The sequence below is a fragment of the Pongo pygmaeus genome, chromosome 15 (genome assembly GCF_028885625.2).
Source record: "Pongo pygmaeus isolate AG05252 chromosome 15, NHGRI_mPonPyg2-v2.0_pri, whole genome shotgun sequence".
In the NCBI taxonomy this organism is placed as follows: Eukaryota; Metazoa; Chordata; class Mammalia; order Primates; family Hominidae; genus Pongo; species Pongo pygmaeus.
This window is the reverse complement of record NC_072388.2, coordinates 24941789-25013877: the sequence shown is the minus strand read 5'-3', so window position 1 is coordinate 25013877 and position 72089 is coordinate 24941789. Positions and strand designations below refer to the sequence as shown.

At 35.7% G+C, this 72089-nt stretch overlaps 1 long non-coding RNA gene across 1 annotated transcript; it reads right to left on the bottom strand.

Moving 5' to 3' along the window:
- Positions 1–15279: 15279 nt before the first annotated feature.
- On the bottom strand, positions 15280–26640 carry LOC129012566 (uncharacterized). The gene is made up of 5 exons (XR_008493642.2): positions 26548–26640; positions 23598–23761; positions 20146–20252; positions 18920–19046; positions 15280–15461 (listed from the first exon to the last, which is right to left on the bottom strand). It is a non-coding gene; the product is annotated as an uncharacterized LOC129012566 (long non-coding RNA).
- Between the last annotated feature and the right edge of the window lie 45449 nt (positions 26641–72089).

The following is a 72089-nucleotide window of genomic DNA, read 5'->3' as shown; positions in this document are numbered from 1 at the left end:
AAATGTTCATGTGACATAAAAAACAGCACGCTATAGAATTTGCACTAAATCTGCTCAGCACGATATCCAAAAGTTTGCAGAGACTTGGAGCTAAATTGGGTGTGCTAGTGATTATACTTGGTTTAAACCAACAGCAGAGATTCACTAGCCAAGCGAAATGAATGTCTCATGTTGTTTATGCATAGTTTTAAAAAACAAAACTACAACAAATACATTTATCAAATTCTATGTCAGTAAATTATAAAATCTAGAAGTTGAGAAGGAAGTCAAATATATTGATTCTCACACTGACCAGAAAATAAAATATAGAATGAGAGGGTTTAAAAAAGAGAAAAAAAAGGAAAGAAGAATGATTTTTAGGCCTTTCAGGGGCCATCCCATAATATCCTGTTAGATTTCAAAAAGAGGATATAATTAATTGCCCACAGACGTTCATTTTCAGGTGTTTTTAATCAAATGTCTCCCTAGAATTTAAAGCTGATTGCTGTCCTAAAATGCTATGACATGTACCACAGGCTCTGAAAGATCCATCTGGTATACGTAAGTCAATATGCATTTTGGGAGGCTCAAGGCATCTTCTAAAGTCAAAACTAACAGTCTACTCTCTGCAATTTACAAACTAAATAGTACTAGTATTTTTGTGTGCATTAGCCAATTTAACCTTCATGATAACGTAAGTTAATAACTAGAGCCAATCATTAGTTATTTTCCATTTTACAAATATAAATTGGGTCCAGAAAGGATAAGTAATTTGTCCAAAATTAAATTTCCTAAGAATAGCAGGGCTGGGATATGAATTCAGAACCTGAGTATTTAGTCATTTTGCCCATCTGAATCTCACAAAGCCTTTGAACAAAACCTTATCCAACATGATTGGCACTAGAACTTGATCATTTACTCTAAGAAATCAGTTAAGGTAAGAAATTGTCTTAAACAATTTACAGGACAGACAGACATGGAGAAAGAAATGGATACATCAACAGATTTATCTGTAGATATTTTCATATATGGCCAAACTTTTTCTTTGGTAGGTATCCTATTTTGTGCTCCCCACAAAGCACACACTGAAATAAGGATAAAGTACAAGTGGCTTATTTGAAAGTGCTCCAAGAAAGCACAATGAATAAAGTAGGGAAGATGATTTAGAGAAGGGGAGAAAAATCATCAAGGTATAGGTTTAGCTGTGGAAACTGAAATTCAATCACATTTGAAATTCTCTGAGGAACTGTGTGGTATTTCAAAACTACCCTTAAAAAAAAAAGATAGAAAGCTGGCTATATATTTATTCATTGATATCCATGCCTCATTGAATCAGAGTTTTACCTGGGAGCATTAAACCCCTAGCACTTTAGGTGGCCTTGGCGCTGGACTGAGCAAGCTTCTGTATCTCTAGGAGAAATCCTCAGGCAGAGTCAAAGGAATGCAGGTGTGTGGCATGGCATGCTATAGAATTGCTGGGCACTGTCTACTGAAAGTGCAGGTGAACACAGAAAAGCTGTGGATGGGACATGAAGCGTCAACAGTGTCTGCTACTACTATGGGCAGTAGAGGAGAGTTCCTGGTTGGAATTTCTCATCATTTTTCTTGCTTAACCCACAACTCTTCCCTATTTTTGATAAATATAATTTTATGTTCCCTTAAAATGAAGTAAGAAATTAAAAATACTTGGAAAGAAAAGTGTAGAATCCTTTAGGGGATTTATTTTTTCATACTTTTATATACCTTCTCAAACCTTTACAATCATTTTATCCTCAACAAATTCTACAGAATGCTTTTTGGAAATGTTCTATAATAAATCTTCCCAACAACTCAAACAACAACTTTATTTCATTCTGCAATATTTCAACTGTATACAAAATAATTTCTTAAAAATAGATATGACTCTTGGAAAATATACAATTTAGCTGGTTGTGTGGCTAAGGCAGATGAATCATCAAGCTTTCTGCTTGCCTTGGACATTAGGTGCTATGTTTACCAATGAAGTTAAGACAATGGGCTAACCTTGTGGAGATTTTTTAAGTGGAAATTGCCACTGTTGCTGGTATTTACTGCTGCTGGGAATCTTAGTCTCAGTCCCAGTCCCAGAAAAGGCTCATCATTATTTACATTTTACAAAATAAAATGCAAAGAAAAAATGATTCACTGTGTGGTCTAAAAAGGCCATACTATTGCCATGTGCACTTACATCCAGGTCACCAGAAGGCACACCCATGGTTAACTGATGAGGCAAGTCACACATTCATCTAAACAGTGAGGCAATGTGATTATAAAAACATTAGCCAATTAAATAAATAATTAAATTAAATATATTGATGTCACTAATCCATGTAATCACAGCCTTAAATAATGACTAAAATATATTACTTTTGTAAGAATCAATCACAAATCCTAGCCAAAAATATAAACTGGGCAAGCCTGTCAGCCTTGCTGTCTTCTCCTTTCTTGAAACTTCACTCATGTTTAGGCACTTTTGGCCCTTTGTCTGTCCCTCCTCAAATACTCCTCTTCCATCATATGGAACAATTGCTAGGAAGCAGGCACTCATTTCAGGACTTCATTTCTAGGTTCCATTTGCATCAAAATGGGGCTGTATGACTAGTTTTTAATGGGATAAAATGGCTGGAAGCAAAGTATATTATTTAATGGTCCAGATATTTGAAAAATGAGCATGCCTTCTCCCTTCTCTTTTACTATCTGTTGGCTGAATATCAAAACCTAGGGTGTCCTGGAAGATAACATGGCTTCTGGCAGCCTGGTCTCTGAATGTCTGAATGAATTGATCATGACTCTTTTCTAGCCCGTCTCTGAACCGGAACTACCTTAGACTGTTTAGCCACAGAGAAAAAGAAAAGGGATTTCTGGAGCCTAGGTTTGAAACAATGCTATGTGCTTCCCCAAACCATGCCATTTTCCTGGGCATACAAGAACACTATAATGCCTAGCCTCTCCTGTTTTCATATTTGGTAGATATCTCTGCATTCTGGCTAATAGAATTTGGGTATAATTGATGTATACTATTCCCAGACTCAGCCAGAAAGCTTCTTCCACAATCCTGCATTCTCACTACTACTCTCCTACAGTGTCCTGGAGCTACATGCTGAAGATGGGAGAAGGCTAGGTCTTGAATTGATTAGGTGGGGCAACTTACATTGACTGTGACATGACTCATGACAGGCATCAGAGTGTTCATTGAACACATTTGGCAAACTATCAGCTATAGCCTGTGCCTGCTGAACTTGATCTAAGGGAAGAGGTTAGAAAACAAAGCCATCAATGTATAGGTTGGTTGCTTCTGTTGTGTTTGGTAATATGTTGTAAGAAAGAGATAGACTAAGAAAAAAGTGGCTAAGTTTGCAAGCAGAAATAAATGAGGATGAGAATCTGGAATTTTTGAGCCTTGTTAACCCCTTCTAGATCCCAAAGAGTAAGAAATAAAATTGAGGAAACTCTCTGAGCCAGTGAAACTTTTCAGTTGAACAAAGTGACTCAGCTTTGTGCCCAAATTCAGATCAGGGATCCGTCCTTCCTAAAATTCTTGATAGCCTCAAAAGAGCTGGCATTAAGCATAGAGTCAGAGACGTGAATGAGGAATTAAAAGCATGAGTATATTTGTGAACTATATCCGAGAAAGAACTTTAGGTATGGCTACTAGGCCATGTAAATGACAAGAAAGATAGATTAGAAGATACTGTTTGTGACAAAACTATTTTTTTAAAGAAGGAAATCATGAGCTTAGTCTAAAACACTGGAGGATTTGGGGGTAATGTTAAACATTAGCAGACTAAGAGGCAGGCTGCAAAACCTGTGCAGTCCTCAGAGAAGGCAGAGCCAGGCACCCCTTAGGAGAGTTTCTTGCAGAAAGTGGAATTAGCATCTAATCAATAAACTTCTCCCTCTTCCAAAATACATAGTCCTTACAATGTTCACCAAGCAAGTTTTAGAATTTTTCCATACCAATGTCTGTTACATGGAGCCCATTCTTTACCTTTTCACATGACAATGTTGTCATGCTATTGGGTTTTGGGGATAGAACCAGATAAAAAGTCTTTTCAGGTTATAGGCTTCTGACCCAATGAAAAAGACAACATATTGTCTGAAGATTCTAGATTTTGAGTTGGAGGCAGTGACTGAATGAATTTTTTCCACCTCATTGGAGAGGTCATTAGTGTTTTCTGTGTGTAGAAATAAGAAGGAAGTAGATATTTCATATTGGAAGTGCAGACTTTGGCAGAGAAAATGCTATGTGTTCACCAAAAGCACCTTTCTTGGCTTTCAAGAAGAGTACATTTTTTCATACATCATTTTGATTAGTTTGAGTTTCTATGATTGAATCCTAGCCATCTGAGTATGCCTGTGAGTAAAAGTGATGTATGCCACTTTCACACATGATCAAAAAAACACCTGTATGATCATCTATTCTCTTTTTTCCCTTTTGCAGAGATGTTAGAAGCCAGTTCTTGAGAATGGCAGGACCACCTGGTGGACAAAACCTGGGTCGGTGAATGACTGCACGGAGCAGAGTCCTACCTGTCAAGACATCAGATTATGATGTGAATAAGCAATAAACATATATTTTGTTAACTCATTAGATTTGGGAATCTATTGGTACAACAGTGTATTAGTTTCCTAGAATTGACATGATAAATGACCACAAACTGAGTGACTTAAAAAAACAGAAATTTATCCTATCACAGATCTGGAGGCCAGAAATCTAAAACCAAGGGGCTTGGCAGGATCATGGTCCCTCCAAAGAGGGACACTCTAGGGAAGTGTCCTTCCTTGTCTCTTTCAGTTTCTGGTGGCTGCTAGCAATTCTTGGCATTTGTTGGCTTGCAGATGCATCAGTCCAATCTCTTCCTCCTTTTTCACATTGACTTCTCCCTGTTTCTGTGTGTGCATCTCAAATATTCCTCTGCTTTTCTAGATGACACTTGTCCTTGGACATTTTTTCCAATGACACTTGTCATTGGATTTAGCCCCCGCTCCCCGCCAATTCAACTCACTAGGAGCATTTAGCTTATTCAGTCCATTGAGCTCTCAAGCTATTCTACACAACTTTTTTTCTCAGAAAAATAACTCTCCAAAACAGAAGTAAATGTTTCACAAATTGTAGTAACCAAAATGATTTTAGATGCTATACATGTGAATATTAATAATTACATTTGTCATTTTAAGGTTCGTTCCTAATTATATAAAGTTTCACATTTAAATAGATGTATTATAAAAGACAAAATGTCAAATAATTGAAAGAAAAAAAAAATCTTCTATCTATTGGTAAGCAGTAGAGAAGCTTCCTGAAAGTAAGGTGGCTTTCCTGTATCCTTAAAATCATGATGTTGGGAGGCTGATGGCACTGAAGAAGGTGAAAGGTGGTCTCTGATACTAGGAATTAGATATTGAGGAACACAATTGCCCAGGCAGCCTCCAAGTTTGAACAAATTATATCAAGTAGTGACTGGCTTTGTGAAAAGCTGCCAAATTTCCAACTACATGCTCATTTTGGAAAGATCAGTAGGTCACGCTCTTCTTTCGGCATGTGTTCATAAAGGATAACTTCTTCAGTCACTGAATATCAATGATCATAGAAATTAAAACACAGAAAAAAGTACATATCAGAAGTCACAATACTGAAGAACCATACTGAGCATGATGTTGGATCACATGCAAAGCTTTGTGCACACACACACACATTTAGAATAACATGACTCATGTCCCTTATACTGGCCCATCAAAACAAGAGAAAAAAAGACAACAACATAAATTAAGAAGTTATTTGACAGAGGATTCTTTGACTCAATAGTAATTAATTAATTTAGTAATTAATTACTGAATCTTAATTAATTATATTTAATTAAACAATAAATTAAAAGCTATTTGAACACAGACATGACAACTAGTTTCATAGAAATCCTCTCCAAAAGCAAATGTTCAAGGACTTCATCATAGTCTCTATTATACTCAGCATTTTTGGCAGCATATTCACCAGAGATATCTCACCAGACATGAATCCTATCAAAATTTATGTAAATTAATATCAATTTTAAATTGAATGTTATTTGAACAAATATATTTTTGGCTTATTGTAAAGATATGAAATTAAGGCATCAAATAGCAGCACTAAGTCTCATTCGTATAAATAGATTACGGCCCAAATCTTCCTAAAGTCAACAGAAAGGAAAGACAATTAGCACGTTATTGATATTAATGTTCATTCTGTTCTTATTTCCAAAGCTATTGTATTTGCTAATTACTCTTTCATTCAAGGTTCTAGTCTAAGTTTGTAATATTTCCCTTTTTAATGCATTAAATTCCAAAAATATGCTCATTTGAGAATAGGATTATCAACTGAAAAATAGTAGTGGGCTTACTACATCTTCTCATCTATTTTGACCATTAAAAATAAATCTTTCTTCACACTGCTCTGGACATTAACTGCAAGTCAGATGTATATTAAATGATAAAATAGCTGGTATCTGGGTTCCCTCTCATCTTATCTTCCATTTTATTTTAGTAAATAATCTATTTCCTTATGACTGTATTTAAAAAAATCAACCTGGTTAATAATAAGATTGCAATTTGGTGGCTTCTAGACAATAACTTTACATTTTCTCTGTTATTCTCTCTCATTAAAATTTAAAACCTTGTTAAAACAAATATTTTAATTCAGTCCGGCTTGGGTGGGGCCAGTCATTATACATTTCTAATAGTCTCCTTGTTGATGCCAATGCTGCTGGTCCGTGGACCAGACTTTGAATAGCAAATTGCGGTCACATCAGGTAAATGTTCAATTTTTATTTTATTAAATTTATACTGGCTTCAATGACTATAAAACCATATACTATTAACCTAAAATGACAACAATATTCAAAAAGAAAAAAAGTCACACAAAGGGAAGTGCACACAGAAATAGGATAATTTTAGACTGGTTAAACCCCTTTTATACTCTTTGAATATATTTTGCATATCGTAACTGTGCAACAAGCTAGTTCAATAGTCAACACTTCTCAACTATACTAGCACTTCACAAACTATGCTAACACTCTCTCAACCACAAGGTTTCTTCGTATCTTGCTCATTTATTGATTTTTCATATTTTCAGTGTCCACACGTACTCCTGGCAGCCTAGCAAGATCCGATCTCTGATTTCACAGCCATATGCCACTTAAGTAATAGCAAAGCTTGCTTGTACACATGGAAACATGAGCATTCTTAAAAGTATCTCTCTTGGTGTCTCACCAAAAGAAGCCAATTTTTTTGGTATCATTGTTCAAACCTAACTTGGATGAATACCCACCCGATCTTCTGTAGTGTATTCATTTACCTTTGCCACAATGTTATCCATAAAGATCACCTATTGAAGAAATGACTTACCTAAAAAAGGAACTATTGGAAAGTAGTCTAACAATTCACCTGAACAAATTATTTAATTAATTATTTATTTATTGAGACAAAGTCTTGCTCTTGTCGCCCAGGCTGGAGTGCAATGGTGCGATCTCAGCTCACTGCAACTTCCACCTCCTGGGTTCAAGCAATTCTCCTGCCTCAGCCTCCCGAGTAGCTGGGATTACAAGCACCCACCACCACGCCCAGCTAACTTTTGTATTTTTAGTAGAGACAGGGTTTCACCATGTTGATCAGGCTGGTCTCGAACTCCTGACCTCAGGTGACCCACCCACCTCAGCCTCCCAAAGTGCTGAGATTACAGGCATGAGCCACTGCACCTGGCCGAAATTATGTTGCTTATAAAATTTCAAAATTTTATTCGTTGTTACTTGCATGTACATGTACAGACACATGCATATAAAACAGGTTTATAGATAGAGAGCTTAAAGAGCACAGTGAGAAAATTAAACTATTAATAACAGAAATGTTGAAAAGAAGCATTGAACAACCCTGGCATTTTCTACATAATATGTTTTTGTACCTGATAATAATATTAATAATATGTTTACTTGGAGACAGCATGGCGTAACAGTTAAAAATATGTGTATTGAAATCAGAGGGCCTTAGTTTGAGTCCCAGTTCTTTTGTTCTATAATCATGTGAATTAGGATGATTTACTTAACCATTCTTGGTCTCAGTTTCTTTACAATAGCTTCTGCTTTAAAAAATTACATTAACTTTTGTTGCATAGCAGAATCACTAAATCACATAGGCATAGAAGAAGAAGCATTATTTTCTCACTCATCACTCTGTGAGTTTGCAGGTTAGCTGGGGGTATCTATCGTGTAGATTAAGTCCAGGTCAGTTCCATATGCAGCCTTCTGGGACCTGGGTTAGAAGGACAGTGATTACCTGGAGACACGTTTTTCTCATAGTAGAGTTCTCAAGCTTCCAGGGGATTGAAGAGTGAAATGTACTGTTTTTTAATGACTCAAGTTTGCTACAACAATGATGTCATTTCAGCTCACATTTTATTGGCCAAACCAAGTCATATGCCAAGCCCAACATCAGGGAGATGTGGAAGAAAACTCCCCCTCATGAGGTGGTAAGGGGAAAGGCAGTAATCATTATCTAAACAATAATCTAACCTTTACCAATGTCTTGTGAGGGATTTAAACTGCACTTCAAATGCTTAGAGAGGGATATATAGTAAGTATTCAGTGAATGCTTGAAGAAGAGAGCTATTTAGTGTAACTATGAGACAGAACCTGGTTGGTTGTTCACCAGCCATTTCCCTTTTGCTCTTGTGCACATAGCTTGATTGCATTTCCCAGTTTCTCTTTTATTTAGATGCAGCCATTTGCGTTCTGGCCAATGGAGAGTGAACAGACGTGATATACTGGACTCAGCCTGCTCACAAAAATCCCCCTACCAATCTCCCATGCTCTCTCTTTCTCATCTGCAGGCTTGAAACAGAGGTCCTAGTGGAAGACCCTGAGGCTCTAGTTCAGAGTGTCCAGCTAGATTTTTGTGATGATGGAAATGTTTTACATCTTTACACACCAATAAAATAGTTAGTAGGCAAATGAGGCTACTGAACACTTCAAATGTGGCTTCTGCAGCTGAGGAGCTGAATTTTTCATTTTAATTAATATCTATGTATGGCTAATGGCTACCATGTTGAACTGTGCAGTTCTAGGGAAAGGCAAAGACACTAGATAGATGGAGGCTGAAATGTTGCACGCCAATCATTTAATTGAACTGTGATATGAGCTAGAAATGAAATTTTACTTTGCTAAATAACTGAGATTTGGAGGTTGTTTTGTGGAACTCTTAGACTACTCCAACTAATAAGGGGCGTAATTAATAGAGTTAGGCATTCAGGCTTTAGCATGAGACAGAAAAAGGTTTCAATACTGGCTCCACATTCACTAACTACATAACATTGGGCCAGTTACTTAGCTATCTCCTTTGCCTATTAAAAGAAAACATTACCAGAACCTACCTAATATGGTTATGTAAGGATTAAATAATACATTGCTTTTACAATAACATGTGAAGCATAGTAAAAGCCTAAAAATAGCAGTTACAATTGTTGCTAAATAGTTGAATAGCTGAAAATATACAATTCATAAGGGTCACCCCCAAATCTCTCCTTACCTTAATGAAATATTTATGATAATTTTGTATGTGAGAACAAGGATTGAGGCAAGCCATGACTTTAGTCAAATAGATTTGGACAGGATGCATTATGGCAGTATAAAACCACATTTTAGTATTATGCCTGGGACTTTAATATAAACTGCATGGAAATAAAGAAATAAAAAGAATTCAATCTATGTTATAAAAATGATTAAAGAAAGGGAATGCCTTAAAGAGGCACACTAATTAATAATAATAAAATTTAAAACCATAGTTGAAAACATACTCAAGAGGAAATAATGTAGCATGAAAATTCTAAAGAGATGTGTTTGGTTCAAGAATAGTTTTCTACTAACCCCACCAACCTACCTTGACTATGATTTGTTTGGGACCCTCATGATTAGGGAAAACACAAGTATGTGTGTGAGAGAAGAAAGAGTGGGTATGGAGAGTGAATGGGGAGTTTATGGCAGAACTCTTACCCTAAATAAAAAGCAAATTATTGTGGAAGTATAAAATTTTCATAATAATTTAGCAAATTACCACCAGTGCAATGTCATATGCACTTTAAAGCAACATTTATCATCAATTTAGAAATGCCTTATTTCATCTAATTAAAAGAGAGCTTAATACATTTTATGATAGAAATTTATACGAGGAAACGATACAATTTAAAATCATATTTATTATGTTTTAAAGCAAGTGACTTATTTTAGGATGGGATAGATCAACTCATTCCAAGTGATAACTTTCTCCAATTTCAGCTACCTTGTTAAAACTTGAAAAATTATCAGAAATTTCTCTCTCATGGTGATACTTGAGTAAGGCCTTCACACTTTGTCTGATTGGCATATAAATCCAGAACAAATATTTCTTAAACGCTTATTTAAAGTACTCATTTGCCAATTTTTGAAATATAACTCAAATGTTATGGAAATGAAAATTACTTTTCGTTTCCTAGAACTTCTTAATTTAGGGCAATTTTTGTTTGCTGATTTGTTTTCTTTTTTTGAGCTCATTTGTCCACATTAAAAAAAAAAAAAAAGCATGTTAGATTATCATCTCCCTTAGATCATCTCATCTAGTCCAATGGCTTTAAACACAACCAATAAGCCAATGACTTCCAAACCTCCATCTGCCTTCTTGACAGTGTAAGTCCGCTTTTCTAGGATAACAAATAAACGGAACATAGTGGATTTCAGCAACATGGATTTCTTGTGCACAGCACTCCAGTGCTACAACTCCAATGGCCTTGACTCAAACAGCTCAGTGTCATGTGCCTTCTCATCTCAGATGCCAGGCTTAAGGATCAGAGAATCAGTGGGACATATCACTTTCTTGGTGAATGGGCAAGAAAAAGGGGCCGAACTAAAACATGCAAGCCAATTTAAAGCTTTTTATTACACACAGCAAATGTCAAGTTTGCTCATATTCTATTACCCAAAGCCATTCGTGTGGGATGGGAAGTATATCCTGCATATAAACATGGCAAGGGAAGGAAGGCGACAAATACTCATGAAGAGATAATCCCAGCTACAGCACTACCCTTTTTCTGAACTCAAGGTTCATATGGACATTAGAGCTGCTTGATAACTCCACCTGGATGTTTAACAAACATTTTGCCCTTACCGTGTCCAAAATTGAAACTTTGATTTCCAGTGCCCCCTCCAAGCTGCAATTCACTGACCTGTCTTTCCTAGCTCAGTAAATGGCACTATTATCCAGTCTATGTTCCCAAGCACTATTCCCCAGCAGTGTATCCTATCAGTAAAGGCTAGTATTTAGAGAGTCAAATCTGGGCACTGGATTGCTTATTATACTGGAGGAAAGTTGTGTTTTCATATAATTTTAAACCTTTGTGTTACGAAAACTTTCAACTACATATAAAGCAGAGGGAATAGTATAATGAATTCTATGTGTCCAACTTTAATGACTATCCAATTCACAGCTAATCTTGTTTCACTAAACCTCATTCACTTTACCTCCCCAACAGTTTTTTAAACAAATTCCAGATATCACAACATTTCATCATTGGTATTATACTATAAAAAGAATAATATTTTAAAATCATCAAACAAATCACCATATGCTCTTGGTAGCCTACAATAGGTTCCCTTTGCTGCTGGAATAAAGTCTAATTTCTCTGATATCCCTAGTATCTGCCCACACCTACCTCTCTAAACACTTTTCTCTCATGCTGCTGTCACCTGCATCCAGTAGGCCCTGAAATACAGAAATTTCTGGTCAGCTAGTGTTCCCTTTGCCACCAAAGCTCTCCCACACAATCTTCACATGGCTATATTCATCTTATTATTTAGGAATAAGCTTAAATGCTGAACTCTCAGAAGGACATTCATTGACCATCAGTCTTAATGATCAATATGATTTGTGGCCATTTTTTAGCTTATTATCTGCTGTCTGTTCACTCTACTAGAATCTGAACATCTTGAGAGAGAGTTGGTGTTTTCTACTATCACATCTTTATGTCTAGAACACTGCTGTTTTGATAGCATGTGTTTAATAGATATTTATTATATGAATATTTGTGGTTGTGTAGGTTGGTGAACTTTCTACTACTTGGACCACAATCCTCAGTATTTTCATTTAAAGAGTTAAATCCATTTCACTAAGTTACGTGGTTTCCAAAACTTACTATATATCCTTGTCTAAGATTTGGAATTACAGAAGATGAGCACAGAAATAGGGGAATGCTGCCTTGCCACGTTAAGATTAAATGCATTGATATGCTTGTGTTTCATTCAAGTGAAGAATGAGGGGTGTGAGCTGGATTCGGGAATGCACAAGGCACTGAAGAGCAGTGAAAGGTAGATCCAAAATTCCTCTTGGGACATAATTTAAGACAGCTTGAAAGTAAAAATGAAAGATCAAAAAGGTTGCAGTTCTTATTTCTGCTATTGTGGCTTCTAGACAAAAACTCAGTTCTAACACATCCAAGAATTTTGTATGAATTTTTTTTGTTAGCCTATTTCTCAACATAAAACCACTGAGAGTCATCATCTCTATCTAACTTTTGACCACATTTAAAGCAAATGGACAAGCAATAAAATAAAACATGCAAGCAATAAACAGAAGGCATCATACAAGGAGGGCTTATCAGTAAAGATTGTATCACCGAGATCAGATCTGCGGGTGCTGTTGCGGGGATGATTAGTAAACCTTGTTAACTTTCCCATTATCTGTCTCCAAATAACGCAGAATGTGCCAGTGTGCCATCTGTACAAATGCAGCCACTGTCACCACTTCCAGCCAGATTACTGTCCCTAAGCTCCTTGTTGAGAGAAACTTAGGAGTTGCCAATGGTTAAAGGTATTTTAAACCAAAAATTTATTACCTAGGGAGATTTTATTTATGAATAAAGTTTCTTTCTACCACTTCAAGTGGGTAAGAAGACAGAAAGAAAATAAATTGCTCTTGACATTAAAACAAGAGAAGCTAGAGAGAACTAGGACAGCCGTTGCAGATAACTTCAGCATAAGTCAAAGGAAAACAAGGAGGAAACTTGTTAGGCTGATGCAATTTACCAGTTTCCTTATCTTTCTGTTTTGTGTTTTACATATTAACAATGAGTTACTAAGGTGGATGCCATGTTAGGAAGAGAACACAATCATCATGATAGGAAGACCAGTGTATCTGGTACAATAATTTCAAACTTCATTATGAAAAATTGTAGTTTTTATTTTCTATAACTCAGTCTAATTTAACCCTAACTCCATTCTGCTCAGGAGAACAGAAACATAATTTGCCACTTCAAAGCAGTCTAGAGGATTCCTCTTCCCATTCCCTTTCTTCCTGGTATTGTGTATAAATGCCAAGGTCACTGAGGGGAAATGTGACATGAGGTGAAAGGTGTCATCTCGTCCTTCATCACTACCTGCCTATTGTGACATCCACTAAAATATATCCTCCATCTACTTTCTGGAATTAATACCTTCATGATGATATCAATTGAGGTATACAGTTCTCATGTGGTCTCTTACCATATGATTCATGCCACATATGCTACTGCAACTCTCCTCCAATTTGATTGGCAAATCTATGCCAACCTTATCCAGAAAAACTGTCTGTCTGTACTGTAAGTCTTGTTGGTGCATGGAGAACTGATTTAGCCATTTCTTTGTATCCTCTACTGCCAAGAAGGAACATAGAATGTTGGCAGCACATATTTTATCTAATTGCAGATCCCTAAAATTATTAAGGGATTCCACTTTGTCCCCATCAGTTTAGAATTAACTCAAGTAAGAGAGGAGAGGGTAAGAAATCCATACCAGCCTCTGGACTGCTAAACTCCTTCCTTCAGATTTAATGATCTTTCTCTAGTCTCTGGTCTAGTATAGTTTGGGAAAGAACTCCTTGTGTGTGATCATGTTTGTTTGCTTGTTTTTCTCAAATCTTGTCTTATACCTGAGAACCACTTCGAATCTAAAAGGCAAGAATTTTAGGTCTATGCCTTTGTTCTGCTGTTTTCCTGAGACTGTCCTCCCCTAAAATAATGAATGCTTTCTTGTGTCGCTGCCTGGAATAAGGAAGGAAAGTACCTAGTGACACAAGGAGATATAATGTTTAATACTTTAACACTTTGCAATGCTAGTCATCAATAATAAGTTTTCCAAACTTAATCATTTAACTAATGACAGCTTAGTATTAGCCTTTACGTTACATGTCTATAAAACGTCTTATAAAGATGTAGTTTGAATTTGCTTCGTGTTAGATTCTCCTTTTGTTTATTTGGGAAAATAACATCTACTAATTTAAAATTTGTCACATCCAAAATTTGTGCTATAATAGTATAGTAGTAAATGATGGTGTATCAGAATTCTCTCTTAGCTATTACTGATGTGTTTAATTTACAGAATGGAAAGAGTTTAAGAGTTTAAAGAAGGAATCTTGTTATTTCTTTCAAGAAATCAGTAATATTTATTCATGAATATCTACTTGTTCCAATATTTTAAGTTAAACTGAAAATTATTCAGAATATTGTAGCTGGGGTAATTATCAAAGCTGTTTCATACCAATTACAATTTTATAGACAAGCTAGCACAAGCCATTGTGCTCCTTGCCATACAGAATTCAAAAACTGAAGACAAAATTATTTTGCAAATTTATAATAAGAGTAATCCAGAACATAGTAATGAGTATTTCGAATTTTGTTGATTTTTAATTTTTAAGGTAGCTTTCAGTCTCAAGCTCATTATGCTCACTAGCAACTCCATGAAATATGCACAATGATGTATTTTTATTTAAATGATAAGCAATTAGATTCAGAAGAGGTAAAATATTTACTTGAAGTCATGAGTCACAGATATTCAAAAGTAGAGCTAGAAATATATGATCTGAAAAAATAACCCCATAGTTTTTCTACTTATTATCCCCCTCGAACTTATGTTTGAAAATCTGGATGAACGTTTTGACTGTATTTAGAGATGGGTTCTTTGTATTAGCAGCACAATGCAATTAAGCATTCTTATGAAAGTTATGACGGGCCTCACAGATTGTAATTTGTAAGGCTTCGATAGATTGTCTTATTTTCTGAGTTATGGGTTATGCCGGAATAGTTTAAACAAAATATAGTTTGCTCTAATAATTCTTCCGCAGTCTTATTTACATTACTAAAATGCTTACTAATGCATTTTTTGATATTTTGCACAGATAAACGTATACCTAGTTCTTTCCTGAAATACCAGAAATTGCAAGCTTGTCAAATTGTGATTAATGAGGATTTACTGGATATCAACATATGAGTCTTCGGTAAATAATGTTTATTCTTTTTAACTCAATTGCTTTATTCAACAATGAAGAACAGAGCAATGATAAATAACATGCTAACATGATAGAGATTTGAGTGAATGTTTTGCCTTCACACATCTTCAATGATTTGAACAAATTCAGAATTCATTACTGCAGTTCTTCACATAAAACTAAAGAAAAAAAAGATCAGTTCAATTTCTATGAGCAAGATATTGGAATTACTTGAAACAGCCTTGTGGTAGCTGTTCTCTGGGGAGAATAGTTGTTAACTCAATAGAATCAAGTCCTGAGATGGAGGGGGAGAAAAACAAACCAATCAAGGCTAATGGTTCCTGATGAATCCAGATTAAACACAGAGATTTGTCTGGTTTAAATATACTCAAGGGAACCGTCCTTCAGATAAGAGTATCAATTTTCACTCTGGGTCAATAGGATGAAGAGTGTGTGGTTAAAAATCAGATATTGCAAATGTATACAGCTTGAGTCAGGACGCCTGTTGGGGATAAAAGGAACACTTGGCAATCAGAAGAAAACCTGAAAGTACATGAAGAATTATAATGAATATAGTCAAATAAAAAAAATTAAATTTAACAAGATGATTTTAAAAACACTTAAAAATAAATATGCAGAAATCAGTAACTTGTATATATATATGTCAATATCTTCAAAGATTAAAAAGAACTATATGAACAACATAAAAATACTTATGCACAATATTTAGGATTAAAGTGAAGAAAACCTCAGAAGTATTGAATAATACAAGCACTTGAATAAAGAGACATTACCATACCTAAGTTTAAATGTTGTAAAGATTTAAGACATTTCTACAAATTAATTTTTAGATTTAAAGAAAATCTAATCAAAATCCCAATTTTTTACTTATAAAATAATACTAAAAATTAATTTATCAAAATATGTATTGAAAAAAGGCAAATAAATTAAGAGATTTTACTATAGGATGTTCAATGCAGCATTGTTTAAAATAGAGAAAGATGTAACTGTTTAAATAAATAAATTACACTGCATCTGAACTTTATGATTTTGTAGGCAAGTTGTTTTCTTACAATAATTTGTTAGATAAGTTACAAAATGGTGTGTATGTTATAATAATATTTTTATTTTGAAAATACTTTGGAAATATATATATATTTACATATAGGAAAAAAAAAAGTTTGAAACTCTCACTGCTCCTACCTAGGGGCAGATAAATCTCCCAAGATGAGAATGAAGAGAGCAGTTTCACAATCTCATTTGAGGAACGCTCCTTGAGCAACCTCCACCTTTCATAACTGGCCCCATCCATGAATTGCTATGTTTCCTCTTCAATCTGATTCTTCACAATTTTTTTCAAGGGAATAATTATAATTTTTCCCCACTGCTTCTACCAACATGTTTATGTATGTGTATGCATTTATTCAATTTATAATATCTTCCATTGCTAAGGTTTTGAAGCTGGAAAGGAAAGCTACAGTATGCATTTATTCTGTAATCTTGAAACAAAACTGGAGAAATTTTGGCAATGGCAGTCAAGACTGCCTTATCTCTGTGTTTGCAGTGTTCATGATTGGGTGGTGGAATTATGAATGCTTTTTATTTTCTTTGTTTGAGTAAATCCGTGCTATCCAAATTGTTCACTCTTAGCATATATTGTTTTACAATCATAAAATCTATACTATTTGTTTCTGTTTTTAATATCTCTAATAATATCTGGTAAAATGAAGAAAAATTAAAAGTATTTTCGAAATAGAAATGAAGAAAAATTAAAAGTAGTTTTGAAATACTTTCACTTTTATTGTCTTAGACCACTTATAGAAAGAAAGTGGACATTTTCTAGTAAGAAATACACTTAAACAAGTTTGAATTAAGCTCAAGTATTTAAGACTAACTTACTGTTCACCTGAATTCCATTTTATCAACCCTCTTATGCATCCTAGTTTAATATATGTAGAGGATATGTTTTCAACTCTCCAAAAAAATATTCCACAGAGATTGTGTTAACTGCACACAATATTAGAGGATAATCTCTTTGAGAATAAACACTGTGTCAAACGCATTTTTATACCCTTCATTGCGGCTAGCATAAGGCTTTACACAAGCACACAATGAAACACACAAGTAGTTAAGGCTGACTTAAGATCCACTTCAACCCCATTTTATCAATCACATCCTAGTTTGATATATTTAGAGGATATGTTTTCAATTCTCTAAAAATATTTTAAAGATGTCTGAAAATAATATATATCATTATGTTGAAAATAATAAATTCAGGATATGTGTTGCTCTTATTTATTATAAGGTCTCTGGTTTATTATCTTAAAAAAAAAAAACTCTGTGAGGATATACATATGCTTCCATGAATCATTATATGCTTGAGAATCTAACTGATTCCATTATTTGACTTTTTACTTTTAGGAATATTCTTCTACCATTATTTCAGAAAGGAGAATGACCTTGACCTTATAAGCATAGAGAATCAAGTAGAACTGACTAGCATATAGTGCTATTGTCTTTTTATGTATTGAAAAGATACGCATTTTTTTAGTCCCCAAAAGGGGTCAAAATAAATGTGGCAAGCTGGTTATTGGTCTCAGATTAGAGTCATGTCTTCCCAAAGGGTATTCTAACTAGACCATTAAGAAAAATGGGTTACTGGGACAAAAATTATCATAAGATGATATACACCTACATAGGATTCCAAGGGACTTCTGTGTTCTATTAGGGCTCTGAAAATATGCAATATGAATGAACTAGAACCTGTAACCTATCTTCTATTTATTTTGTTGAACTGGGTTTACTAAAAAAATTAAAAGTTTGTATCTGCTGAAAATATGTACATTCTACATAGGGTTCCAGCAAGTATGAGGAAAAAAAAAATCTAATTTGACTGGACCGCTGATTGATTTCCTAAAGTCCCATTGCTTTCGATTTCTCAGTGATGACACACTTCCCTGCAGTCAATATGCATCTCTTAATTTGTTTGCAGGAAAGTTGGCATCTTTTGCCTTCTCAAATCACACTTTGTAATCAATGGCTATGTTCTAAATAGAATTCAGAAATGTCTTTAGAAACTGAGGGCAGTTTCAATAAATTATTTTTAGCCTGCTCTCCCTCTAGGAACTTATTATTACCATAGCATAGCAGTGAATTATTTTTTTCCCTTACATCTGCAAACCAACACACATTCTACTACAATAGTCCAGGATTTACAGAGCAGCCACATGCTATGAATAGATTTTGTTCAATAAAATCGATTCCCAATTCACTTCTTAGAAACATGCCATATTTACATCATTCTTGTAATATTTCAAAAGAGAAATTAACACTTCAGTCACTTGGCCTATTAAATAAATTTTGAATATCTGCATGTGGAACAAAGTCTTAATTTTTAGGAAACTAAGAGACTTCTAATACTATTAAAACATCCAGGATGAGTAAGATATTCAGGCTTGGGATTTGAAGTCAAAACTAAATTACAGTAATAAGTAATAATTACACCTTAGAGTAAGCTATTTCATTTATATTTGAGTGATTGCTGTTCCACAAGATAGTGTACCTTTCTCAGAGACTGGTTAGTTTACTACACTATCATTTTATTTGAAGTACTATATATTCATACCATTTCAGTTACCACTGGTGAGATAAACCTCAGAAGCAGATGACCTACACAAGGTCATCTGAGTATAGATTTCTGAACTTGAATACTGCATCTTAAGAAGTCATCATCCTTGATTTGTCTAGTCTACAAAAATTTCGACCTATAAACAACAACAAATGCCACAACCTTAAAATCCTACAATAATAGTGGAAGGAGATTCTACATTAACGTTTAGCAACAATACATTCAAATAGTTAATCCATTTGGACAAAAGACACAAGTAAAGAAACAATCAAAGCCAAAAGCTTTGAATAAAGCTTTTGGTAGAATAAAGATACTACCAGAACTGTTATTAAAGTTGTGGTTCAAGGCTCTCAATAAGGTCACTTAAGGTAGGTCATAGAATTCACTAAGACTGAGGCTAAGCTATAGAGCCGGTGCTGATGACATACACTTATGGTTCATTCACTCACTGACAAACCCAGTGCTATCTATGCACCATTGCTGACTGAGGGACTGTTCTTAAAGGTGGGATACAGTAGTGAAAAACATAGACAAAGTCCTTCTTCTCAGGCTGTCATGGCTCTTCCATTATAGATGAAGCCAAGGAGGAGGAGCTCCTCAATTGATTGATAGATAGATAGATAGATAGATAGACAGATAGATAGATAGGTAGAGTAACTTAAGGTAGTGATAAGTGCTATGAGGAAAAAGCAATATATCACATTCTCAAACGACCATATTGTACCACATCTCTTGAAAATATACATTAAAACAGCTTCAGTACAACATTGTTAGAATTAAAAAACAAGAAAACAACTTTTCAGGGGATAATTCATACACATACTTATACAAGTAACTTCTCTGAACTTACTAGTAGCAGGATTAGCATAAGACCTAGCATTTTCTTAATTCTAGGCTTGTGTTTAGATGTATGCCTTAGCTTTCAGCTTTCATTAGCCATAGGCTACATTTAACTTTAAGGATTATAGTATTACCTTAAGGAGTATTAGAATAAAATTCAGTAAATGAGGATTCTAGAGATTCAAGAGATCATGGGCAAATCTTAATCTCTTTGTGTTGGTTTCCTCCAACTAACAAATGTGGATAAGCTTTTTCAAATAAATATAGAGGCGTATTTGAGAATTTCTATCCGATTCAATTCCAAAAATACCAGCTACTGTGACAAGCATGGGGGTTCATCAAGGAAGACAAACACTAAATAATTCATTATACATGTTAGAAAAGTGGAGACCTACTCATTTTTTGGAGCAGATAAGCCACGATAAAATTTGAGCATACACTCAAAGGGTGAGCAAACATTAGTGTGTATTCTAAGTAGCATATTTGAATTCTTTGAGATTCCCTGGAATAAAATCAGTATTTGTCTAACAGTAGTGAAAGTCACGTTATTATAATTTCATATCAGAAGATACAGAATAATCCCCAAATCTCAAATAAATATTATATATGAAAATAAATGAAGTCTTGGTGGTTAATAGGCTCCTCACTAAATTCCTGAATAAAATGTGGCCCAACCTATTAAAACTTTAGGGCACGGCTAAATCTTACAGATATTTTCAGAATGAGTTATTAACCTTCTCCCTGTTTCCTCCTTAGTTTCTCATTTTTTACATTCTTCATTCTCTCTTTTCATTAATCACACGAATCACTAAACAGCATAGTCAAGATAAAGTGGCCCCTGAAACTACTCATCTTGCACTGAAGTCATTGAGAAGAGAGTGAATAAGCTGTAAGGAGTTTTCTCTCCAGAAGTCATCTGGTTATAAGAGAAAAGGTGAAACATTAATTTCTCTATGAACTTTGTTTTTAAAAACAAATCTTTATAAATTGTATAAGGTTGATCATTACAGTAAAAATGCCCTTTAATTTGACTTAAATATCAAGTTTTGGTGATGAATCCTTATACACATATTATAGTGATAGAACAAAGAAATAAGATTTCCAGAGCTCACAATAGCTACATCAATTTTCCATTAAAAGCTTCAGAATTTAGCTGATCTCATTTAGCAATAACCTAATTAGTGAAGGTAAGGAAATAATAACATGCATCAATCTATTATCTTTTTTATATAAATTATATAATGAAATTAATTTACAGCCATAAGAATACAGGTTATAAACGACTCTGATAATGTGTTAACACACTAGAAACTCAATTAAACCTGTAAGTACATATTTCTTCACTGAAATTGCTCAAAATCCATTCATCAAATTGTTTCATCTAAATTTGTTTCCCACTGGTAAGGAGAAAAGGGGGCAGAAGAAGAAAGACGAGAGAGAGGTAGGAATGAAGGAATTCCTGATGTTATAGTCCTGTGACAAATTTTAAGCTTTTCAAATACCTAACAGAAAAAAGAAAAACAAAAGCCATCTAGTATGTTGTCATACTAAACACAACGAATGATGGCTCTTGTCCCCAGTTTCAGTTAAATGCTAAGAAATACAATTCATGACCTTATTTTTGTTTGTTTGTTTTTCTATAAGAGCTCCAAAGAGCCAAAGCTTGGCGTTGTTCCTCTTATCGCCCTTATTTGCATTTATGTTTTGGAATAACAATTTCATGATACAAAATTCTCAATATGCACCTGATGGCCTTTTGAATTCTTCCCACTAAAAACTGACGTATCTCCGTAAAAAAAAAAAAAAAAAAAAAAATCCAGTTCATCAGGCCATATGCCGCAATTATTTTATCTTCTCAAAACTAATCTTTTTTTTTGTCATAAAGTCACTGGACTACTGTTTCTATATATTCTGAAATAACATCTACTGCATGCCTCCTTAAATATTTCACTTTCTGTAGAAGTAGAGAGCAGAAGAGAAGGAATATTAGAAGCACTGTGAAACTCTAAATCAAAGACGGGTGTTTTGTTGTTGTTGTTTTGGTTGGTATGACATTTAACAAGTCCAGGAAAACAAAAGAGCTTTCCTTCAAGAGAACATCCTACATAAGTAGCCACAGTGAACCTCTCCCTGATGACCCCTCAAGAAAGAACAATTGCCAAGTGTCTGTATGTAGGCCAAAAGGCCTATCTCAACATTCAAATTATTTGAAATATGCATTATTTTAATATTCACGTAAAATTTTCATTTTACTTTCTTAAATAAATATCAACTTATTTTCATTTATTAAAAATTCCTGGCCAGGCACTGTGGCTCATGTCTGTAATCCCAGCACTTTGGAAGGCTGAGGCAGGTGGATCACCTAAGGTCAGGAGTTCGAGACCAGCCTGGCTAACATGGTGAAACCCCATCTCTACTAAAAATACAAAAATTAGCCAGGCATGGTGGTGGATGCCTGTAATCCCAGGTACTCAGGAGGCTGAGGCAGGAGAATCACTTGAACCCAGGAGGTGGAGGTTGCAGTGAGCCGAGATCATGCCATTGCACCCCAGCCTGGGCGACAAGAGCAAAACTCCTTCTCAAAAAAAAAAAAAAAAAAAAAAAAAAATTCCCAGGTAATATTTCAGCCCCACACCACCACATGCTCCCAGAGGGATCTATAACCAAGTATGAGATGCATAAATAAAGCTGACCTTCTGGATGAGGTATACCAGCTTATAGAAAATTATTAAATGCATGCTATAATTGACCTTAAGAGGTTATATAGTCAAACCACAGTTTCTAGGTAAGATTATATTCGGTCTAAACGTAACAATCTACTTTCTATTTGAAAATCTCCAGAAGGGGAGGTAACATATCTTAGTATGTTTTAAATTATAGTACTCAAGAAAGTATTCAAATCTAAAAATTCCCTTTCTCAGTGATAAGTCATCTATTCCTTTCCACCCTAGGTTGCAATGAAGGACAGCTATTAACTATTACTACATCATCATTATTATCTTTTAATATTAGAAGCTCAAGAAAGTTACATTTTGTTAAGAAAAAGCTGATTTTTACTCAGAACTGTGCAAGACCTGTGAAATGATAATAGCAGTAAAAACAGCAACAGATTTGAAACTCCATCTACAATACCTCTGCAAGCTCAGGGGACAGAGAAACTAAGGCATTGTCCCATCCAAGGTCATGCAGAATTAAAAAAAAAAAAAAAAAAAGAGTCAATAGGAAGCCAATCCTGGACTTTCAGTCTCCTGTTCTTACTGCTTCAATAGCCTCACCATCATTAAAGTTCTTTTTCATTCAGGTTAGACAGAGCCCTATGGGATTCATTCCCCCTTGTGTGTGTTGCTTGGCTGAGCCATACATTTCTATTGGCCCTATTGATTAGGCATCTGCTTCCTCTGTGAGGATAGTTTGCTCTTGTGGAACTGTGTTTAGCAGCTGTTACAGTTCAGATGAGTGTTGACAGGATGAAAATTAAATTAACACCCAATAACATTTTAACACCTGGTCCAACAACTGCAATATCATTGAATTTCACCTTTTCAAAATTGCTTCGGGAGTTAATTCATCCTTACTTTGACTTTGACCTGAGGAGACATTCCTGTAATTTTGCCACAAAAGACTCTCTCCTGACTGTTCATTTATAATTTCCATGAACCTCTCTCTGATCCATGTTTAGTGACTGCATGGCCAGTTTTTGGAAAATACACAGAATAAATATCCTATTGGAAGATGTGCCACCCTCTCGATTACAGCTAAAGAATGAGCACAGACAAAAACGTTAACCGAAAAGAAGTTGTGTTTCACTGTAGCAGAAACTAGACTGGTGGGCAAGTAACCATCTTACCAGGGAAAATGAAGTCAGAAAGAATGCAGGTTTCACACACTTGTGACTTTCTCAGTCTTGATCGGCTTGTGAATAATGTTGGAAGGAGGATGTAAAGCACTGTCTTGAAGCCTGTGGACTCCGAAGTCAGTCGGCCTGGTTGAAAACTTCACCTTGGCTGCTCCCTAAGCATATGACATTGTGTAAAATGCTTCAATGTTTAAGCCTCACTTTCTTCATAAAATGCAACTAACAATGGTGTCTATTATGCAGGATTATTCTGATGATTATACAATCCACGTAAAACTCTTAAAGTGCTAGTGCCCGACAAGGTCCTAAGTAAGCCTAAGGTACCATATTATTTCACAGTCCCTGAACTGAAAGGGAGCTTCCAGATCATTTCATCTTGCCCTCTCATTTTACATTAAGCAAGCACAAGGGGGTTCAGCAATTTCTCAAGGATGTTTATTTTTGTAGTCACAGCTGAGAAACAAACCCAGGTTTCCTCATCAGAACTTTTATTTTCTTTTTATAAGACTGCCAACTTCTATTTTAATAGGTTACTTATTGAGAAAAGATTGTGTGTCCATGCTATGTGATTTATCCACTTAAGCTCCTTTTGTGTTTCTCTTTCTCCTCTGGGAGGCAGAAATGGTGTTATTTGCTATTGGCCAGAGTTTTAAGAGGCATAGATAATAAAAATATCATACTATCATTTGCTGTTTAGAATTTCTATCAGATGCTAGGTGCCCTGTCAAAGATAAATATAACACAGTACCTAACTTACAAGAAAGCAAGGAAAAAATGTTATCACACCACCACATAAAAAACACACTGTATTAACAATTGTTAGAAAATGAGAATCCATTTTGTGGATTTTCCAGGATCATTATGTCTTTTCTTGTTTTTGTTGCCTTCAATTTTATTGCTAATTGTATTTGTACAGAAGGAGGACTAGCAGAAGGGAGAATCGCATTTTTTAATTTGGGTAGTGTTGCACATATTAACAATTATTTTGGCAAATGTTTGTGTTTCTAGAGATTGATATTTTAAGCTGTAATGAGATTTTAGGATTAACTGTAAATTGTATTTATCTATTTTTCCCACCTGCCTTTTCCCCAACGAAAAGTAACACAGACTCAAGAGTTTTTCTTTTTGCTTTATGATAGATTATCCACTCCCAACTTTTTTTCTTTTCATACTAAATGTATGGTAGTGATAAAATAGGCACAATTTGCAAAATACAATTTGGGGGTGATAATTACTTTCACACGTGATACTTTTAAAGAATAATTATAATTATTTTAAATAAAACATCCCAATCCTTTATTATTAAACTTGCAAAATTCAATGTAAGCATTAGTTTCTCAGAAAAATGCATTTGGTAAAATGAGGTATAATTTCATGAAAAAAAAAATGGCAGATGTGAGGGGAGGGTGTGAGGATTCTAACTATTCCAACCAGCTAGTATGAGAAAAGCAGTTCTCCAGAAGTACAAATCAAATGGTGGGAAGTATTGAATGTTTTCAAAATGTTATATAATTGCTTAATTGCCTCACTCTCCTAAATGGTTCCCTGTGTCCCCTCAGGCAAATAAAGCCTTCATTACCCTAACTGTAGAAGGGATCTAATCACCCTGGGGAGAATATGCATATAATTTGAAATATATAAGCATTAATGATATAATAATGTGCTCAGCAACAGGTATATCACTGATTCCATCTGTATTTCCCAGATAAAGGAATATGTATCCGGAGAAAGGTGTATTTTCACTAAAAATAATGAGACTGATAACAGTTTAAAATTATTTTTAGCTATCTAAGCATGCATTTAAAACAGGAAGAAAAGTTATGACTCTCAAATTCTCATAGATATGACAGTGTCTTTTATCAATCCTTTGCAGAACTAATTACTAAGCATCTAAAAGTACTCGTACTAAAACTAATATATTCACACTATGGTCAGGATTAATATTTTAGTGTTGTATGAAGAATGAGAAAAGATAATCTTTACAGACCTAAAATATGTTTGAGCATTTTTAAGAGCCTTGGCAGGCAGTGACGCTTTGCTTTTGAATATTTTAATTATTCTTTACTACAGTAAGATATGGTAATCTGGGGAAAAAAATATTGTTCTCCTAGGAGAAAGAGAAGCAAAAAAAAAAAAAAAAAGTGGAATAGAAATCAGGAAAGCTTCTCATCTATGTCATTGCCAATATATAGAGTTATCAAGTAATAATTCATAAAATCATAGAACTGGAAGAAATCTTAGTATTCCATTCAGTCCACGCTCATGCCTCCTGGAAGTTAAGTAGAAAATAAGAAAAAAAGGAAAAACAACTATAGACTCTTGAATAAAAAACAGCAGCTCGGCCAGGCACAATGTCTCATGTCTGTAATCCTAGCACTTTGGGAGGCCAAGGTGGGCAGATCACCTGAGGTAGGGAGTTTGAGAGCAGCCTGGCCAACACAGTAAAATCTCTTCTCTACTAAAGATACAAAAATTAGCCCGGCTTGGTGGTGGGTGCCTGTAATCCCAGCTACTCGGGAGGCTGAGGCAGGAGAATCACTTGCACCCGGGAGGTGGAGGTTGCAGTGAGCCGAGATCACGCCACTGCACTCCAGCCTGGGTGACAGAGTGAGACATTGTCTCATACAAAAACAAAACAAAACAAAACAAAACAAAAAAACCCAGCTGCTCATCAACCTCTGATACTATTTAAAAATATTCATGATAATTTTGGCAACCAAAGCAGGTAGAGCTCCTTTTTTTGCCACTCCATCAGAAATAAAATTAACAGTAATAATAATTAATTAATTAAAATACCAGAGAAACACAACTCAGAATACTGGGGATCATCTGATAGGAACACTTTATTTTACAGATAAGATGACCATCCCCATAAATTGTGGCATGTGTTCTCCATGGCTACACAGATAGAAAAAACAAGATGCAACTGGAGGGACATTACCTGGCAGGCCAACATCCGTTTTAGGACACCAAGCTAGTAATCAAGCTTGCTCTATTATTAGCTATTAACACTCAAGTGGTAGCAGAAACTAACAGGAGTCTGAAAATTCTAGAACTTTTAGTTTATTTGCCAAAGGGAATCACGATCTCAGCCTCTAGGGCATCTCAGATGTGGCACAGAAGTCATTTATTTTGATGTCTACCAGCCTCTCTTCCAGCATTCTGACCTGCTACAGATGACTGCTAATAACTATATCCAAATAAAAAAATGTTTGGAAGGGAAAGTTCAAATGTATAGATTTGGTACAAATATATATTAGCAGGAAAATTACATATGTACATATCTGTTGGAAAATTAATCAAAATATTATTTATTACAGATATACATACAGCTAATGTATTATTTGACATAACCTATGGTCATTATTGAAATCCTTTAGATCTGTTCTTTGGGTATTCTATAAGAAGGTTTAGATTCGTTATCTTTGCCACCATCTCAATAGATTTTTTTAGATATTTTTCTGATTTTACTTTTAATACAAACCACTATTAAGACAAGAAACAAGCCAACAAACAAATACGTTTCCCATGGTAACTGGAACTCATTCTCTCTACCACAGATCACCAAGAAAGCAAAGTATATTCCACTTGCATGACAGTTTAGGCTGTGAATATCAAGAATATAATGTTATGACCTAAGAAATCTGAGGTGAGAATGTTCTTTAAAACAGTCTTGACAGATACACATAATCAAGATGTCATGTTGCTGTGGCACACCATACCCACATCCATGTGAAACACAACCTGTAGAAGAAAACAACAGGAAGACAGAGTCATTCTTTGGCCGATATCTTATACATTGCATCACCACCAAATGTTAAGTAAACAAGAAAGCAGATTTTAACCAGGGGGGAAAAAGTCCTTTATCTAGAGATTTTTATCTAAAGTTTTATTACAAACTGGGAAAAAGAAATGTAATTATATTTGCTTTCAGAGAGGGATCAGGCTTAATACATTTATATAAATGTAGCCTTCCTAAGAAAATAGATATTTAAGCTTTGGTTCCTGGGAGTTGCTAAAACTGAGGATGAAGGGAAATTGCCTTTGGAATCAGTTACACACCCAGAATGAGCTTCAAGATGAACTAAGGGAATAGGAAGAAAAAACAAATATAACCTATCACTGAAACTATATTAAGTTTACATAACTATAACATTGTCATCTAATGAAAAATGTTATGAATTGAAATCTATTTGATTTATTGACTATACTTAAAACATATAATTATTCAAAATATTTCCCATCTGAGCTATTAGTATTTTGTAGAAAGAATGTTTCCAAATATTTAAAAAACAATCACATTCTTAATAAGCTCACAAATTATACTATAATTATTGCAAAAAGTTAATAGATAAATGTGGGCTAGTAACTTACTTTTATAGAAATAACAAAAGTAAGCTCAGATAGTCTCCATATTACAATAAAGACTCTTCCACAATTGAAACGCAAATGCTTTGACTTACAAACACATGCCGTGAATGTTGATTAGGGACTTTGGGTATATTTAACCTGTAATGAGGGCTGACGCAGTTAAGACTTGCCCTAGACAGGACACAAAAAGTTCAACAGTGCAATTCCATGACTGAAACAAAGATGGAGAATTTCATCATTCAAGGAGAATGCTCATAGATTTAGTGATTATTGATAGGTACATAGATGTTGACTCTTTTCTTTAAGCTCTCTAAGTAGTCCATTTCTAACTTGCCTTCTAATATGATCTCATCTCAGAATCTACATGACTTTAAATTTAAAAATTCTTATGAAATAACTTCACTTCTCTATATTTATTCAATTTCTCTCACTCCTATTCTCAGGTGAGGTGATAATCCCATGTTCACCATCTTCAAAACAACTTATTTTTTTGAGACAAAGTCTCACTCTATTGCCTAGGCTGGAGTGAAGTGGCGTGATCTCGGCTCACTGCAACTTCCACCTCCCAGGTTCAAGTGATTCTCCTGCCTCGGCCTCCCTAGTAGCTGGGGTTACAGGCACCCACCACCACGTCCAGCTAATTTTTGTATTTTTAGTAGAGACGGGGTTTCACCAATTATAATTTTTAAAGTATTTATTTAGGTCATCTGAAAAGCAGACAGCAAGATGGGAGTAGACTTACTTTTTTTTTTTTTTTTTTTTTTTTTTTTTTTTTTTTTTTTTTGATGTAGTCTTGGTCTGTCGCCCAGGCTGGAGTGCAGTGGCATGATCTCGGCTCACTGCAAGCTCCGCCTCCCGGGTTCATGCCATTCTCCTGCCTCACCCTCCTAAGTAGCTGGGACTACAGGTGCCCACCACCATGCCCGGCTAATTTTTTTTTTTTTTTTTGTATTTTTTTTTAGTAGAGACGAGGTTTCACCGTGTTAGCCAGGATGGTCTCTATCTCCTGACCTCGTGATCTTCCCGCCTCAGCCTCCCAAAGTGCTGGGATTACAGGCATGAGCCACCATGCCCGGCCAGATGGGAATAGACTTTCAAGAGATTCTGCAGTTAGAAACAACTGCAAAGAATAAAGAGGAGAAAGCAGGATAAGGTAGAGAAATCCTTCAGACTGCAATGCAGATCTGATGTTGTTGACAAGAAAGGGAAAGAAAGAGAGTGGGGCAGGTAGAGTCTCAGACTGCAGTGCAGCTCTAAGAAAATCTCAGCCAGAAAGACAGGAGTCCCCAAACCAAACTTTCCTACTAGAGAAGTCCAATGTCTCATCAGAATGGGCCACCATCAGATGCTTTCAACAGCAGAGCTCAATGGTGCATTTCTGTCTGCCTTGGTAGTTTTGGACTCTTCCTGCATCTCTATGAAGATTGTAACCTGGAATATGAAGACACTTTCACTTTGTAAATGCCCAAAAGTGAGGCAAGGATCTATCAACTTACCTTCCAACTGGAGATAGGAATTCTATCAGCGTCACAGCGACTAAGGACTCAAACCAACACAATTGCCTTATGACGAACACTATATTTAGAATAATACAGCTCTTCATTCACATGGGGAATTAGAAAAAAACCCTGAGGACTTTATTCTCCATTCATAAGGATGTCTCTATTTTTCTCATGATTGATTAAACATATCTTGGAATAAGTTTTTCAGTAAGGGTAACATCCTTCTTCAGAATATGCATATGTAAGAACTCCTTTCTATCGCCTTTGCAGATACACACCAACTTGACTGAGAGGAAATGAAAGAAATAAATAGTCAACGATACTGTTCCATAGGCGAGGCACATTTCCCCCCCATTCCCCCACCACCACCTGCATAATTCTTAACAGACCAAGGCAGAACTGCAGCTATTGCCAAGTGTGAAGGGATGTGGGGGTTGAGGATGAGACACTCCAAAGTCACTGAGGAACAACCAGAGAAAAGAACTCAACGACATATAAACTGGTAGTTACTTGAACTTGTTTTATCATACATCTTTTTACTCTTTTATTTGGAGAGGTTAGGAGGATAAAAATCACACAACATAGACTCCTTTGGAAACTGGGTTTCTAGATGTGAATTAGCTGCATTCACATGGCATTTAGGGGCACTGGTGGCTGGCAAGCAAGTTTTGACAGGAAGGTTTTTGCTTCAGACAGGCTGAACATTCTGCTCCCTTGTCATCAACCATTAGCGTATGTGACGGCAGTGGAAGTAGCCCTGGGAATAGCAGGGGTTTGTGATCTTACAGCAAAAAGTCTAATGCTAATCTGCTTGCAATGCTTTTGTAAAAAAGTAATTTCCTGTAGAAAGCCTCTTTCTGCATGGTTTTGGTTTTTCTGAACAGAAACCTTAACTAACACAATGATCATGCTACAGAACTGTGTGTGTGATAGGGAGGTAAATGGAGGGAGATCATAAGGTGGAAAGCTATGGAATAACTGCACTTGCATCAGAATGGAAGAGTATCATGGAAAAGTCATGATGCTGCTTATTGAAGACTAAGAATCTTCCAAAGAAAGGAAACCTAGTTAGTAAATTCTGGGGTAAGAATATCCTGGAATGAAATACAGAGATGATGGGCATGTAAAATGGTGAATTTTCTATGAAGTCAAGTAGTTCCTGAATGGATTAAACAGAATTCAGATATTATCCAGAAATTTCACTCCTAGGATATATCCAATAGAAATGAAAACATATGTTCATACACAAACTTGTACACAAATGTTTATAGCAGTTATTTATAATAGCTTAAAGATGGAAACAACCCAAATGTTCATCAATGTACTAATAGATAAATGAATGTGGTATATCTATACAATGGCATATTACTTGGCCATAAAAAATGAAGTGTTGATATATGCTACAAGATTGATGTGACTTGAAAACATTATGCTAACTGAAATAAGCCAGTTTTAAAAGTCCATATATGATATGAATCTATTCATAGAAAAGTCCACAATAGAAAGATCTATGGAGACAGTGGTTGTTTTCAGCCGAGGAAGGAAAAAGGGGTAAGGGTGTGATAGTTAAAGGGTTATGGGATTTCTTTTGGAGGTGATGGAATAGTGGAAAAGTCTTTCCAGACACAAGAAACAGAGTAAGTCCACAAAAAGGAGTTAGTAATTTTATTTGTTCTTGCCTTGCTTTATTGCTGCTACTTTTATAGGGTGTTGTCTTTAAAACAGTGTATGTAAAACAATGCTACCCCTTCACAAACTGACATTTTTGCTTTCTTGTACCAGTAAGGCATAACCAAACTTGAAATCAATATGAAATCCTCTCTTAAATCTTTCTTTTCATGTTGAAATTGCACTTACTCTCTTATTGTTTGTGTATTTTGATTTAGAGTTGTGTTCTAGTGTATTATTCTCTATTACTGTGTACCAAATTACCACAAATTTAGTAGTTGAAGGTGACATCTCTTTATTATCCCACAGTTCATTAGTTCAAAAGTCTGGGCGCACATGCCTGGATTCTCTGCTCAGGGCCTCACAAGTCCAAAATCAAAGTATCAGCCAATCTGTAGGCTGTAGGGAAAAATCTACTGTTAAACTCACTCAGGTTGTTGGTAGAATTCAGTTCCTTGCCACTGTAGGATTGCGGTTCCTTGCTGGCTATTGGATGGGAGTTACCCTAGGCTCCTAAAGGCAATTGTTTGGTCCTTACATGTGGCCCCTTCCAATTTTAAAGCCCATGAACACAACAGCATGCAACATCTTTCTTACGCTTTGAATCTCTCTGATTTTCTTTCTGCCGCCAACTAGAGAAAACTAACTCTGCTTTCAAAAGGTTCATGTGATCAGGTTAGGCCCACCAGAATAGTCTCCCTTTTGATTAGCTCAAAGTCAACTGTTCAGTAACTTTAGTTACATCCGAAAAACCACTTTTTCAATGTAAGATAACAGAACCAGGGCATACTCTTTTGTTATATTCACAAATCAAAAGGTTAAGGCAGGAAATCTTGTGGGGAGTCCATCTTAGAATTTGATCTGCTAAACCTGGTTTAGATGAAAAGATTTCTATGAACAAGTAAACTTTAGAAGTACTGTCTAAGAAATGATAAGTAGGGTTTTCTTTTCTCTGCAGGACATCTCCACATTTTTAAATGGTTTCTGTACATTACGATTTTCCAAGAAGATAACAATCTGTGTCAATTTTTTAAAATTGTATATCATGAGTCATTATATCAATGTAGTACATATGACCATCACCGTTCACAGGAAAATTAAACCGAGTAAAAAAATATTAGACTCAATCACAATAGGTTAAAGGTATTTTTGTGAATGATTTTATACTCATCATCCATATATGTATGGTTTATAATGTATCAGGTAATATTCTAAGAATTTTACCAAAAGCAACATATTTTAATTCAGTAATAATCTTTAGTGATAAAGAAACAGAGGCAGAGAACCTTGCCAAATGTGACACAGGTAGCAAATATTAGAGCCAAGATATGAAACAGGGTTCCACCCGAGTTTGCAGAATCTAACTACTATAGGGCAATGTTCTTAAGCACCACTCTAGTGCTAAAAGCTTTGTTCTTTTTTCACAGCTTTCATGTCAAATACATTTAATAAGTAACCTCCTATGTTTCCTAAGCATAGATTACAGTAAAATCCTTTGTTGATTCCATCCTGTAGTACATTGTGTATCTTGAGAAACATCATTTAGAGATGCTTTTGTTTATATGTATAATATAAAAACAAGGTGAAAGGAATACTACATGGCCATAAAAATTAACAAAATCTTGTCCTTTGCAGCAACATGGATGCAGCTGGAGGCTATTATCCTAAGTGAATTAATGAAGGAACAGAAAACCAAATACCACATGTTCTCACTTAAAAGTGGGCCCTAAACATTGAGTACACTTGGACACAAAGAAGGCAGCAAGAGACACACCAGCACCTACTTGAGTGTTGAGAATGAGAGGAGGCTGAGGATCAGAAAACTATATATCATGTACTATGCTCATAACCTGGGTAATGAAATAAACTGTACACCCAACCTCTGCAACACACAATTTATCTATGTAACAAACCTGCACATGTACCCCCTAAACCTAAAATAAAAGTTGGAAGAAAGACCAACAAGGTGGATCTTATGCAGATGGTTCTAAATCAATTTCAGTAAATTAAAAACTTAGTTTGTAACTTCAAGTACTGCAAAATATTTTAAAACTCTATTTAAATAATCCCTATTTTAAAATGCTTCTTGACTTATGATGGGGTTACATCCTGAGAAACCCATCATAAATTGAAAATATCATGAGTAGAAAATGCATTTAAGATACCTAACCTACTGAACATCATAGCTTAGCTTAGCCTACATTACTGTGCTTAGAACACTACATTAGCCCACAGATGGGCAAAATCATCTGGCAACACAGTACACCATAGGGTATTGGCGTTTACCCTCATGATTGCCTGGCTGACTGGGAACTGCGGCTTGCTGTCTCTGCCCAACATCAAGAGACAGTATTGTACCACACATTCATAGCCCAATAAAACATCAAAATTCAAAATTCAAAGTCCAATTTCTACTGAATATGCATAGCTTTCACACCATTGTAAAGTAAAAAAATTGTAAGCCGAACCATTATAAGTCAGGGACTGCCTGTATTTCAATATTTTTTAGGAGAATTAAGAGTAATACAATTTTCAATTATTATTTAGGTTTATAAGACAGTCCAGGAATTCATTGAAGTAAAAAAAAAAAAATCTCACTTTCCAGAGCTTGATTATACCATGGAGGCAAGAATAACTGGCATTAAATCAATATCCTAATATATCAAGCAGCTTGTAGAAGCAATGAACTGGATTGCTGAGAACCTATGGAAGAATCTTAAAAACATACTGTTGAGTTAAAAAAAAAATGGAAATGGAAAAATACCTAACTAAAGCACAATGTCATTTAGGTAAAGAGAAGGGGATCATCACACATACAGACAAATAAAGATGTCACTGTATTTTTTCAAAAACACATGCATATCTACAACATAATGGGTACATCTAAGATTTAAAAATATCTACAATATTAAAGGCACCACCAGCAGTGATTTGTGAATGGTCTCATGCCATCCGCCCACAAGCTTCTTCCACGGAGCCTTGCCAAGTCCTGGCTCCATCTTGGAAACTGTCTGGCCTTCACTCCCAGGGGAACTTCGGCTGTTTTCTCTTGTCCCCACCTTCTGTCCTTGACCTGCATATTCACTTCTATTGATCATTTCATTCATTAATTAGATGTAAGATTAGCTATTGCACCACTCTGTTTAGCTGATGTGTATATCTTTGGAAAGTCTTCCAAGTAAAAGACAGTTCATATTACTTTTAATTTGTTGTCTGTGATGTCAGTAATCATTTCTTCTAGAAGTTAGGCATCATGTCTTTGGTCAGGAAAGTGACTTTCTATGGTAACATGGTTTCCATAGGAATATCAATTTAAACTATACCTTTCAAAGCATCTTTTCCTGAATACAAATTCTCATAAAAACAATGTATATCCATAGATTTTTGAGGGCTAAAAAATAAAGTTTATGTATATGTTATGTAAAGTTTATGTATTTGTTAATCTTTCTCTGCTTATTTTATCAGGATACAGACTGAGGATATTTATGAGGTTTCGCATCATATGTCTATATTTTGCAAAGCATTTTTTATTAATAATGACTTAAGAATTCCCTGAATGTATTTCAGGAGTCAGTTGTATAAACAATTACATGCAAATAGTTTAACTAAAATAACCTAATTATAAAAGAAAATTTTCCTATCTCAAAAGCAAAGAAATAACAGTCATGACAACATATATTATTTCTGTCATTCATTTACTATAATACTCAAAAAATAACAACACTTCAAATTCTCGCTATGCCAAGTTTTGATGAGATTACTCTATTTTTCTTGACAGAAGATGTATGAAAAATTCTTATTGAACTTATAGCTAAGTGAAAATCCAGAAAAAAAGCTGGATATGTCAGCCAATGAGAGTGACATCGCTCATTGTGACTGTTCAAGTTTAGTAATAAATCCACACTTCAGTGCACAAAATATTACTTACTGCAATGGGACTCAGTTCCTCAGCTTCCAGTTTAGGTCATACATGTGTAAGCTTCTTGCTAACATTTTAATTTAACATTAAGAAATGTCTTCCAGATGTTATTAAGAAAATATAATGGTACAGAAAAATGAAAGTTTGAACAATAAATATTTGCTTTGATGAACAAATGGAAAACATAAATTTAAGAATACTTAAAATCTACAAAAAGATTGACTTCTCCGTGCAGACAGATGCACAATAGGTTACCTTGCAAAACTGAGTTGCTTACTGGTGGCCCCAGCCTCTATCATGCTACGATAACCCACTGTAAGTCTACATCATTGCCTAGATATCAGTATAGTCTCTCACATAACAAAAAAGTTTGTGGATGATATCATCAAGACAGTTACATTTATCGAGTTCAAGTAAAGTCTTATGAATAATATTTCAAAAATAAATATAATTTGTTTCCCCAGGAAATAGATGTGTCAAGTCTGCTATTTTTCAGGACCTTGGATTAATATCCATTTCAGTTGATAAGCTTCAGAAACAAATTATGCTTTCATCAATACTTTCCTTAATTAACTCTCATACATATTGTCTATGTATTCAGATGGACTCTGCAGTGCTATCCTGTAAATTGACCAAAGAGGACAATTGATTGAGACTCTCAGAAACAAGCTTCCTTGAGACAAAAGAATTTATAGACCAAAAAGTCAAAAAGGCCTAAAGTATTTCAGGTATTTTAGCACAGATTCAAATCAAAAGTTGGTAATCATTCCAAAAGAATGATTGGGATTCATCAAGGAGTGTATTTTTGTATATACCTCCAGCGTTATTTACAGCCGTTACAGCTAAATTTCAGTAAAGATTCATCTACCCCAGCTTTCTCTCTTTTTTTTTTTTCTTATTTGCTCTTTGTTCGTTTGTAGTTCCTGCCACAAAATTTAACCTGTTCTCTTAAAATTTAACAATAACATAGTCGGCCGGGCGCCGTGGCTCACGCTTGTAATCCCAGCACTTTGGGAGGCCGAGGCGGGCAGATAACGAGGTCAGGAGATCAAGACCATCCTGGCTAACACGGTGAAACCCCGTCTCTACTAAAAATACAAAAAAAATTAACCAGGCGTGGTGGCGGGCACCTGTAGACCCAGCTACTAGCAGAGGCTGAGGCAGGAGAATGGCGTGAACCCGGGAGGCGGAGGTTGCCGTGAGCCGAGATCACGCCACTGAATTCCAGCCTCGGCGACAGAGCGGGACTCCGTCTCAAAAAAAAAAAAAACAAACAATAACACAGTCATCGACTCAAATATACATATCTTTTTAAATTTTATATATAATTATAATATATATTATAATTACATATAAATATATTATTCTATATTCTATAGTATATTATATATTATATATAATTTTATATACTTTTTATATACTTTTATATACTTTTTTATATACTTTTTAAAATTTTTAAAAATTTTTCTCCTCTATGACCTGAGAGCTACTATGGAAGATTCTCCTTCCAATTATGGTTGCCTGACCCTGTCCCTTTCTGTTCTCCTCTGAATTCTACAGTCATTTTTTCTCTGTCTTTTCTCTTGGCTTCTTTTCCTCAATATATGCATCTTCACCCCTATTCCCTTGTCTTCTCCTTTTTTGTTATTGTTGTTCTTCTCCAGCTCTTTCTCACTAAATATTAAATATTTAGTGGCTTTAAATATTATTTATCAGCAGGTACGGTGGCTCACACCTGTGATCCCAGCACTTTGGGAGACTGAGGCAGGTGGATCACCTGAGTTCAGGAGTTCAAGACCAGCCTGGCCAAAAAAGGCGAAACCCCATCTCTACTAAAAATGCAAAAAATTAGCCGGGCATGGTGGCAGGTGCCTGTAATCCCAGCTACTCGGGAGGCTGAGGCAGGAGAATCTCTTGAACCCAGGAAGTGGAGGTTGCAGTGAGCTGAGATAGCAACACTGCACTCCAGCCTGGGCAACAAGAGTGAAACTCCGCCTCCAAAAAAAAAAAACAAGTGATTTCTCTATGGCCCACCAGCAAGTCTACATCCATCACTTTACTCCTTCATTCTCATTTCTAATTACCTATTTGTTTAATCTATTTTGAGACCATAACAGAATCCCAAAGGCTATATTCATAAAGTTGAATTTCCCAAACTCCTAGTTAAAATGAATTATCCTATTTAATTCCCTACTTCAGTTAATGGCTTGGGCGTTTTCTCTACTCATCCAAGCTTTCAACTTAAGAGTTTTTAGAGTTTGATTTTCTTTTCTTTTTTTTTTTTTTTTTTTTTTTTTTTTTGTCTCACTGTTACCCAGGCTGGAGTGCGATGGTGCAATTATAGCTCACTGCAGCCTCAAACTCTTGGGCTCAAGGGATACTACTGCCTCAGCCTCCCAAATAGCTGGGACCACAGGTGCACACCACAGTGTCTGGCTGTTTTTTATTTTGGGTAGAGATGGGGTTTCACTATGGTGCCCAGCTGGTCTCGAACTCCTGGGTTCAAGTTATCCTCCCATCTAAACCTCCCAAAGTGTTGGGATTACAGGCTTGAGCCGCCATATCCAGCCTTTTCTTCTTCTTCTTTTTTTTTTTTTTAACTTCATAGACCTTGCCTCCATCAATATAGTCAGTTGGGAGGCCATGTTGATTTTCCCACTGCAGTATTTAACATCTACCCCATGTACCCCATATTTCACTGTTACTGCCATCATTATCTCCTTCCCATTATACTATATTAGGTTTTGTCAACATTGGTATAAATAGTTCACTTTATTAGAATATTCTCTATAAAACCTTTTCAAGTCTCTTCTTGATCCTGGCTTTTTTCTTTTGAACACATAATTTAAACAGGTTAATCTTCTCTTAATTTACAATATCTTAAAGATGAAACAAAAATGTTTAAATGAGCTGGGCATGGTGGCTCACACTTGTAATCCCAGCAACTCTGGAGGCTGGGGTTGGAGGATCAGGAGTTGAAGGCTGCAGTGAGCTACATTCACACCACTGTACACCAGCCTGGGCAAAAGGATGAGACCCTCATCTCTAAAAAGAAAAAAAAAAGACTTTAAAATGGAACTATGATTGTCATCTCTAGGAGCAATACTTAATCATACAAAACTGGAAGTAGTTTAGGGTTAAAAATAGCTTCATAGTATAAAAGCTTTCAACATGCTGCATCTAACTTGAAAGCCTTATACCCCCACATTCAGTCTTTCATTCATCCATTTAATCATCAAATATTTGTTGAGTACTTCCTATGTGTCAGGCACTGTTTTAGGCACTGGGAATATACTACTAAGCAAAACAGACAACCTGCTTGAACTAATTATCCTTATACTCTAGGGGTAGTGACAGAGTAAACAAAAAGTAAGTAACGTAAAGATTACCTACAACACTCTGTGTGCCGCCATAGTCCAATATAGATAGGAGAGAAATAGGGTCCAAAATGACAAATGCCACAGGGCCTAGAGTGAAACTGATTTCTTATTAACAGCAGGAATCATATAGGCCACACACTGAATGAGAAAAACACTTTTTTAGTTTCAGCATTACACAGCATAACACAGTAGAACACAAGTTAAAGCAATAGCTACAGCTATAGAACAAAGCCTGTACTTCAGGTGCAAGCTTAGTGCAATTACAAAGTGAAAGACTGGTAGTCTTCACCTGCTAGTATGAAAGTTACCATCCTAGCACTGGCATTAAGAAATTATCACCTAGTGCAAGGCCACACTCTACTAGAATAACTTTTCCTTTGATCACACCTATTTGATAATTTCTCCAATTTTTTAGTGAGCATACTAGTCAGGTTTCTCCAGAGAGACAGAACCAATAGAAAATATATAGATGTATAGATGTATAGATATACGACTTAATTATAAGGAATTTGCTGATGCAGTTATGAAGGTTGACAAGTCCCAAGATCTGCAATCAGCAAGCTGGAGACCCAGGAGAGCCAATGGCGTAGTCCCAGGTTCAAGACCTAAAAAAAACTGAGGTCCCAGCTCAAAGGCTGTTAGAAAGAGTTCCCCCTTACTCATAGAAGGGCCAACATTTTGTTCTAGTCACACCTTCAACTGATTAGATAATGCTGACTGACATTAGGGAGTGCAATCTGCTTTACTCAGTCCACCGATTCCAATGCTAATTGCATCCAGAAACATCCTCACAGACACACCCAGAATAATGTTTGACCAAATATATGAGCACCCAGTGGCCTCCTTCTCTCTTTATCTTTCTTCTTTCTCTATGTATACATGTATGTATGTATGTATCTATCTAATATCTATCATTCTGACCAAAACCGTGGATTCAGACATTATCAATTAATGCTGTCTTTGTAAACCATGTATTAATAGAACACCTTATCCCACTATTAATATTCAATAATGAGACAAAGTAGACCACAGCCTGAAATTGTCCAGGATGAGTAGCAGAGGTAAACTGTGCCTCCTATATTGACTTTCAAGGCTGCTTTTCTTGCTAATTGATACATTTTCTTATATATCATTTTGTTAGCATTGGCAGAGATCAGAGTTACCCCGAGTTACCAGCAGCATAGCCATGCAGGTCCATAGCAACTTCAATTCTTGCCTCCTCAGAAGAAAGAATTCGACTGAGTGGCATAAAGCAGAAAAAAAGACTGAGGCAAGTTTCAGAGCAGGAGTGAAAGTTTATTAAAAAGTTTTAGAATAGTAAGGAAAGGAAAGAAAAGAAGGAAAGTACAACTTGGAAGAGGGCCAAGCGGGCAACTTGAGAAACCAAGTGACTTGGGGTTTTATACATTGGCCTGCTTCTGGGATCTTGCCTTACTTCTCCCGACTCCTGAGACCTTATTGGGAAGCTACTGATCAGTTTCAGGTGTTTTCTACCTATCAGAAGACTGCCTTTCCCTGGTGCTGGCTACAACCAATTATTACTTTAGAGAAACGGTTAACAACTGCCTGACCATCACCTGATGGTCAACACTCCTGGTGTGTGTTCATGGGGAGCCCTCTCCTGCCCTGCTCATACCTGACTAGCTACCTACTCTAACAATTTTATTTATTCTTTAAACCACTTTTTGAAAACAAAACTCAACCCCTTTTAAACTAACCTATACCATGCTGCTTGCTAGATTAGTCTTTCTAAAGCACCATCCCACCTTATCATTCTGTGTGCAAAGGCCTTTCATTTTTCTCAACTGGTTTCAGCATAGTCTACGTTATATAAGTTATATTACATAACCTACTGCAAAACCTTGATGTATACTATTAACTAGTCAGGGTGACATACTTGCTGTCCTCATTCATATATGGCTCATTCTATTCCTTTTTTCTAAGACATAACTCTCAATCCCCAAATTTTACTCACTCAAAATCCTTCCTACTCTTAGGACTTAATTAAAATGTTATTTCTTCCATGAAATAACATGAATTGTTCCCTATTCAAAACAATCTTACTTTACATAAAACAATTTCTCTATACTCTGCACATGCAGCAATCTCTCTTTGAATCAACCTCCTAATGTTGGAAACCCTAGTGTTGAATCCCTGATAAATCCTCTTCTTTAACTGCACTCACTTCTTCAGTGAGTTCGTCCAACCTAATGGCCTTAAACATCTATTTGCAATGTCTCATAAAGTTGATTTATGCTACCCAGTCTTCTCTTCTTTGTTCCAGACCTATGGTACCAACTGCATACTTGATATCTCCTCCAGAATGTTTAATAAACCTTTCAAACATAACCTGTCCAAAACTGAACTCCTGATCTTCCATCCACAAATAACTTTCCTGTCTCAAGTGATAATATCATCCTTGCAGTTACTCAGGTCAAAAACTTGCAGTAACCTTTTGTCTGCCTTTCTTTCCCTCACAAACCCTGTCCAATCCACCAGGAAATCTTTTTGACTCTATCTTCAAACTTTATCCAGAATCAAACTGCTTCTCAGAAATTCCACTACTATCACTTGGTTTTATCCACCATTATCCACTTGTGTGGATTTTTGCAACATCCTTCTAACTACTCGCTAAGATTCTATTCTTACCATTTGTCATACAGCAGCCAATAGTCTGCAAAGTCCTACGTGATCTGTCATTCCCATTGCCTCTTTCACCTCATGGTTTTCCCTTTCTGTCTGATTCACTCTACTAAAGCTGCACTTGTCTCCTTGATATTCCTCCCATACACCAAGCTAACTTCCATATTTCCTATGACTAGTTTATCTGCCTGGAATGTCCTTCAAAATATCCTCATAGCTAATTTCCTCACCTCAAGTATTTTCATAAATGCCACCTTCTCTGTGAGGTCTATTCTGACCATCTGTTTAAAAATGTGTCTTTTTCTATCCTATACTCTTGATCAGCTCTATCTGTTTTATTCATTAACCATGGTATTAAGGCCTTCTAATATGCTATATAATTTACTTTTGTGTATTTTTTGCATCTCTCTCTACTAGAATATAAGATCTACAAGAGCAGGTATTTTGATGCATTTTGATCACAAATGTATTTCAAATGCCTACATTGGTGTTAAATGAATTTTCCTTTTTTTAAGTGATTTTATGCAATACACACTGTAGTACTGTTATTTGTGTATAGCTTATTTCCTTTCTCAGTTTTTGGACTCCATGAGGAGAATATCAGTGTCTGATTCATTTTTGTTAACCACATCTGCATTCACAGTATTCAGTATCTTGCTTTGCACATGAGAGGTAAGTCATAGTACAATTTTGGTACAAAAAAAATACAAATTCAAACAAATTAACTGTTTTTAAATGGTGTAAATTAATTTTGGGTGCATAACTATTTCACTGAAATGAAATGAAATTTTTCTATATACTTTCCATATTTAATAAGCAACTAAAACCAGGAAACTGGAATGATTTTGGGAAGTGAGACAGGGTCTCCTGTCTACATCTTTGTGGAGCCAGATATTTCATCTCTGGTTGTCTGCACATTTTTTTTTTTCATTTATGCCTGTCTCTCCACCCCTTCCCTTTGATCTCTAATCCATCTCCATATAGTATTTTACTGCTTCTTCGTATTTGTACCACAAAAGATGGCTATCCATAGCTTCCTAGTTTAACTCTCCCTCAAATAACACTTGACCCATTTCAGTTTTAGGGGCTTTGGCCTAGCTATGATGACAGCCATAAAAATTTAACCCATCAAATTTTATTCAAGTCTTTTCCTAACCATTTAAATGGCCCTCACTATAGGCCTAAATCTCCTACTTCAAAAAAACCTGCCTAGTTCAGCAGACTGCCAATGGACATCCAAACTCATTCAAGCAATAAAAGGAATCTTGACTAGGTTGAAGGATTCATTCCAATTAAATAAATTCCTTTGTCCCATTCATCATTCATTCTCTTTAAATAGCTATGCCAATTTATTTTGCCTTACTATAAGATTTATAACCTTGTGTTTATAGTGGAAAAGAAATGGAAAGGCAAGGTGAAAAGAAAGTTTCAAGCTCAACAAAGAAAAAGTATTTTGCCCAGTTTTCGCTTATAGCAATGTAAAATCTTTAGGCAAGGTATCCTGAGTTATAATTTTTTTAATCACCATGATCTAAATATTCTCCTTTTTTTCTCCCCTAAATGTTCATCTTCTTGTTATTATCACTGCTTGTCAAGAAAACACTAGATCCCGGCTTTCTACAAAAAAAAGCTGGGGAAAAAATACCCCACAACATTATTTAACAAAAATGACAACAGAATTTTAAGAAACAGATTTTGTGTTTTTGATATTCTTTTTCCTCTTCACTTACTTCTAAATGAAAAATAACAACCAGAGATACTAGCTGAGAAAGCATATGATGAATGTCACTGCTCATTGGGGTTTCACCTAGACCACCGTCTTCTTTCTCCAGTCTATCCCACACTGATAGAGTTTAAAAACACAAATTCTTTGACACTCTTCCCATCGTGATATGAGGTCCACAGCACCTCTCCTTTAATCTGGGCAAGTTTATAACTGCTTTTACCGCTAGAATATACTATGTGGCTTCCACAACTAGGTCATAAAAATATCTATGCAGGCTTTCACCTTCCTTACTGGTACACTTGCTCTTGGAGCCCTAAACAACAGTGTAAAACTGCTGACCTGGGGTGGAGTCATGTAGATTCCCCCAACAACATTCCTAACTATGTCCATTCTTTTGCCATCCACTCTACCTGCTAGAGATGTGAATAAAGAGATCATTTTTAAAGGGTGTCCTCCAGCCCAAACTGTTTCAGCCTTCACCCCTTTAAATTGCCTCCAGTAATTGAGTCATCCCATGAGCATAATAAAATGATTATAGCTTTGGAGACCTGACTTGTGCAGTAGTTTGTTACACAGAAATAGATAACTGGCCCACATTTCAAAGCTTTAGTTATTGCTTTTGATTCCTGAACAACGTCTTCATTAACAAAACATTGACAGCCAGTTATCATGTGTAAAGGATGTGATAAACTTTACAGTAAGGTGTTAATAGGTGATAACCCAATATAAGCCTCTGAGCCTCCAGCTTCCTCATTATTAAATCAGGAGTATGTGCTATATAGTCTCCTAGATTCTTTTCATTTTGGATCTTTTCAGGACTCATGAGATGTGCCTTAATTTAGAGAATAAAGCACCAGTGGTAGCACTCATGGATGCATAATTTAATTTTCAAATATTTAGCTTAGAATCTCTCAAATATATCATTAGGTTGTCATTCTCATCAGTTTGCTCCGACATTAACTCTAGTCAAGAGACTGTCAATTCAACATTTTTTAAATGGGAGCAGTATACCTCTACATCTCTTCCCTAATTATTCCTTAAATAAGATGTGTGATTTTTGATGAACCATCCAGGTACTTTCCTTCTCCACAATAATTCAGAGAAGCAGTTCTCTCAGGACCATACTAATGCCATTAGTGTCTGTAATATTGGGCCAGAAGTATTTCTAGTTATTTCCTCTGGAAGGCAAATAAAAATGCTTGGGAAATTTCCTAAGTATCAGATTTACTCAAGCAGTATTTTATCCCAATGCATTCGTTTGCTCATCACTAGAAATGGCATTATATCGTCATTAATTCCCATATTAATTTTTATATTAAAGAAGATGCATTTCTGAATACTTCTAAAAATTTAACTTTAAAATAGATTTTGCTTTAAATAAAGGTACTTCTTCTCCCCTCTTAAAAGTTAGTGCAGTGAAGAAATTACGCTAGTTTGCTAGGATATTTTTTTCTTTCTTAAACAAGTATTCCTAGTTATTTGTTCATTTAATTATTGTTATTACATAGCTAAAGATTTCTTTTTTTTTTCCTTCAGATTTTAAAATCTCTCTTTCCTAGTGGTAGACCACTGACCCTTAGTGAAAGGAACAAAACCAGTGAATTTAGGTCATTAGCGTCTGAATGGAAACAGATTGTGAGAGTTAACCAAGTTACACTACCCATTAAAGCTTAAAATCTGCTTTTCTGAAAATCCTGAGGTAACCCTCACACCACAGATTGCATGTGTTGTTCTTTTAAAAGTGGAGAATGACATTAAAATAACTATGAAATTATTTTTGAATGAGAACATATTGAAACTTATCATTATCCAACTCTGGTGCTTTGACTAAAATATAAAACACTTTAGCTGAAGCATTGAAGTTCTCATTAAGTAGCCCTAGCTTAGTCAAAGCGCAATTGTTGACCTTCTGTGCTTAAGGCATGTGCTGTTCCATACAGATAGAGGCTTTTCTACCACACTCTTCTTGATGGTTCATAATGGAGTGGCATGTGCATATCAGGAGAAGAACAGAACTTAATTTGAAATATTAAGTAGCATACGCACATAAAAAGCCTTCATTAAAATATTAAAAGTTTGTTAAACCCGTAAGAGCTAAGAGATGTGTTCCTATGAGAGGAAAATTCCAACCTCAAGCTCCCTCCATGTCTTAATTTCTGACATTGTTAATAAGAAAGTACTTTAACTTAGAAAGTCATTTTATCCAGTAGCTGCTGAAGTGCTGCTAGACTACCAGAGGATTAGTTCACACTTTACTTTTTGCAGAACACAACAGAAGAGTACAATAGACAATCATTGTATCCCTGAAAGTGCCAAACTACAAACTTAAGGCTCATTTTGTCATCATGAGCTAAATGGAGGATTGCAGGGGGAGTGTCCTCACTATAACAATCTTCACCAAGGCATTGATAGCCTCATCAAGGTTTTGATATTATAACCATGTCAATGGACAGTTAGATGCTCATATTTTCAACCAAAATTTGGGAAGCACTTACCATCAGAAAGTGCCTAAAACAGAGCGCTTTGAGTCTCCAGTTTTGAATTTTTTTTTTTTTTTTTTTTTTTTTTTTTTTTTTTGAGATGGAGTCTTGCTCTGTCACCCAGGCTGGAGTGCAGTGGTGTGATCTTGGTTCACTGCAACCTCCGCCTCCTGGGTTCCAGCGATTCTCCTGACTCAGCCTCCTGAGTAGCTGGGACAACAGGTATGTGCCACCCCGTCCGCCTAATTTTTCAGTAGAGATGGGGTTTCACCATATTGGCCAGGCTGGTCTCGAACTCCTGAGCTTGTGATTTGCCTGCCTCGGCCTCCCAAAGTCCTGGGATTAAAGGTGTGAGCCACCGCAACTGGCTGTCTTTTTAAAATATAAAACAGCATACCTAAAGACTAATTTTTACATTAGCCATTAAATGAACTTAGTAATTTCTATATTTAAAAAGATGCATTTCCGAATACTTTTAAAATTTTAACTTTAAAGTAAATATTGCTTTAAACACAGAGTTTTTTCCCCCTCTTAAAAGTTAGCATCATGAAGAAATTACTCTCATTTGTTAAGTAATAGGTATCAAAAAAGTGGTAATATTTATATATACCTAATCTTTAGATATTGTTATCTCAACAATTTAAAAGTCATATTACATCCTAAAATCCACCATAGTGCTTGAAAAGTACCTGAGACATAATTCAAGGGCTATTTGTTTAATATATAAATTTGTAAAATGCTTTACTTCTGCTGAGTACACTTTGGTAGTATCATGAGGATAAACATGGAGGGAATAGCAAGGATTGCTCCAGTAACAACTAGGCTAGGGAGGACTTCGTGGATTTATAAAAAGAAAGAAAAAGTTCACAAATTGGTAACAAAGAAATATGTGAAAATTAATGTATTCGTTTTGCTAGGGCTGTCACAAAAAAATACCACAGATGGGTGGCCTAAGGAACAGAAATTTATTTGGTTACAGTTTTGGAGAAGTGTAAGGTCAAGGTATTATTCTGATGCCTCTCTCCAGATGGCCATATTCCAGATGGCCACTCTCTCCCTGTGTCCTCACACATTCTTTCCTCTGTTCCTGCACAGGGTTTTGGTGTTTCCCTGAGTGTCTAAATTTCTTCTTTTTGTAAAGACAACAGTCAAATTGGTTTAGGTCCCCCCTAAAGATCTCATTTTAATGCAATCACATCTCTAAAAACCTTATCTCCAATACGATCACATCCTGAGATACTGGGAGTTAGAATTTCAACGTATAAACTGGGGAGACACATTTCAGCCCATAACAACCAGTTTCTCATCTTCAAGGTCGCAGAAACCCACAATGTTAAAAATGGAATTATGAAAAAACTGAGGTTTTATTTCTTTAGAAATATATTAGGAAGAGACATTGAGGTCTTTAGATATTCAGAAACTATAATAAATTTGCAAACAGTACAAGAAAATTGTGTAATCAATAAAAGTAGGCTTTGTATCAACTGCAAAAACAACAAATTAATGTCATCGTATTATACTATAAAAATAAAGATCACTCTGCTGGAATAAAAAGTTGTTTCACAACCTACTTGAGAGAAGAGAAGGGGAAGGTATGAACTGAGCAATAATCAATTGCTATATATGGCTACATATGAAATCTCACTTCCAGAAGACAGATGTGGGAGCTTGGGAGGAAAGGCAAAGTCAAATGCTAATTACTAGCCTAAGGCTTACCAACCCTTACAAACCAACAGGGCTTTCTTGCTGGACCCTAGTTTCTACTCCCTAGAATGACCATATGTTCCAATTTGCCAAGGACTATCCCAAGTTATATCTGTTGTTTCTCAGTCTTATGTCTGGTTAGCATCCCCTCTGACAATCAAAATTATCCTAGTTTGTATGATGTGATCATCTGTCACTATGGCCCCTTCTCCCACAACATGCATATAAACCCACACAAATAGCAAGTATTTGAGGTTCGGAAGACCTGGTCTCCCATCCTCAATAGATACCACCCCCTCCCCAAACTTGCTTATCCAACCTCTTTCCCTTTTGACCAGTGAAGAGAAGCTGAAAGATCTCAAGTTCTGTTTTATCTATCTTTGATGTATTAGTCTGTTCTCTGAGACTGGGTAATTTATAAGAAAAGAGATTTAATTGGTTCATGGTTCTATAGGCTGTACAGAAAGCACAACACTGGCATCTGCTTCTGGGGAGGCCTCTGGAAGCTTACAATCATGGCGGAATGCAAAGAGGGAGCAGGCACATCACATGGCAAAAGCAGAAGCAAAAGAGAGAGAGATGGGAGAGGCACCACACAATTTTAAAGGACAAGATCCCTCCTCACTCACTATTTCCAGAACAGCACCAAGGGGATGGTACTAAACCATTCATGAGAAATCCACCCTCATGATCCAATTGCCTCTCACCAGGCTCCCAACTCCAACATTGGGGATTACCTTTCACCATGAAATTTGGGTGCGGACACAGATCCTAGTCATAGCACTTGATAATACAACCTAGGTTCTGAAGAGAAAGAAGAAGATTTCCTGTAATATTTTGCAAATTCTCAGATTTAATCTCAACAGTCATCAAGGTATAATAGAAAGAGGTCTGGACCAGAAATAATATCAGAATTCTGGTCCCTACTTTTTTAGTTGTTAGTCCTGAGACTTTGTACACATTATTTAAACGGTTTAAGCCTTACTTTCCTCATTCATATCAAAGGAATAGGGTGGATAGGGGAGCATGATATTCATCCTGCCTATTTCAGTGTCCTAAAGAATCAAATGAAATACTGGCTAAACACTTTTAAAATCCTTTAAGCATCATATGAATGGTAGTTGTTATTATTCTTATAATCAGAGAGAGAAATAGACAGCATAATAATTAAATGTGTTTATTTAAAGGCCTTATCCATGACATTAGAAGTGCCCTCTAGGAGCCATATCTTCTCACTTCCAGACCACCCTTTTCTCATTATTGCACTTTCACCGTGAGGATTCATATGAGTAAGGTGAAAGGAGAAAAGCTGAATTAAGGATTGCGTGTCTGAATATACTGCAAAATTAAGGATGAATGATTGAAAAACCTACAGGTTCAGAGAGGAGGAAAGGTGAAGTGAGATAAAACTGTAAAAGTACTTGATAAGCTTCCCAGTCAGGTCTTCAAGGGCATTGGGACATTTAAGTGGTGATGTGTTAGTATCCTATGCTTTTTATACTTTGATTATGGGGAAAGGGAAGTTGGGGTATGAGAAAAGGGAGAATAATAAAAGAGAGAGGAGACTGTAAAAACAGCAATGAAAAGACATTTAGCCTTTGCTTTGCCCATTTTGACTTTTTTTAAAAGAGGACACAGAGAGCACAGCAAAATGAGAATCAAGATGTGGGACTATATTCATCAACATAGGCCTGGACATATGAGAGATTACCTTGACTTATTTGTTTTTAATGTGTTTATATGTTTCTTCAAGAAAAAAATATATAAAAGTATACAGTTTTGTCCCTAGAAAGACTGTTGCCTAATACTCAATCGGGTGAAAAAATAAAATAATACATGGTGAATCTGGAAAAAAAAAAAGGACTTACCAACATATATTCTAGCACAATACTCCCCACTTTTCACTAGCCATCCCATTGGCTGCTTCTTTTTTATCTGTCGTAAAATTCTCATCATTCCTATATCCACAATTTAGTTGGTATTTAGGCATATTAACCTGGAGATATATCTAACTATAGATATAATGTATATGCTCCAGTTTCCAAAAAGTAATTTTATGCTCAGAGAGACCAAGGTCAAAGTGGTTAAAAAGACATGTGGTGTCAATCCTTGCAATCATTGCAAATCAGTTCAAAATGTTTCTTAAAAAAATACCCAAATCATAATTGCCCTTAAGTTTGAATATGTACTGTGACATAGTCTACACTCTTCTGACAGAAGGTTTCATTTTGTTTTGTTTTGTTTTAACAAAACTACCACATAGTCTATATTGAATTGGTTTGCTACTTGATGTATTCAAAAACATTAAAATTTGGCAATGACTCTTCTCTTGATGATGACTCTTGGCTATGACTATGGCTAGTTGAGGGAAGAAGAGTAGAGAATTAAGAGTGTTTGCAGAATGTCTGACCCCCATAAGCCCATAATGAAGCAATTTCATCTTTTTTCTTATTGTATCAGTTTTCTGTTGCCATAATAATGCTACAAAACAACAGAAAGCCTCAATGGCCTACAGCAGTAAACATTTATTTAGCTCACAAGTCCACAAGTTGATGATTGAGGCTGAGTTCAGCCACATAGTTCTAGTCTCAGGTGAGATCACCTGCATATCTGGGGCTCTGCAGTCCCAGCTTGGGGCCTCATACATCTGGACTGGCTGGGCTTTGGCTAGAGTAAATCCACTCTGCTGCACTCAACTCTCTCCAGCAATCTATACTTGTATTCTCATGGCAAAAGCAGAGGAATGAAAGATGAAAAAAAAAAAGAATAAATAAGTAAATGGTTTCAAGAAAAAAAGGAGAAAGCAGAACTGTCACTGTGTATTTCTCCCTATCCACACCGAACTCTATTTCAGCTGCCTAAACGTTTCTCAGGTTTCTCGACTCAACATTTTTATCACTGATTTCCTCATTCTTCACCACATCATTACCGATATATTATTTTCCTGTATTCTTTACTCTCTATACTCTATAACTGATTCTCTATATCCTATAACTAATGTTTTCAAACCTTCTCATGCATTATACCTGCTAACTTCCCATTGACCAAACCAAATTACATGGTTAAGGTAGAATCCAGGGAGCAGAGAAATAAACCCCACCTTTTAATGAGAGTAACTGCAAAGCCACATGGCAAAGAGATCCCTTTGTTAGGAGGGATGAAGAATTTGGGCTATCTCTGCAGTTTATGGTAGATATACCATCAACTATTCTTGGATAAAAAACTTCTCAGGGCTTTAGGGATATCTCTACATGGTTTCATTGGAATATCTATATATATGCAGTTCCCAGTCATCTTCCCTGGGCCACCTCCCCACCCACCCTGAACTCTATTTCAGCTGCCTATGTGTTTCTCAGGTTTCTTAACATTTTCACGACCCTTTATCACATTGTTGCCAATATATATTTCCTTCTGTGTTCTTTATTCTCTGTTCTATAACTGATTCCATCATATGCCAGGTCAAATGAACCAGAAAAATAGGAAGCTATCTTCCTGCCTACCCTCTCTTTACATTTTCCAATGATATCATGTCCCCTGACTGCTGCCTCTGTAATATTTGCTTATTTGTTTTTCATTTCTATTCCCACTGTCACAATATTGATTCTTGCTTTACCTTTTATAACTACTGAAATATTTTACTTTTCTATTCTATCCTGATCCAGTATAACCTTTCTAAAATGAATATTGTCATGGGATATCCTAGCTTACCATCTTCAATGGTGCCCCATTGCCAGTAGGACATAGGATGTGAGGACCTTCATGATTTAGCTCCTTCTTACAGTACCCCTAATTTATGGTAATACTAATCTGGAATAATTTAGTGTTGTTTTGACAAGCTTGGCTGATTCTACTTGTATCTTATTTGATCCGAATGTCTCATATATATATATATATATATATATATATATATATACACACACACACACACACACACACAAACACGTATACACGCAGAGACACACACACAACTGGGGTAGGGAAATCAATGAAAACATAGACTTTGGAATAAGGAGGATCCGAGTTTGAATCCTGGCTACATCACTAACTAGCCATTTAAATTTGGGCAAGTGAACTAAACTCTTTTAGCATAGTCCTTCAGTCTAAATGTTGATTTATATATTCATGTAAAAATGCACAATTGTAAAAATACACAAATACATAGGGTATGTATCTGTCGGGTCTCAGTTCAAAGACCATCATCTATCTGAAACCCTTTCTAAATGACCTAGAGTACCTTTCTCACTCTGTATTTTATGCCTCCACTACATTCTGTGTAGACGTTTATCATAACAGCTGTAGTGCATTAATGTACTTATTGCTTTACATCTGTCTTTGCTTTATATAGACTATTCTCATCTTATTAAGATGACTTCTTATTCATCTTTCTAACCCCAGAATCTAGCATGCAACAGATTTGATGTCTGAATAAACTCAGAGACAGGTGGTAGGAACAGTTTCCAGGTGAAAAGGAAACATTACACATGTACCCAGGATACATGTCATATATTCCCTTGATATTTAATAAAACAGACTGAAGAAAATAGACTAAGCTTGAATCTTCCTGTACTCTCTTAAAAAATATCCCAGGCAATTTGCCACTCACTGCTTTTCAATCAGTGATTACTTCCTAGAGCTCTCTCCAGATGTATAAAATGACTGGTAAGCCAGTCTTATACAGCCTGCCAGAGTCAGCTCTCTAGATGGTACTAAATGTGTCAATAATGAAAATATGCAAGTGTTAATGCTGTCCTTCATTTTCATATACCTGATGAGCCAAAAGAATGAGAGAATGTCAACTTTCACAATAGATGGGCCAAGTGCTGGAACAAGAAGATTTTTGTCTTGAGGAGTACCAATCAATCATTAAAAATTTTATTGTACCTCAAGAGATAACTCCTCAATGATATTCTTAACAATGAGGAATTACACATAAGAGAAGCTAAGAAATTTAAAATAAGACACAATATACATATTAAATATACATTAATTTCAAAAACCTGTGTACATTCATTTAAATGGTACACATGTAGATACCATTCAGGGCCTCCAGGTAGGAGAAGCCAGACTCTAACCAAAGGAGAAGAAGGAAGATCTTGTGGTATCAGAATTTCACCTCTTTGAAGGTTCTTTTTCCCTCCTACTATGAAATAATAAACATATATTCAGTTATCATTTATTACAGTCATAATATACCACCTGAGAATGCCTAACAATTAATTGCATAGTGGAGAGTTGACCATAACACTGAGTTTCTTCCACACCCATTGTCTCCTGCTGGCCAGAAGTTGCCAGCTGGTCAGCAGAGTAAATGGTGTCTTCACTTGAGTATTCTGAACTGAAAAGGTCATGTTAAAATTGATAATGACTATCCAAACCAATTAGAGAAGGATTAGATAGTGGAAGGATTTAAAAGATTTGCAGAAATAAATAAATAAGAGCCATGAGAAAGTGCATATCATGAATAAGAAGAAGCCAGGAGGTAAAAATAGAAAAGCAAAAAGTAGCCACAAGTAAACGCAGAGAAACAAGTGGAACAATAGAGTGATTAGTAAAGGGAGCAATGGGCATTTGCCTACAATGGGACAACTAAAAATCTATGGGGAGACACAAAGAACTCCTTGAGGGCTTGGGATTTGATTACTGAAGCAGCTTCTTTTTTTTTTTTTTTTTTTTTTTCCTTGTACTTTCCCTCTTCTCCTGTAAACCTACAATGAACTCCCACCATAAGTGAAATCTAAACATGTTTATTTCTTATCACTTGGAATTAACATAATAATGCAATGGGAAAGTGTAAAGAAAATGCATGTGTTTGTGCTGGGCAGTATTTACAAGTTAATTTTTCTTTAGAATCTATCCAGGATAACAACTCAGAACTTTTAACCTTCAGAAACATATTAATCTGTTCCAAGTCTTTCATCTTACTGTTAGTTAATACGCTGTTAAGTATAACTTTTCCCTCATCATGAGTCAATATTTTAAAACAGTACTTAGCTTAAGAGAAAAATGTCACTTAATAAGATAATATCATCTCTCTCAGGTACGTTAAAGTGCCCTCTTAGTTCATTAATGTAAATCAAGTACATTAAGCTACTAGTCATAAAAAGTTCAAACCAAAACACAAATGAAAAAAGATAATTCTCTAACATACTTTTCCCAACCAGTATTTGATCTATAACTCTCAAGACTTCAACTGATTAATATTGCCTGCTGTAAAAACGCCCATGATGGAAGCCAAAACGTTTTAAGAAATTCTTCTTTCACTTCTCCTAGATTAACTCTTATACAGGGTTGAAAAGATATCCCTTGACCACTAGCTATGATCAGAACCACTTCTGCCATATACGGTTGGTCAAAGTAGTCACAAAGCCTGCTCAGAGTCAAGGAATAGAGAAATAAACTCTACGTCTTGATGAGAGAGTGGCAACATCACATTGCAGAAGAGCACACAGGATGGGAGGTCTCTGGTCATCTTTGGATAATACAATCTGTCAGCCTCCAAAGTTAAAATGTGAGCACAGATATATTTTACAAAATATCTTCTGCATTTTTTCTCTTTTTATAGTATTTTCACAATACTTGGCATGCAGCAGATATTTTTACAAGTTTTATTTTTCAAGCAAGCTTTGAAATATTTGTAGTATGGTCACACAGTATTCAAAAAGTAAAGGTGCTATTTTTTTTGTGGGGGGGGAGGTTGTTAGATATAGACAAGAGGATGCTATCTATAAAATGTGGTTTAAATTTTCAATGCAGTAAGGTTATTGTTTGCCTTATGTTTTCCTTGATGAAAGTGGCCAGGAAGCCTTCCATTCTGAAAACTTCACCTTCTAAAAGCCTCATGTGGTGAATACTATTTCCATGATTACATAACTAGATTTGATCTCTGGGTGTGGACCATGCATGTACTTAACCTGAGGTTGATTTGTCTCTCCTCTAAGGATGCATAAAAATTAGTTTTTAAAGGTTCGTATAAACTTTCATCAGCCAAGTTGTATTAAAGGAAAAAAGCAAAAAACAAACAAAAACAGCCTTCAGTATTCTAGATAAAGAACTTCTTTTCGATTGTTACCAAGGAGACCTCATCTGAAGCCTCGCTCTGTGCTTGACATGCATTGGCTCATATTCATCACTATTGACAGTCTCATATGTGTCACTGTCCAGTAAAAATCCTATCTGTTACTATTAATAAGCTACCCTTTGCCATATTGATTAGGTGCTTATCTGAGGTTTACAGACAGCAACCTCTCTGCTTGTCTCAGAAGCCTCATATTAGTCAGAATGGTACCCCTAACTCTTTACTCCCTATCATCACGACTTTAGGTACACACAGCTTTGACCTTAGATATTTTCTTTGTACCTCTGTCTTAGCACTCAAATCAAGACATTTTCTTGAACCTTGTTACAATGTTAACTCTCGGACAACCACACTCTGCTCCGTGCATTCCATATCCGGCACTTTCCAGAAGTCGTTTGGGTATGGCTACTCTGCCTAAACTACAGATGGTAGAAATGTCCGAGCTAACGTGTGGGGCTTCTAAATAACACGCACACAATAAATTTTAAAAAGATGCACACAAATGTCCCATTTTCGACATGACCTAACTCCATTTCTGGATAACAATAACAATAGTTAAGTGAAACTGGCACAAAACTATTAGATCTAGTCCAGTAAATCAGTGGTATGACACACAAAGTAGATATTAGGAGGGAAAGGAGAAGCTTGTTCCCAGCTTAGCTGTAAAGCGTGCTCAAAGATTCAGATGCTGCTGTAACTCCCTAGAGAGCCAATGGGTTGAGACCGCTAGGAATTTATTACATTGACATGTCCACCTTGAAAGCAGTTTATCCAAAAGAATGAGGCATGCAAGCTCAATTTGAGAATAACATCAATTTAGAAAGAGGAGGCAGTTATCAACAGGTGCTTTATGTGAGTTTCATGGTCTCACATTTGTATTCTAGGAAAATTGACTTCCAGAGAAAATAAAAGCTGTTTTCACCAAAATCTCCATGAGATACTGGGACCATGAAGTCCAACAGGAAGTGGCTACTCTGGTTGCTTATGTCTGGGACATGTATCCGAGCACACCACAAAGGTAGGAGAAAGGGCTTCTCTTCCCCTAAGCATAGAGGAGAATGGCCACACGGTGATTTCCCACCTTCACAATAACTTCAGTTTTGGTGCAGTGAAGCAGCTTCAGTTCAATAGAATATTGACATTACTCAGTTTCAGTGATTTTTATCCAGAGACTATGACAATATCAGCAGCCTTAGAGTTCCTTTGAAAGATTGTGCGGACGTTGATTATTTTAGCAGCATACAATACCTTAGAAGTACGGACCAACAATGAGGGCAAAAAAGAAAATTTTAAAAGTTACACAGAGGTCCCAAAATAATTGGTGGAACTTTCAGAGGGGCTACAGTTTCCACAGTAGAAATTAAAGAAGATACGGAAAACTATTGTTTGTTATTTTTAAGCTTAGTCCATATTGGTTTCTTCACATAAATATTTTTTAAAAAACAAGATATGATTTCAGATGTAGAATTGAGAAAAGCCCCAGCAGAACACAGCGATGAATGTTAAACATTGGCTTCTCCAACCCTACAACTTTGCAAACTCTTCCTTGCCCACCTTTTCATCTTTCCTTATTTTGTTTATACACATGAAGGATGTTGGATGATGGAGCCACTGACCTATGCCTCTGCACAAAACAGATCCATTATATGCATACAAAAAAGAGAATGCATAAAAACAAACACCATGCGTAAAATTAGAAGAAAACATTTCAGTAGTACATTCAGTTAAAGTTGCTGTTCTTATTTAGAATGCTATTATAGCTTCTTTGCTAGAATGTTGATTTCTAGAATTGTTCGCTGCTAGCAACTCACCATAAAATTCAAGAAGTGTGTCATATAAGATCTCATCAAATATAAGTTAATCAGATTCTTTTAATTCTCTACATACATTTTCTCAAAATAACACATAGTATCCTTAAGAAAATGAGTTCTAAAATATGATCAAAGCAAAAATAATCTGCTTCTGATGGAAGCGTAAAGTCTCTAGCAAGTACCTTTCTAATTCATATAAACAGAGACAAATAGGTTAATTTTGTTTATTGTTTTATTTTTAACAGCTCTCAGCAGGATCTCATTTACACATTTTTTTTTACTATAACTCTCTTTTAAAAGGGTATTTCCTCAAGACAAAGAAACTTCCTGGCATAATTGGCATGAGCATGTTATGTGAAATTGAATTATGTTAGTCAGCATTTCTCTAATTACCATTTTTTCATGGGCATCCATTTTTCAACAATAATATTAGAAAAATAATTAATACCTTCAGGACGAGGACCTGAACTTTATGCAAATATAGATTAGAAAAGTCCAAATTATTTTTTAATGAGCTATATGTATTATGTCTCCCTATCTAGAGTTCATCTGGACCATGGCATTAAATAAGCTTAGAGTTAATTAAGCGTATTATAACTATTCCTGGCTTCTGCCATTATTAGTATGAACCTGCCAGCTCAGAGGCACTCAGCAAACATGAAAATACTTTATCAACACCCCTCTCCAAAACACCTTGAAATATTTCAGTCCTGTCTATACTCTTGGGATAATTCTAGAAGCTCAAACCTATTGGACCCATTTTGAAATCCATTACTTTTCTATTTATATAAATATGAATTTCAAGAATAGAGGAGGCTTTCTTTGTAGATGTTGATTTATATTAATAAGAGCTATAGCCAAACAATTGCTCTCAAGCACATGCACACACGAAGGTAGGATATCTCTTGCTGCAGAGATATTGGCTCAGGCAGCAGATTAAATGAATAGATTTGCTTCATATTTGAGTGTGCTAAATTGAATACAAGTCATAATAGAAAATCTCAACATGCAAATGAAATCAGAAGAGCTTTTCTAATTTTCAGGAAGTGAATGACAGAATCACCCTTTCAGTTTAAAAAAAAAAAAAAACTTCAGACCACTCGTTAATAGCTGATCACATTTTGGCACTAGCCAAACTAATTGAATTTAAACCTACTCAGAGGTTGTGTTAGTTAGAAGAGTGAACCCTGTTGGAGAAAGTCATTTTAAAATCCACCCAAAATTTGAAAGAACTATTACTTATATAAGATAATCCTATGGATGGAGAGGAGCAGTGCCATGAATATCAAGAGAAAAGCAATAGACATCCGTCTTCTATTAGGAGCTCAGCAGGGAAAGGAAAAAAAGCAGAGTCAAGATGCATTTTCCATGGGGCTGGTTCAAATTCTATCATAAACCCTAAGGCCGTATTTCAACAGCTGTGGCAAAATTTTTTATAGGAGAATGATTTGACATTTGAAGAGTTATCTTTCCAGTCTCTTCCGTGTAATTCTGTGATGAAACAACAAACTCAGGCACCCTGCAGAGGGCCTGGAATATCAAAAAACCAATAGATTTTGGATTCAGACAAACCAGACTTTAAGTACAAGCATAGCCATTCACTACATGAGTTACCTTGGAAAATCAGTTAACTTTTTTCAGCCTTAGTTCTTTCTACAGAAAGAGAATTCACTAAACAAACAGAGGCATCAAAGGTCATGTACCCAGCAAATATTTTGAAACATAATAGGCACTCAATAATTATTTGTTCACTCATCTCCTTTTCTTCAGATATTATCTTCACCCTAATTTTTATGCTATTAGCTACTGTTCAAAAACTTCAGTTGCTTCATGCGATTTTGCCTTCAGTCTTGTATATTCTACTTTTATCTCAAGGTGTTCATCAGCTTGACCATATAATATATCTTTCGAAATACCTCAAGACCTTCTCTCCCCACAACCTCACTCCATTCTTCCTCTAGGGCTGGGGGAAGAACAGAACAATAGACAAATGGAATTAATAAGAATAGGCTATTGTAGCAGAAGGTGGAATTTCTGCTGGGAAGAATAAAGGAATCATAACGGCAGCTAGACCCAGGCAAACACACTCCTGTCTCTCATGAGATGCTCTCCCCCTTAGAATTCCTTGTGGCTGATAGGTTAATTTTCTTAATGGAAGAGAAACACCCACAACCTCTGGAGGAAGAGTTCAGGAAAAAGGAACTAAGAGACAGGATAGTGAAGCCCACACATTATTTAGGGCAAGGTAGTCCTCATGATACATATGAAGTACTGGTTTCTTCTCTGGAGGGCTGGATACATAAGCATTTCAGAGCCAAATCAGCAATTATTCTTTTTTTTTGTGAAATGATATCTGTGCACATGGGACTCAAGTTGAGATGGTCAAGGGGGGCTGCAACTGCTGTATGAGACAGGTAGAAATCTCAAAGGTTTGATCCTGTCCACATGCTATCATTGCCCTTCTAATAGTTACGTGAATGTAGCCTAGCTTTCTTGAGTTACATACAAAAGTTTACAATATTATAAAATATGATTTTATACCTTTACAAAACCGTAAAGGTTTAGTGCCTTATAAAGAAATTTTGAACTTCTTTTCCAAAAATGAGTATAAAATATTTGTTCATATCATTTACAAGAACTCTCTTAGGCTACACATTCAGGTAACTATTTATAGACACTAATTTTTGATGGACCAGTACGGTCAGCTACACAATAGCCCCTCAAAATATTTATACCCTAATCTCTGGAATGTTTGGATGCTTTCTTACATGGCTAAAGGAATGTTGCAGATGTGATTTAATTAAGGATCTTGAGGAGGGGCAATTATCTTACCTCATATCATGGACCCTAAATGTAACCATCAGTGACCTTATATGGAGGAGACAGAGAGAGTTTGTTACAGGAGATGATGTGAGGGTGCTGCTGATTTTGCAGATGAAAGAAGGGGTCTGGGGTTGAGGCATGCATCTCTAGAAATGGAAAAGGTAAGGGATCACATTTTCCCAGAGAACCTCCCTAAGGAATATGGCCTTGCCGATACCTTCATTTTGTCCCAAAGAAACCCACTTTGAGATTCTGGCCTCCAAATCTATAAAAGAATACATTTCTGTTTCAAGTGACTAAATCTGTGGTAATTTGTTACAGCTACAATGGGAAGCCAATAAAGTCAGAAATGTTCTAACCAAATAGCAACTGAAGATTAAATAATTTATAATTTGAGTATGTGAACAGAAACTAAAGCTTTTCCCAAAACCTCCAAACTTGATTAGGTGCTTTCACAGCATAGCATAATCCTCTTTCACTGCATCTCTCACATAGAGTAAAACTTAATTATTTAGTTGTCTCTCTTCTCCAAAAACCAGAAAGTCCATGAGAGCCTGGTTTCATATCTGCCTTGCTCATCTCTGTATCCCTAAAGTCGAGCATAGTAGCTGACACATAGCAGCATCAATAAACATTTGTTGAAACAATGAATATGTGAATGAGAAAATGAATGAATAAATAAATTGCTTAAGAATGGTGCCAAACAAGGAGAAGCAAAACAAGGCAACACAGGCAAAAGAGAATTACCTTACACACGTAAATTGTTGTCAGTATAGGGAAGAAAGCCAATGGATTCAGGGGATTTTTTCATGCTCCTCTTGATCATCTTTTGTTAAGTTTCAAGAAGCAAAGCACAAAAAGACAGCCAAATGAAATCAAAGTTTTGTATTATTTATAAACTTTTAAACAGACCTTAAATTATCATAAAGTGTAAGCATTTATAGATGAGCGTAGGATCAAACATTTAAATATTTGAAAGCAATCTAATTCATTTTACAAATTGTATTTTAAATGCATTTCATTGTAGTATATAATAGAAATACTATTATTATACTGTTACATTGTGTTATTATATGGTCTAAACAATGATTCTTAGTAACAAATTACAAATACAGTACTTTTACCATTTTACACAAGCCAATAATCAATAGCTGAATTCAACATGGAATTTGTATCTTTATACTCCAAATGTTTTATGCACCCCAAATGGTTGTGTTTCCTGTCTCCTCACAGGAAAGACAAACAACATTCGCTAAAGTTTTATTCTCCTTGACAATCAGCACTTCTCTAAAACACACTCAAAGACATAGAAATGGGTGATTCTGCTTTGACGGCACCTAAACCACCTGCGTGGTAGGGTTCTTTGTCCAGTGACTTTCTCCTTGCAATTACTAATATTGCTCAGTAAAGAGGGCTAAATTTTTCACTCTTTCTAATATACGTAAAAACCTTGTTTGTAAAAGATTTTACTATCAATAAATGCATTTCAATCATAGCCAGTCTATGTATCCCAAGCTAAATGCTTTCTTCAAACAGAAGTTCATATCCTGGAATATTTTGCACCTGTTAATTTGAAAGCAAAATTTGGATCTGAAACTTTTTTTTAATTTTTATCTAAGCACTTCTTTGCAGCTGTTCAAACTAGTATGATAATATGAAAATCACATTTCATTTATTCAGGGGGGAAATTAACTTTTATAATAACATACATTTCAGAAATTTTCCATGTAGATAAACATTGTTTTTGTCCCCAAATTTAGATTCTCTTTACAAAGATTTGTTCTGTCACTGAATTCTTCTTTCTCTAGTTTGAGAGCTATATATGAATACACAAATAAACTGGAGCAGTAGTCATTCATTGGAAAGCAATACTAATACTAATATTAATGCCATTTGTCTCTTACAAAGAACTTCTCAGAGTTAATATATAATATAATATAGAAAAGTATGCCTGCTTCAGTGTAACTAAAGCTGAATTTGAAAATATTTCCAGCACAAAATCCATTTTTAAGTATTGGTGATCATTAAAAAGTCAGGAAACAACAGATGCTGGAGAGGATGTGGAGAAATAGGAACGCTTTTACACTGTTGGTGGGACTGTAAACTAGCTCAACCATTGTGGAAGACAGTGTGGCGATTCCTCAAGGATCTTGAACCAGAAATACCATTTGACCCAGCAATCCCATAACTGGGTATATACCCAACGGATTATAAATCATTCTACTATAAAGATACATCCACACGTATGTTTATTGCAGCATTGCTCACAATAGCAAAGACTTCAAACCAACCCAAATGCCCATCAATGATAGACTGGATAAAGAAAATGTGGCACATATACACCATGGAATACTATGTAGCCATGAAAAAGGATGAGTTCATGTCCTTTGAAGGGACATGGATGAAGCTGGAAACCATCATTCTCAGCAAACTAACACAGGAACAGAAAACCAAACACTGCATGTTCTCACTCATAAGTGGGAGTTGAACAGTGAGAACACATGGACACAGTGAGGGGAACATCACACACTGGGGCCTGTTGAGGGGTGGGGGGTTATTGGAGGAATAGCATTAGGAGAAATACCTAATGTAGATGACGGGTTGATGGGTGCAGCAAACCACCATGGCACATGTATACCTATGTAACAAACCCGCACATTCTGCACATGTGTCTCAGAACTTAAAGTATAATTAAAAATAACAGAATAAAATAAAATAAATAAAGATTGTTAGCCATTAACAAATGACTCTTTAAGAAACAACACACATTTTGATTAGGAGCAAGGAAATGTGGTGAAGATTGTAAAAACTCCCATCAGATTTTAACATTAATACATTGGTCAGGCTAAGAGTTAAATCAATGAAGGATGAGTGATGAGAAAACTTCAAGTATACCAAGAGATTCTGGGCTAAAGTACAGAACCACCACAAAGAAGATCTGACAATGAAAAGGAAAGAAAAAAAATCACAGAATGGTACCCTCAATTTCACTGGTCATCTGCTAGAATATTTGTTTTAAGATCTTGATTTCTGGGTTTAAAAGATCACCGAGGCTGGGCATGGTGGCTCACACCTATAATCCCAGAACACTGAGAGTCCAAGGTGAGCAGGTCACTTGAGCTGAGGAGTTCAAGACCAGCTTGGGCAATAGGGCAAAGCCCCATCTCTACAAAAAATACAAAAATTAGCAAGGTGTGGTGGTGCGTGCCTGCAGTCCCAACTACTCGAGAGGCTGAGGCAGGAGAATTGCTGGAGCCCAGGGGGTCGAGGTTACAGTGAGCCTTGTTCGTGCCACTGCACTCCAGCCTGGGCAACAGAGTGAGACCTCCATGTCTAAGGAAAAAAAAATCATCAATTTTCTTCTCACTATAATACATCATGGTAATAATGACCTGAATTATATTTCTGTTAAGGCCATCTTTTAGCAGGAAGATAGACGAGAAAAGAATAACTTCGCATTAACACAATGGTACTTATAAAATTTAAAAAGTGATTATTATCAAGCTTCCTATTTCCTTTATAGATAAAAGAAGAAATACAATTCAATTTGGAGTTGATAAGAAATTGTAAAAAAGCAATCGCTTATTTTGAACACGGACACTGTAAAGTAAACATATTTGAGCTGCTGAATACTTCACATGTGTAGCTATGCCAGATTTTAGTGGTCTTTAGTCTCAGTTTGGCACCTCTAATGTTCACACAGACTGTTTCAAAAGGAAATTTGCAAAACAAAGAAAGATCAAAGTACATTTAAATATGTGGATGAGGCTGAAGTATCTGTCAGTGGGAAAGATCTCCAAGATAGAAACTGTGATCTTTAAAAGACAGTTTCTGTTCATCAGCAGAACCCAAAAAAACCATCATTCTGTTCCAGAAGATGAAACCAAGGCATTTTTACAGTTAGATTTGGACTATGGGCTTCCTAATTAATTCATGACTTCTAGCTCTGTATGGTAACATTTCTAACCCATTTCTTGAAGAAGAATAACACCACACAATGAAAAGTTGAATTTATTAAGAGGCCAACATTAGGAATGGGCAGAGACTTAGAATTCATGTAATAAAACTATCTCATGTTACAGGCATGGAAAGGAAGGCGTAGGGAGGGAAAGTGACTTGCCAAAAAGATGACACAACCTTTCCTCTAAAAGGAGGGAAGAGACTCCTCATCTCCATACCCACTGCCAAGTCCTCCTTCCCCCAATATTAAAGCACAACAAAGAGCAACTGAACGTGAATGAATGATTTACCATACTTCATACTTGAGTTTTGGCAGCATTTCTCTACTTTTTGAAGCCATAGTGATCTGAGTTACTAAAGATTGACACTACTATTTTAGTGAAGTTTATTGTTCACATGAAACCATTACAAAGTATAGTAAGAGACAGAACAAATTTGATTTTGAAGTTGACTTTTTGTGCTTAGAGCATGGGATGAGGGAAAATGTTCTGACAGTTCAAGCTTACTCAAGCTTAATGACAGATCTAAATTGGAGCTTGGAGATAAAAGAAATTCTTTAGTGATGCCTCAGTTGTCATTGATTGCTATGAGCAATTTTAAAGCTATTCAAGATGAGAATTGCCAGCTTGGTTCTGAAAGGGGAGAAAGTAGTACATAAGATTAGAGGCTGGTACAAATGCTATCTTGGTTTAAAAAGAGAGAGGACAGTTTAGTATCACACACATAGGTGACAATCGTGACTACATATAGACATTTATCAGCAGGAAATGACTCAATGAATGTTTAGGGTAGTGTAAGCACCAGCTGTGCTGGGGAAGATGAAAATGAAAAGCAGCTTCCCTTATAAGGATCACCAGCAGCAACATGGCTGGGGAGGGAGGGGGAAGAAAGTGGTTGCTAAAGCTGAGAGCTAATAAAAAATAATAATAAACTATCTTCATAAATTACAGGATATCGTCCTTCTGCTTGCTGAAAATCATGGAATTAAAAAGATATAGAGTCCATTCTGAGAAATTCAATTTCATCAAATGGAAAGTGAAAGCATCTCCAATTCTATATATACACTGAAGCTTTCATGCCCCATTTACACTACTCGTATCGAATCCCGTAATAAGTTTCTGCCTATTGAGTCCAAATAAATGGTGGTTATCAAAATGTTCTATTTTTAACTGATCTTTTAAGTTGCTTTCTCTTTAGTATTTTTCCTGATAAAATATCCTAATTCCTTAAAGCTGTTAATTAATTGATGTGCTTTCCCCTAAATAACAGTATCATTCATTTAAAGGTAGAAGCCAGAAACAGAAAAATTCAGCAATCTTTAAGATTTTTTTTTTTTTGACAAAAAGAGTTCTATCTACAGGTAAGATAGAGGGCCCCGGAAAATAATATAGCCCCAATGGAGATTTTCCACTGGAGTACACATCTCTTACCTGTTTGTTATCCTCTAAATATACAGTGCATATTCACACTCAGTGCCTTTTTAAAAAATGAAGCTGTTCGTCTATATAAAAATGGCTTTTCCAAGACTATTCACCTAGTATATATAACTCAATCTCTAATTCTTAACTCCAACATCACTTTAGTGACCAGAAATCACATGTCAGAGAGAAATAAAAATTCTGCCTTTGTATTTCCACAGCACGCACCTCCAACATAGCAGTATCACATACAATTAATTGATATGCCCATTTCCTTCACTATAAGAACTGCCCTATAGAATATTATTTGTCTCTGTATCTGTCACAGGAGTTAATATATTGACTAGAACATAGCAAGTACTACAAAATATTTGTTGAATAAATGAATAAAAGTGGACTTTATCAATAGGGTTGTATATTTCTTTGCTTTCAATGGGAATTACAATAAAAAAATAAAATCCAGCTACAGACAACCTTGCTGGTGAATTTTTATTTCACATACATCACAGAAATGTATATTTTACCTTAATATGTCCTATGCAAATATTTCATTATGTCTATTTTCCGCCTAAGTATTTATTGTTAACAAAGAAATTGCACAGGAATTTATGTGTGTTTGTATTATGAGATAAATAACATTTCTTCATTTGTTTTGCAGCAAAATAGAAGAACTCACCAAAAATAGTATTTTCTGTTGACCTAGGCTAGGATTGATAAACATAGAAATGGAAAAATGATTTTATGGAAATGACAGAATCCACCTCCTTTCAGAATCATACCTGGGTTAGGGAGGAGAGGAAGTAAATCACAAGAATCCCTGTGTTGTCTCTCGCTGACGTTTCACCTGCAATATCATAGCTTTCAGTTACTGTGGTGAGATTCAGCCACATTATCTGTACTACACCATACTGTCTGCCAAAGTATTTCCTTACACAATTTTTTTATAGGAAACAAAAACTACTCTTATCTATTTATTTTTATCATATGGGTGGACCTGGGCAGAAAAATGCAGATGGTTTTGGTAAAGTGAGCTGGCAAAACCCAGTGTAAATTTCCTAATAAACAAAAGCAAGTATTTTACAGTGTAAATTGTGCCACATCAGGGAAATCTCAGAGTCCACAGATGTTGCAAATTACTAATGAGATATCCAATCCCAGCAGTCTGGGTATATCCAGTTGTTATTTGTTTGTTTGTTTTTCACTAGAAATGATCCTACCAGCAAAATGCTGTTGTTTTCTAAATTCTTGTTCATTTTAGCAATGCGCTCTAATAAGAGAAGAAAAAAACATTCATTGAAATAAGCTGCCATGAGGGTGTTTGTTATCTGTGAATGTATATATAACGTCATTGTCTTTATCAGAGCAGAAATAGTTCTGACCTTCTCAAGAATGTATACAATCGCTGGGTGCGGTGGCTCATGCCTGTAATCCCGGCACTTTGGGAGGCTGAGGCAGGTAGATCACGAGGTCAGAGTTCAAGACCAGCCTGGCCAACATGGTGAAACCCCACCTCTACTAAAAATACAAAAAATTAGCCGGGCATGGTGGCATGTGCCTGTGGTCCCAGCTACTCGGGAGGCTGAGGCAGGAGAGTTGCTTGAACCCAGGAGGAAAAGGTTGTGATGAGCTGAGATCGCACCACTGCACAAAGACAGAGTGAGACTACATCTCATTAAAAAAAAAAAAAGAATGTATACGATGTATATCAGTCTAAAAATGAGATGGTTAAACTTACTTAACATGCCTTATTTTTATCCAAATAAAAGTGAAAGGATCTAACATAATATTTGAAATTCTACCATAGGATATTTTATTAGAAAAAAATAGCAGTTTTTAAAATAATGTTTGTTCTCATCACAAAATTACTGAGAAGTAAAGCATTTCTAAAGTTACATTAGAACATTGTAATTAATGTTTGTGTTAGAATGATGGTTACCAGAATCTGGGAAGGGTAACAGAGGAGTAGAAGCAGGGATGGTCACTGGGTACAAAAATATAGTTAGATAGAATGAAAAAACCTAGTATTTGATAGCACATCAGGGTGACTACGGCCAGCAATAATTTATTGTACATTTTTAAATAACTATAAGACTATAATTAGATTGTAACACAAAGAAAGGATAAGTGCTTGAGGTGATGGATACACCATTTATTCTGATGTGATTATTGCGCATTGTATGCTTGTATCAAAATATATCATGTGGCCGGGTGCAGTGGCTCACACCTGTAATCCCAGCCCTTTGGGAGGCCAAGGTGGGTGGATCACGAGGTCAGGAGTTCGAGACCAGCCTGGCCAACAAGTGAAATCCTGTCTCTACCAAAAATACAAAAATTAGCCTGGCATGGTGGCGGATGCATGTAATCCCAGCTACTCAGGAGGCTGATGAGGCAGAGAATTGCTTGAACTCGGGAGGCAGAGGTTGCAGTGAGCAGAAATCACACCACTGCACTCCAGCCTGGGCGACAGAGTAAGACTCTGTCTCAAAAAAAAAAAAAAAAGTGCCCCACAAATATATACCCCTACTATGTACTCATAAACAAATAAAAATTATAAAAATTATAAAAAATAAAAAACAAATGCTTCTCTTTTCTAGTAGTCCTCTAAAATTATTTCCAGAATGATATTTATGCTGTAACAAAATTAGGCAAAAATTGATAAAGTAGAACTGCAATTTGGGTCTTGTAATAATAAATTTGCCCTGTGATTTTTCTTATATAATGAAGTGGAATCTTCTAGTACCCAAGCCACTCCAGAAGAGCAAGTTACCTAGCTTTTGGGAAAAACAAAACAATAAACCTTACAAACCACAGGTAACTTAGTAAATTAAAAGAGAAATTATGAATATTATTGAGAAGCATGAAAGAGACAATGCAATCATTAATTTATGTTCAGAAACAAATACCAGTTCTATACATAACTAATTATTGATAATAATAATAGTTTTTCAAAATTTTCCTTTTCTGATAAATTTCTGGCCATTAATTACCATTCCAGTTTGTGTCTTTGCCTACCTTACCATACTACATACAGACTATTAATTTTGTATTGATTGAACAATTTAATTATTGATTTGGTCTGTTTTTCTTCCATTGGTCTGAATATTCTGGAACTGATGCTGTATTTTCACTTACCCTGAAATTAAGTAATGAGAAAGTCTGAATTACAACATTTTAATGCATCAAAATTGTTCTTTTAACAAATATTCTCTTAACTTTGAAGAAATAGCAATTATATTCTCAAAGTCTTTGTTTCACTAATGCTGTGGAAATGAGGCTTTACTTATTTTTAACAGGAATATATTGTTGATTTATGGGGCACATTTTTGGTTCTTTTTTTTTTTGCCCTTGTTAATTAAAAAATAGGAAAAAGGATGGGCACGGTGGTTCACAACTGTAATCTCAGCACTTTGGGAGGCTGAGGCAGGCGGATCCCCTGAAGTCAAGAATTCGAGATCAGCCTAGCCAACATGGCGAAATCCCATCTCTACTAAAAAAAAAAAAAAAAAAAAAAAAAAAAAAAAAAAAAAAAAAATTAGCCAGGCGTGGTGGTTCACACCTATAATCCAAGCTACTCAGGAGGCTGAGGCAGGAGAATTGTTTGAACCAGGGAGGTGGGGGTTGCAAGTGAGTCGAGATCGTGCCACTGCACTCCAGCCTGAGCAACAGAGTGAGACTCCACCTTAAAAAAAAAAAAAAATGAGGAAACATGTATATATTGAAGTAATGTATTTGCTCTTGCAATAGGTATATTACTTGTTTTTTAAAATCTGATTCATCATTGAGGCAAATTATTATGTAATCTTATGTTTCCCTCTAAATTATATTAATACATGCATTCTAATATATATAAAAAAAGAAAATCTGATTATTATACTTTCAATGGCCAGGCCTATATACCCCTCAACCTTTTCAACAGTAATGTTTGTTTGTTTAATCTAAAACAATGAAATAGCTAAGGTTTATAAACAGAGAAAGCCCTCATCAAACCTAGAAAAATTGGATTGATAACTGTAACCAAATGATAATTTGATATGAAATTGAATTTTTAATTTTGATAACATTTAATCTTTAGTTAACATAACAAGTAGTATTCAAGATTCAAGGATATATGAAGGTATGGTTGAAGAGATTGTTCTGGGTGGAAGAAGGCACTGTAAATAACAATTACCAAGATACTGCTGTGAATGCCTTTTTACTGTTCATTATAGCAAACTGCTGTAGAATTTTCGCTATATTCTGGGAAGCATCATGAAAGAGATTCTGGAGTCTGTGATCTTTTGCTGGGTCACTAGTGGTCCATCAAATATGTACCCCTGGGGAGACACGTATTCCTTGATGTGAAAGTTAGAAAATACTTCAACTCTATTACTTTCTGTATTTTTTTTACATTTTAAAAATGGAGCTTAACTTTTCATTCCTAGCACACTACAGGACATGCCTGAAACTAATGGACTTCAGACTCATCTAGCCAAAATAATGCAGTCATCTATTTTAATCTGTAGTGTTTGTGGGGTCATGTCCTTCTTCACATTCCTAATATTTTCATTTACAATATCTCTTTTTTCCCCTTTGATCAGTTTTTCAAATGTTTACCTATTTTATTAGTATTTTTAGCGGATGTATTTTAATTGTACTAATAATTTTCTTTGTTTGCTGGCTTCTTTATATATTTTTATTTATTTCCTCAACGTCTAACATTATATTTGCTCTTCATTTCTTTTACATTATTTGAATTTATTCTGTGTTTCTTTCCCTTAATTTTGGGGTTGAAAGCCCAGCTCATTTATCTCGGTCCCTCTGGTGTAATGACATCACATCAGGTAACTTTTAAGCCAATATCTTTCTCTCTATGTAACATTTAGTTATACGTTGTAAATATTGAGGTGTGGTAAATTCAATTCCAAATATTTAGCAATCTTTATTAGTATCTTTTTAATTCATCTTTTCTTTTTTAAAATAATTTTAATATTTATTGTAGATTCAAAGTTTACGTATGCAGGTTTGTTACCTCAGCATTTGCATGATGCTGAGGGTTGGGGTGTGATCGATCCTGTCACCCAGGTGGTGAGAATAGCACCCAATAGTAAGTTTTTCAACCATGTGCTCCTCCTTCCCTTCCCACTCTGGTAGTCTCCAGTGTCTATTGTTGCCTTCTGTATGTTCATGATTACTCAATTTTTAGCTCCTACTTATAAGTGAAAACGCACGGTATTTGGTTTTCTGCTCCTACATTAATTTGTTTAGGATAATGGCCTCCAGCTGTATCCATAGTTGTTCAGATGTATAGTTTGTGAATATTTTCTCCCATTCTGTATGTTGTTCGTTTACTCTGTTGATAGTTTCATTTGTTGTGCAGTAGCTCTTAAGTTTAATTAGATTCTCATTTGTCAATTTTTGTTTTTGTTGCAATTGCTTTTGAGGACTCAGTCATGAATTTTTTTCCTAAGGCTCACATCCAGAGGTGTTTCCTAGGTTTTCCTCTAGGATCTTATAATTTGAGGTCTTATATTTAAATCTTTAATTCATCTTGAGTTAGTTTTTGTATGTAGTGAAAAATAGGTGTCCAGTTTTATTCTTCTCCATATGGCCAGCCAGTTATCCCAGTACCTTTTATTGAATAGGGAGTCCTTTCCCCATTTGACTTTGTCAAAGATCAGATGTCTGTAGGTATGCAGCTTTATATTGTGGGTTCTCTATTGTTTTCCATTGTCTATGTGTCTGTTTTTGTACCAGTACCATGCTGTTTTGGTTGTGGTAGACTTTTAATACAGTTTGAAGTCAGGTAGATGATAATCTAGCAAATATCCCATCCTGTACTCACCCTTCAACCCACATAAGATGCTGACAGATATATGTTTCTGGTCCCACAGTTACTTACTCATTTTCTTGTCCAAGCCAGTTATGTATTTTCCACACTTCTGAGCACAGGCCTCTTGAGTTGCACTTTGTCTTATCTATGTCTACATCTTTCTTGGACACAGAAAACATTTGAAATTCTGGCTTCCTCAGACACGCCCCTATAGTTATACCAAGTGTCCATCTCTATTATCTCCTCATCAAAGGAAAAATGAGAAGACCACATCTATTGTGGCAATTTGCTGGTGTATAGGAGAGGATCAAGGCAAAACCATGTTGGTGCACACACGCATGCACATACACACACACAGACACCTCAATATATAAGTAAGTCCCTCCTCACTAAGTCTCCTTACCATATCTACTCCCACTCTGTTTTTCTCAGAGCAATGGAAGTCTTATTTAATCTGGAAAGAAAGGAGGCAGGAAGGAAACTTTTTCTGACTTATTTTGTATTTTTTTAAAAATATATTGTTTATGAGGCTGGCTGTGGTGGCTCAAACCCATAATCCCAACACTTTGGCAGGGCAAGGCAGGTGGATCCCTTGAGCCCAGAAGTTTGAGACAAGCCTGGGCAAAATGGTGAAACCCCATCTCTACTAAAAAATACAAAAAATTAACTGGGTGTGGTGGTATGTAACTATAGTCCCAGCTACTCAGGAGGCTGAAGTGGGAGGATCACCTGAGCCCAGGAGATGGAGGCAGAGGTTGCAGTGAGCAGAGATTGCACCACTGCACTCCTGCTTGGGCAACAGTGAGACCCTGTCTTCCCCAAATATATATATTTCATGGGATGAACTTTATGCCCAGCGTTCTTCAGGGCTTAAGCTTTTGAAAGTAAGTATCATTTTCTTTCTTTTTTTTTTTTTTTTGAGACAGAGTTTCACCCTTGTTGCCCAGACTGGAGTGTAATGGTGCAATCTCGACTCACCGCAACCTCCGCCTCACAAGTTCAAGTGATTCTCCTGCCTAAGCCTCCCGAGTAGCTGGGATTACAGGCATGTGCCAGGACACCCAGCTAATTCTGTATTTTTACTAGAGATAGGGTTTCTCCATGTTGGCCAGGCTGGTCTCAAATTCCCGACCTCAGGTGATCCGCCTGCCTCAGCCTCCCAAAATGCTAGGATTACAGACGTGAGCCACCACGCCCAGCCATTTTCTTTTTTCTTAAAAGAGGCTTCAGGTGTCCAAAATCTGTAAAGACTCTCCTTGAGGAAGTAATTGTCTCATCAACCTCAAGGTATGAGAGGGAGAGTAGTTCTGAGTAATAGAAAATCCTAGAAGTAACATAGAAGCTAATATATTAAAAATATGGTTCTGACACATACAGTAAGAGAGCAGCACTAATGCTTTTTATTTGTGTTAAAGAAAATTTGTTAGAATTAAGACATACTTTATCCCAATTCTAATCTCCATTTCAGGATATCTCTGACCAGTGAATGATCTTCAGAACTAGATAAGCTTTAAGGAGGTTATATATTGTTATGTAAAGGGCCTTCAAAGCTCTGAAGGTTGTAAATATTTTTTTTAAATTCAATAAGAATAAAAATAAATTTTCATTCCCAAACACAAAATTTTGCTTTTACAAGGGAAACATACAAGGTCCATATGTTAGATATTGTATATTATACTTTTCAGACAACCAAGTAGAAAATAAAAACAATCATTTATTTGTGGCTCTTCTTTGATAAGAATTTTTCCGGGATTTTAAGTAGAAATCAATCAAGTTTGGCAATATTAGGCCTCCACGTCCACAAGACTGACATAATCAATGTTACCCTAAAACTCTGTAAAATACAATCCATTTTAAGCACATTAGCATATCTTCTGGAAGGGATATGAGATTGAGAAAGAGACAATATTTTTAGTAAATAGTGGCAATCAAACATTAAGAATAACTGCAAAACAAAGGGAAAGAATATCTACCTCTAGGGTGAAATGAAAACTTGAACATAAGTTGTTATTTCCTTCTGTGTAGGAAAAAAAGACTCTAAGTAATTTTTAAAATTTGCATTAAATGTATTAGAACCTAGTTTTAAAACTGGGACCGTTTAAAAATATGTACCACAAAGAAACAACATTAATTTAAAATCAAAGATTCAGAACCATTTAAAAGTATCTTGTATTTCGAGGCTCTTAAAACTGTT